The sequence below is a fragment of the Trichomonas vaginalis genome, chromosome IV, assembly GCF_026262505.1.
Source record: "Trichomonas vaginalis G3 chromosome IV, whole genome shotgun sequence".
In the NCBI taxonomy this organism is placed as follows: Eukaryota; Parabasalia; order Trichomonadida; family Trichomonadidae; genus Trichomonas; species Trichomonas vaginalis.
In genome coordinates, this window is record NC_067206.1 from 8165658 (window position 1) to 8236009 (window position 70352).

Genomic DNA, 70352 nt, shown 5'->3' on the forward strand with positions numbered 1-70352 from the left:
CCCTTTATTTTGACGTCAGGGTTTTCACTACTGAACGCAACAGATAAAGGTATTTGTCTATACATTTAGTTCCGATAAAAATAAACCATTTACTCTTTCTTTGCTTCAGCTTCTTTAGCTTTTGCTTCAGCTTCTTCTCTAGCTTTTTCGCCAGTAGTCTTGGGTTCTTCTGTCTTCCAGCAGCTAATGCAGCAAGTTGTTTTTCACTAAGTTTTCTCTTTGGTCTCTCTGGCTTTTGTTCTTGTTTTTGTTCCTTCAGTTCGGATAAAATTTTGCTCACGAATTTCTTTCTTCAATGCTTCAACATCTATGACCCCTTGGGTCTTGTCCGTGGGGCTTGTCTGAGTCATTTGACTGCAGATAAAAAACAAAATTAAAACTTTAACCGATGTAAAATGAGCTTGTCAAAATCAGAGCGAGAGTCTATTATATTAAATGACGCAAGAGGAATACAACATCCTTTCTATTACGTAAGTCAGAGTAAAGATGGTAAAATATATGTTAGGAAAAGAAAGGTTCCATTAGCGAATACAGAGAGCGACAACATTAAGGTGCATGGCACCGAGGGCGAAGCCCACGAAGCCCATATAAAACATTCTGTTCAAACTGAAAAGTCAATAGAACAAGAAGAAAAGAAGCCAGATGTACTTTCAATAACGAACCAAGAGCTTATTGCAAAGTTCGTGAATTTCATTGAAAAACAAACCGAGTCAAAGAACCCTGACCCACCAGTGAAAGAAGTTGAGACAAAAGAAAATGTACAGTTCATTGAAAATGTCAAGAAACAACTTCCACCACGAATGCCAAGAAGAAGAGTGAGAATAATGAAGTAAAGAGATATTTTTATCCGAATCAAAGACATGCAGAACGAACAGTTAAACGAATTTACTCCAGCAGAGCATATTCATCAGATTCGCTCATATTTCGATATCATAGACAATGCAGTTCAAATTGGTGACACTAATAGAAAATATTCTGACGCAAAGATTCCATCACAACCTGGAACTGCTAAAGATAACACATGGGTAACATTCAATCTCTCACCTCCTGGTGAAAATATGTTGGACCTTTACAATACATTCATTACATATAAAATGGAAGGTCAATTTATTGTAGATAAAGAAATTGGTTCAGGTTCCGATAAAACAAACCCACCAGGATTTTGGATTGGTTTCGATGACGCTTTCTATGCAGTTGCTGGATATCAAATCCTTGCAAATGGTCGTATCGTATATTCTCAAGACAACGCAAGAGAAGAAGCATATATAACTTCAAACTCACAAACTGCCGAACAAATAAAGAAAGTAGATGTTTTCTCAAAGACTCGACATGAAGATGTATGGAGTCATTCGGGAACATACAGAACAGGACAAATTGTTAGTGGTCCAATTACAGCAGGAAAATCATTTGATTTTAAGCTTCGTTTAAGAATTCCTGTTAGAAGATTCCTTCCATTAGAAGCTATTCGATTTATTCCAGCTTTTGCAGGAAACATTCAGCTTAAAGTAAAGTTCAGTAGCGACGCCTTACAATGCACATCTATATCTGTAAATGATATCATTGCTTTCAATCCAACTCTTAAAGTTGCATTTGCTTCAGATTCAAATCCACCGACAAATAAATTTGTTCCATGGAATGAACCATTCACTATGATAACGAAGGCAGTAGAAGCTAGTGGAACAGTTACTATTACAACTGTAACCAAGCAACTATTTCGAACAAAGATGGATTTTAATGAATGTTTTATTCATCCAAAGTCATTCTCTTTAGACCCTAACATTTATACAGAACTTGTAGAACATTATACAAACGAGGCTTTATGTTTTCCTGTTAAAGTTATGGATTGGATTCCTATGGACGGTTCATTCTCAAAGAATACAGATAGTTCAAGTGCAACATTTACAGCAGCTTATACGCCTATTAATGTTAAAAGTATTTGGGCACTATTTAGAAAGAAAGACAACTATTATGTTAATTTTGAGAACCCTAAGTTTAAATATCTTCAGCTTTCCATGGGAGCTTATGGAAATATGCCTGCAGAACCTGAAAAATCATATGGACCTGTATTTTATGAAATGGTTGCGAACGCTTGCAATACAAACAATGATATGATAGGATTTAATGAAGATGTTATGAGGTCATTGGTGGATGATGGTAGTGTGGAACATAAATGGGATAGCTATGACAACACACATTTCTTATGTGGTTTTCCAACAGAAGTGGACTTTTGCTTCCAGCAAGGTCAAACTTCAACAGCTCCAATAACATACAAATTGTCTGTTAAAGGACCTATTGAACTAGCAACTGAAAATGTACCAAAGCCACTTATTGGATTTATGAGGGATTGTTGCTTTGCCATTCAGGTGCGTGCTAATGGCATCCCAATAATAAGATTAGATGACTATAACTTAGCCGCGGACGACAGTGAGGAATAAAGGATGAACGTTTATTTTTAAAGCTTATAAATGAGTTCTTCATCAAGCTCTCGTGAACCTTCACCATCTATGAAACAAACTTTACCAAACGATTATGGAGCACCTATTGAATATTTCTTACGAGCTGCACAATGGCAAAGAGCAGTCTCACCAAGGTTAGGTGTTCCACCAGCTCCTGTCAAAAATAGCATTTGGTCAAGTCCTTATATAAGATATGGTCTCCCACTAGGTTTGATAGCTACAGCAGGAGCAGTTATGATGTTGAAAAGAAATAAAGCAAATGTTGTAAATAATACTGAAGTAGCTGAAGTTAAACAAACTCCAACACCTTCACAAGCAAAACCTTCAATGACTCCTGAACCTATGGAAGTACAAACTCCTGTTCAAAAGTCAACTCCTAAACCGACTCCAACATTTAAACTAGAACCTACTCCTCAAATAAATCGTAAAACTCCTGCGTTTCCTTACTGAAAAAATAACGTTATTTTTATTTAATATTAAAATTTTTATTTGATTGAAATGACGACTAAAGTCACTGAAGCAATGAAACAAAAGTTTTTGGTAGAATACATTAAATCAGGAACTATTCCAGAAGGTTTTTACATTCATACTATGAAGGATGGTAGAGTTCAGTTTAGAAAGATAAAGCAACCATTAGATAAAGAAGGAATTTTGAGAAAGATTAAACTTCATGAGGACAACATTGCTAAACTTAGGAAGAAGTTAGAAGAGTTGGAGAAAGGAAGAGAGTTATAAAGCAATGAATTCAAGTGGGTGAAAAAAAGAGGTGAGATCTCACCACTTCACCTAAATTTATTTTTGTGCTATGTTTTCATACGTGTGAAGGTAGTGATATCATTTATTTTTAAGTTTATTTTTAAGTTTATTTTTATGTAAATGACGAAAACTATTGAGATAACAAACTACAACCGTCATGAGTTCAAGAATTTGTTCTTCGTTCCTCGTGAAAATACATTCTATCAGATACGAGGGAGAAAGGGTAAAGTTAGTTTGAGCGTTTATGACAACAAACATAATGGGAGATATATAAAAGCAATAGATACAAACGGTAAGCGTGTTTCATTAGCTTTGTCAAAACTTACTAACATTTATTTTGACAGTGACTTTGACTCTGACGATTGGAGCGACAGCAGCGATACTGAAGAATATGAACTATTGTGTGAAGCACAGCAATGGGAAGCGCTGCAATACTTTTGTAAATGAGAACATTAGTGGGAACGTTAGTGAGAACGTTTATTTTTTCATTAGTGAAGTCGTTAGTGAAAACATTAGTGAGGTGAAGTGGGTGGCGGTTTTGTAAATATTTAAGGTTAAGTTAGTGTTGTCGTTTGTGTTGTAAAATATACGTCAGCGGTTTTGTAAAGTGTCAAACCGTTATCTTGGGTAAGGTGGAACGCAGTGCCGCCGTACCCAAGATAACCATACTAACTTAAAATTAGTTCGCAAAGCTAACGACGTCCTTCGTTCCATTGACGACAAACCAAAAGAAGGTGAGAGATGGTTAAAGAAAGATGAAGAGAATAGGAAGAGAAATGTGAAGTCAGGCAATAGACTCATTGACTTTAACATCGAAGCTTTAGATGAACCAAACAGAGACTACTTACACAAACATTTCGGTAAGGTTTTCATGAGACTCTTAGAGAAAATTAAAATAAACTCACAACAGAGATGGATGGTATGTTATAAACTTGGTGGAAAGTATGAATGTTCTACGTTAAACCTCAATAATATTGGAACATTACTACATCAGCTCTTGAAGGAGAACTTTATATCAGAGATAGAAGCAAATGCTGCAGGTATTGTTGAAATGCACTATGACTTCTTCTTGACAAACATAAAGAATCTTACTGAAATAAAGATGTATGATTTAACAGAATATGAAGGCTTAACGATGTCAGATGTTAAGAAAGGAAAGCCACAGAAGCGACCATATAGAGATGAAAGCACACTGACAAATGACCAGAAAGCCATTTTGGAAGCTCTTAAGCAAACAGGAAACCCAGCACTTATAGAAAGCTTTTGGAAAGATAATGGTGAAAAGAAGTTTTATAAGAAGAGAAGCGGTCAGTTCTGGAAGTATCTTTGCACATTACCTATAAATCTTGAACGCTACCAAATCTTCAATGAACTGAACAAAAGAACTGCAACACTTATGACAGAGGACAATTGTTTCGTTTATGCTTGCATTCAGGCTGGAGTAAATGAAGAAACTATTGACCACATGAGAGAAGTCATTCGTGTTAGAGACTTTCCTCAAAGTAAAGTACAAGAAATTTCTGACGCAACAGGTATAGCATTTAATGTTACCATTGGTTATTTCAATGACTCAAGACATAATGAAATAAAGAGATACATACCAAAAGAATGTAAAACTGTTCGAACTATTGACTTACTTCTTGTTGAAGACCACTACATGCTAAATGAAAGACTTCCAATGACAACATATTTCATTCGCAACTATATAGAAATCTTGAAGGAGTGTGGTGGAATGAACATTGAAAAACAGATGAAAATATATACAATGAGAGATGGTAAATACATTGTTCGCATGGATAGAACTACACCACTATGGGATGTTATGAAAACATTGTGGGAGTGCATAATTTCGAAACCTATTTCTTATGGAGAACTTTTCACATATACTACTGACTTATATAAACAGAACCTTGCACCATTTAAAGACTTGTCATATGCTCCAAAGTATTGTGTACAACTGAAGGAGAAAGTAGAGTCAAAAGAAGTAAAATAAAGCTAAATGTAAGTTCATTCCTGAGCACGTTTTCTTTGCTGACTTTGAGTGCAGTACCGATGGCTTTCATAAAGCTTTTAACATATGTTATGACAGTGAAGATGGTTCAGTGAGTGAAAGCATATGGGGTCAAAACTGTGCAACAGAATTTTTGGAGCGACTTCCTGACAAGAGTTTAATATATTTCCATAACCTCAGTTATGACATAAACTTCATCTTAAGACACATGACAGAAGTGAAAGGAACTCCCATCATTAAAGGTTCACGAACAATGCAAATAACTGGCTTATATAAAGGACGGGCAATTATTATAAAAGACTCTTACAGTGTTATAAATAAGAAGCCTAAACTATTTCCTGCTATGTTTAACTTACAAACAGGACCGAAAGAAGTATTTCCATACAACTACTACAGCAGTACTTTGTTAGCAAATGACAACAGAACTGGTGTCATTTCTGAAGCATGTAAGTTTATCCGGGATGCAGATACATTCATGAAAAACATAGATTCCATCAAAGGTTGCAGAATAGATGAGAACCACTTCGACTTAGAAAAGTATAGTACATTTTATTGCAAACAAGATGTAAGAATTTTAAGAGAAGGTTTTGTTAAGTTCCGCAATGACATATTGAAAGAATTTGATTTAAACGTTTATGACTACGTTAGTATTTGTTCAATTGCTAACAAATTATTTGAGAACAGAGTGTACTTCCCGAATGGAAATCTTTATGACCTCTCAAATAAACCAAGAGAGTTTATTTCGAGATGCATTCAAGGTGGAAGATGTATGTTGTCAGATAACATTAAACAAAAGAGTAAAGAGAAACTCATTGCTGATTTCGACGCTGTTTCATTATATCCATCAGCTATAGCAAGACTTTATACTTTAGAAGGTATTCCAAAGGTTATGAAGAAAGAAATGTTAAGCAAAGAGTATCTCATGAAACATTTATTTGATGACGACCAAAAGGAACCCATTGGTGAAAAGTTTATGTCTGGCTTCTTTGTTCTCATTAAGATAAAAGAGATTGGCATACATAGACACTTTCCTTTAATAGTTTGTGACCCTGAACTAAATCTAGAACTTAACGTTCCCAGAAGTTCAAATACTTGCTGTTTAATGTATGTTGACCATATAACATTACAAGACCTCATAAAATATCAAGGTGTCAAATGTGAAGTGTTGCAAGGATACTATTACGATGGAAACAGAGATATAAGAATAAGAGATGAAGTAAAGAAGTTGTTTGAGTTAAGGTTAAAGTATAAGAAAGAAGGAAATCCTTTGCAAGAAAATATAAAGCTCATTCTGAACAGTATTTATGGCAAAACTATTCTATCTCCTATTGAGTCAAAAATAACCATAGTAGATGACAAAGATGCTATAAGATATGCTATAAGAAACTACAACCATATAGTGAAGTTCGAAGGTTTGGATGGTTCGGATAAAACTATTTTCAAGCTAACGAAAAGCATTTGCAGATACTTTAACTTCTGTCCACTTGGTGTTAATATTCTGTCAATGTCGAAGAGAATAATGAACGAAGTATTCTGTACTGCAGAAGATATGGGACTTCAAATATTTTACCAGGACTGTGATAGCATGCATATTTTCAATGAAGACATACCAAAGCTTGCAGCAGAGTTTAAGAAGAGATACGGTAGAGAACTTATTGGTAAAACATTAGGTCAGTTCCATTCTGACTTCGCAGAAATAACACCTGGAAAACAAAGTTTAGCATACAAGTCAATATTTTGTGGAAAGAAGACTTACATAGACTTACTCACTAACGATTTAAATGAAGTTGCATTCCATGCACGTTGCAAAGGTGTCAAACAAGACGTCCTTGCTTTAACAGCAAATGAAATGTTTCCTGAAGCTATACAATGCTATTACAATGAAGATAAGAACATTCACATACCTGTTGGAACATATGACAAAGACTCTGAGTTCAGTTTAATGAAACTTTACAAAGCACTTTATGACGGTCAAGAGATTGGATTTGACTTATGTAAGTCTGCTACACTTGCATTTGAGGAAAAGTTTAACTTTTCTATTCAGACTAAGACTTCATTCATAAGAAAGCTTAAGTTCTGAGAACATGAATGAGAAAAATAATGAGGTCATTTATTTTTGTCAGCAGTGAGGTCATATAAGATTATATTGACGTTTGAATGCACTGTATGAAATTTTTGTAAGTTTTCCTTTTACAGTCCATGCATTTACATACAGAGTTCCACATTTATTGTTTTCCATTACATGAAGCTCTCTATAGCGAATTCCATTAAAGAAATAGAAGAGGTCTTGTTCTGGGTCATAGTATAAATCATCGAACTCATGTTTTCCATATGTTTTAACTTCAATGGAGTTTTCACCAATTTCATCTACATAGTTATAATTTATACCATTTGCTTTACATCTGTTTTTATTGTTTTGTTGTGATGTTACATATCTTAAATTTTCTATTCTATTGTCTGTTCGTATATGATTTATATGGTCTACTTGAGGTAAGTTGTCTGGGTTAAGTATGAATTGTTCTGCTATAAGTTTGTGCTTGAAGTATTTTTGACCGTTTAAACATAACCTATAATATCCATCGCTCATCCATTCACTCACAATTTTTCCTGTAGATTTTTTCCTAATATTGTGTGGATATTCTGTGTTAATTTCATAGTCGTTGTCAGCAACAAGTGTTTCCCAAACGTCTTCACCTTCCATGCCTTTCACTCAAATAAAAATTTTCAGAAAAAATAAAACTAGCTCAGATTTTATAATATTGCTATGGTAGAGTTTAAGAGTTGAGCTTCAATGTATAAACAATCTTTTCTATCTGGAGGCAAGAACACTGGTGCTTTATGGTCATGAGTTGAGTACATGTCTATCCAAAACTCACGATTGAAACCAGTTAGTTTGTAATATTTAGGATTTGGTAATGGTGAATTTCTTGTATGACCAATGAACTCATTTTCAACTCCTTTACTTAGGTTTGAATATAATATTGCTTGTTTTCTATCCCAAATACCTGGAAATCTAATTTCGGAAAAATCATTTTTCCTCGGAAGCATTGCATCATAATTGAAAACATTTTTGAAATCATCACTTGGTTCAGAGATTTGAAATCTTATACGTAATGGATTTTCTTTCTTTTTAGCTACTTCATTGAATGGTGAATATATAACAAACTGACAGTCATGAGTTCCATCTTCATTTTCATTAAATTCATAATGAAAGTCTATAAGTTGTGGCTGACTACCTTCTTCTTTCAGTTGTGCAAGAAACTCACGTAAAGGCTGTAAAGTTTGTACTTCAATGTTAAACTTTTTCTCGGACATTTCATTAAATGAAATCATACATTGTTGCAATGTTGTATCGTCTTTAAAGTATTTGTATATGTGAATGTTTTGGGCGCTTAAAGACTGTTCGTCATTTTCTATCTCGACTTGAAGTATAAAGTCAACCTTTCTGAAAGCACGTGTTATATACATAGATGTTATGCCAATGTACTTCTCTTCATTTATGTTCACAATCCAGTCTGTTGGAAACTTAAACGTTACTCTGTTCCCCTTTATTTTGACGTCAGGGTTTTCACTACTGAACGCAACAGATAAAGGTATTTGTCTATACATTTAGTTCCGATAAAAATAAACCATTTACTCTTTCTTTGCTTCAGCTTCTTTAGCTTTTGCTTCAGCTTCTTCTCTAGCTTTTTTCGCCAGTAGTCTTGGGTTCTTCTGTCTTCCAGCAGCTAATGCAGCAAGTTGTTTTTCACTAAGTTTTCTCTTTGGTCTCTCTGGCTTTTGTTCTTGTTTTTGTTCCTTCAGTTCGGATAAAATTTGCTCACGAATTTCTTTCTTCAATGCTTCAACATCTATGACCCCTTGGGTCTTGTCCGTGGGGCTTGTCTGAGTCATTTGACTGCAGATAAAAAACAAAATTAAAACTTTAACCGATGTAAAATGAGCTTGTCAAAATCAGAGCGAGAGTCTATTATATTAAATGACGCAAGAGGAATACAACATCCTTTCTATTATGTAAGTCAGAGTAAAGATGGTAAAATATATGTTAGGAAAAGAAAGGTTCCATTAGCGAATACAGAGAGCGACAACATTAAGGTGCATGGCACCGAGGGCGAAGCCCACGAAGCCCATATAAAACATTCTGTTCAAACTGAGCCACCAAAAGAACAAGAAGAAAAGAAGCCAGATGTACTTTCAATAACGAACCAAGAGCTTATTGCAAAGTTCGTGAATTTCATTGAAAAACAAACCGAGTCAAAGAACCCTGACCCACCAGTGAAAGAAGTTGAGACAAAAGAAAATGTACAGTTCATTGAAAATGTCAAGAAACAACTTCCACCACGAATGCCAAGAAGAAGAGTGAGAATAATGAAGTAAAGAGATATTTTTATCCGAATCAAAGACATGCAGAACGAACAGTTAAACGAATTTACTCCAGCAGAGCATATTCATCAGATTCGCTCATATTTCGATATCATAGACAATGCAGTTCAAATTGGTGACACTAATAGAAAATATTCTGACGCAAAGATTCCATCACAACCTGGAACTGCTAAAGATAACACATGGGTAACATTCAATCTCTCACCTCCTGGTGAAAATATGTTGGACCTTTACAATACATTCATTACATATAAAATGGAAGGTCAATTTATTGTAGATAAAGAAATTGGTTCAGGTTCCGATAAAACAAACCCACCAGGATTTTGGATTGGTTTCGATGACGCTTTCTATGCAGTTGCTGGATATCAAATCCTTGCAAATGGTCGTATCGTATATTCTCAAGACAACGCAAGAGAAGAAGCATATATAACTTCAAACTCACAAACTGCCGAACAAATAAAGAAAGTAGATGTTTTCTCAAAGACTCGACATGAAGATGTATGGAGTCATTCGGGAACATACAGAACAGGACAAATTGTTAGTGGTCCAATTACAGCAGGAAAATCATTTGATTTTAAGCTTCGTTTAAGAATTCCTGTTAGAAGATTCCTTCCATTAGAAGCTATTCGATTTATTCCAGCTTTTGCAGGAAACATTCAGCTTAAAGTAAAGTTCAGTAGCGACGCCTTACAATGCACATCTATATCTGTAAATGATATCATTGCTTTCAATCCAACTCTTAAAGTTGCATTTGCTTCAGATTCAAATCCACCGACAAATAAATTTGTTCCATGGAATGAACCATTCACTATGATAACGAAGGCAGTAGAAGCTAGTGGAACAGTTACTATTACAACTGTAACCAAGCAACTATTTCGAACAAAGATGGATTTTAATGAATGTTTTATTCATCCAAAGTCATTCTCTTTAGACCCTAACATTTATACAGAACTTGTAGAACATTATACAAACGAGGCTTTATGTTTTCCTGTTAAAGTTATGGATTGGATTCCTATGGACGGTTCATTCTCAAAGAATACAGATAGTTCAAGTGCAACATTTACAGCAGCTTATACGCCTATTAATGTTAAAAGTATTTGGGCACTATTTAGAAAGAAAGACAACTATTATGTTAATTTTGAGAACCCTAAGTTTAAATATCTTCAGCTTTCCATGGGAGCTTATGGAAATATGCCTGCAGAACCTGAAAAATCATATGGACCTGTATTTTATGAAATGGTTGCGAACGCTTGCAATACAAACAATGATATGATAGGATTTAATGAAGATGTTATGAGGTCATTGGTGGATGATGGTAGTGTGGAACATAAATGGGATAGCTATGACAACACACATTTCTTATGTGGTTTTCCAACAGAAGTGGACTTTTGCTTCCAGCAAGGTCAAACTTCAACAGCTCCAATAACATACAAATTGTCTGTTAAAGGACCTATTGAACTAGCAACTGAAAATGTACCAAAGCCACTTATTGGATTTATGAGGGATTGTTGCTTTGCCATTCAGGTGCGTGCTAATGGCATCCCAATAATAAGATTAGATGACTATAACTTAGCCGCGGACGACAGTGAGGAATAAAGGATGAACGTTTATTTTTAAAGCTTATAAATGAGTTCTTCATCAAGCTCTCGTGAACCTTCACCATCTATGAAACAAACTTTACCAAACGATTATGGAGCACCTATTGAATATTTCTTACGAGCTGCACAATGGCAAAGAGCAGTCTCACCAAGGTTAGGTGTTCCACCAGCTCCTGTCAAAAATAGCATTTGGTCAAGTCCTTATATAAGATATGGTCTCCCACTAGGTTTGATAGCTACAGCAGGAGCAGTTATGATGTTGAAAAGAAATAAAGCAAATGTTGTAAATAATACTGAAGTAGCTGAAGTTAAACAAACTCCAACACCTTCACAAGCAAAACCTTCAATGACTCCTGAACCTATGGAAGTACAAACTCCTGTTCAAAAGTCAACTCCTAAACCGACTCCAACATTTAAACTAGAACCTACTCCTCAAATAAATCGTAAAACTCCTGCGTTTCCTTACTGAAAAAATAACGTTATTTTTATTTAATATTAAAATTTTTATTTGATTGAAATGACGACTAAAGTCACTGAAGCAATGAAACAAAAGTTTTTGGTAGAATACATTAAATCAGGAACTATTCCAGAAGGTTTTTACATTCATACTATGAAGGATGGTAGAGTTCAGTTTAGAAAGATAAAGCAACCATTAGATAAAGAAGGAATTTTGAGAAAGATTAAACTTCATGAGGACAACATTGCTAAACTTAGGAAGAAGTTAGAAGAGTTGGAGAAAGGAAGAGAGTTATAAAGCAATGAATTCAAGTGGGTGAAAAAAGAGGTGAAAAAAGAGGTGAGATCTCACCACTTCACCTAAATTTATTTTTGTGCTATGTTTTCATACGTGTGAAGGTAGTGATATCATTTATTTTTAAGTTTATTTTTAAGTTTATTTTTATGTAAATGACGAAAACTATTGAGATAACAAACTACAACCGTCATGAGTTCAAGAATTTGTTCTTCGTTCCTCGTGAAAATACATTCTATCAGATACGAGGGAGAAAGGGTAAAGTTAGTTTGAGCGTTTATGACAACAAACATAATGGGAGATATATAAAAGCAATAGATACAAACGGTAAGCGTGTTTCATTAGCTTTGTCAAAACTTACTAACATTTATTTTGACAGTGACTTTGACTCTGACGATTGGAGCGACAGCAGCGATACTGAAGAATATGAACTATTGTGTGAAGCACAGCAATGGGAAGCGCTGCAATACTTTTGTAAATGAGAACATTAGTGGGAACGTTAGTGAGAACGTTTATTTTTTCATTAGTGAAGTCGTTAGTGAAAACATTAGTGAGGTGAAGTGGGTGGCGGTTTTGTAAATATTTAAGGTTAAGTTAGTGTTGTCGTTTGTGTTGTAAAATATACGTCAGCGGTTTTGTAAAGTGTCAAACCGTTATCTTGGGTAAGGTGGAACGCAGTGCCGCCGTACCCAAGATAACCATACTAACTTAAAATTAGTTCGCAAAGCTAACGATGTCCTTCGTTCCATTGACGACAAACCAAAAGAAGGTGAGAGATGGTTAAAGAAAGATGAAGAGAATAGGAAGAGAAATGTGAAGTCAGGCAATAGACTCATTGACTTTAATATCGAAGCTTTAGATGAACCAAACAGAGACTACTTACACAAACATTTCGGTAAGGTTTTCATGAGACTCTTAGAGAAAATTAAAATAAACTCACAACAGAGATGGATGGTATGTTATAAACTTGGTGGAAAGTATGAATGTTCTACGTTAAACCTCAATAATATTGGAACATTACTACATCAGCTCTTGAAGGAGAACTTTATATCAGAGATAGAAGCAAATGCTGCAGGTATTGTTGAAATGCACTATGACTTCTTCTTGACAAACATAAAGAATCTTACTGAAATAAAGATGTATGATTTAACAGAATATGAAGGCTTAACGATGTCAGATGTTAAGAAAGGAAAGCCACAGAAGCGACCATATAGAGATGAAAGCACACTGACAAATGACCAGAAAGCCATTTTGGAAGCTCTTAAGCAAACAGGAAACCCAGCACTTATAGAAAGCTTTTGGAAAGATAATGGTGAAAAGAAGTTTTATAAGAAGAGAAGCGGTCAGTTCTGGAAGTATCTTTGCACATTACCTATAAATCTTGAACGCTACCAAATCTTCAATGAACTGAACAAAAGAACTGCAACACTTATGACAGAGGACAATTGTTTCGTTTATGCTTGCATTCAGGCTGGAGTAAATGAAGAAACTATTGACCACATGAGAGAAGTCATTCGTGTTAGAGACTTTCCTCAAAGTAAAGTACAAGAAATTTCTGACGCAACAGGTATAGCATTTAATGTTACCATTGGTTATTTCAATGACTCAAGACATAATGAAATAAAGAGATACATACCAAAAGAATGTAAAACTGTTCGAACTATTGACTTACTTCTTGTTGAAGACCACTACATGCTAAATGAAAGACTTCCAATGACAACATATTTCATTCGCAACTATATAGAAATCTTGAAGGAGTGTGGTGGAATGAACATTGAAAAACAGATGAAAATATATACAATGAGAGATGGTAAATACATTGTTCGCATGGATAGAACTACACCACTATGGGATGTTATGAAAACATTGTGGGAGTGCATATATTTCGAACCTATTTCTTATGGAGAACTTTTCACATATACTACTGACTTATATAAACAGAACCTTGCACCATTTAAAGACTTGTCATATGCTCCAAAGTATTGTGTACAACTGAAGGAGAAAGTAGAGTCAAAAGAAGTAAATAAAGCTAAATGTAAGTTCATTCCTGAGCACGTTTTCTTTGCTGACTTTGAGTGCAGTACCGATGGCTTTCATAAAGCTTTTAACATATGTTATGACAGTGAAGATGGTTCAGTGAGTGAAAGCATATGGGGTCAAAACTGTGCAACAGAATTTTTGGAGCGACTTCCTGACAAGAGTTTAATATATTTCCATAACCTCAGTTATGACATAAACTTCATCTTAAGACACATGACAGAAGTGAAAGGAACTCCCATCATTAAAGGTTCACGAACAATGCAAATAACTGGCTTATATAAAGGACGGGCAATTATTATAAAAGACTCTTACAGTGTTATAAATAAGAAGCCTAAACTATTTCCTGCTATGTTTAACTTACAAACAGGACCGAAAGAAGTATTTCCATACAACTACTACAGCAGTACTTTGTTAGCAAATGACAACAGAACTGGTGTCATTTCTGAAGCATGTAAGTTTATCCGGGATGCAGATACATTCATGAAAAACATAGATTCCATCAAAGGTTGCAGAATAGATGAGAACCACTTCGACTTAGAAAAGTATAGTACATTTTATTGCAAACAAGATGTAAGAATTTTAAGAGAAGGTTTTGTTAAGTTCCGCAATGACATATTTGATTTAGAATTATGTTTAAACGTTTATGACTACGTTAGTATTTGTTCAATTGCTAACAAATTATTTGAGAACAGAGTGTACTTCCCGAATGGAAATCTTTATGACCTCTCAAATAAACCAAGAGAGTTTATTTCGAGATGCATTCAAGGTGGAAGATGTATGTTGTCAGATAACATTAAACAAAAGAGTAAAGAGAAACTCATTGCTGATTTCGACGCTGTTTCATTATATCCATCAGCTATAGCAAGACTTTATACTTTAGAAGGTATTCCAAAGGTTATGAAGAAAGAAATGTTAAGCAAAGAGTATCTCATGAAACATTTATTTGATGACGACCAAAAGGAACCCATTGGTGAAAAGTTTATGTCTGGCTTCTTTGTTCTCATTAAGATAAAAGAGATTGGCATACATAGACACTTTCCTTTAATAGTTTGTGACCCTGAACTAAATCTAGAACTTAACGTTCCCAGAAGTTCAAATACTTGCTGTTTAATGTATGTTGACCATATAACATTACAAGACCTCATAAAATATCAAGGTGTCAAATGTGAAGTGTTGCAAGGATACTATTACGATGGAAACAGAGATATAAGAATAAGAGATGAAGTAAAGAAGTTGTTTGAGTTAAGGTTAAAGTATAAGAAAGAAGGAAATCCTTTGCAAGAAAATATAAAGCTCATTCTGAACAGTATTTATGGCAAAACTATTCTATCTCCTATTGAGTCAAAAATAACCATAGTAGATGACAAAGATGCTATAAGATATGCTATAAGAAACTACAACCATATAGTGAAGTTCGAAGGTTTGGATGGTTCGGATAAAACTATTTTCAAGCTAACGAAAAGCATTTGCAGATACTTTAACTTCTGTCCACTTGGTGTTAATATTCTGTCAATGTCGAAGAGAATAATGAACGAAGTATTCTGTACTGCAGAAGATATGGGACTTCAAATATTTTACCAGGACTGTGATAGCATGCATATTTTCAATGAAGACATACCAAAGCTTGCAGCAGAGTTTAAGAAGAGATACGGTAGAGAACTTATTGGTAAAACATTAGGTCAGTTCCATTCTGACTTCGCAGAAATAACACCTGGAAAACAAAGTTTAGCATACAAGTCAATATTTTGTGGAAAGAAGACTTACATAGACTTACTCACTAACGATTTAAATGAAGTTGCATTCCATGCACGTTGCAAAGGTGTCAAACAAGACGTCCTTGCTTTAACAGCAAATGAAATGTTTCCTGAAGCTATACAATGCTATTACAATGAAGATAAGAACATTCACATACCTGTTGGAACATATGACAAAGACTCTGAGTTCAGTTTAATGAAACTTTACAAAGCACTTTATGACGGTCAAGAGATTGGATTTGACTTATGTAAGTCTGCTACACTTGCATTTGAGGAAAAGTTTAACTTTTCTATTCAGACTAAGACTTCATTCATAAGAAAGCTTAAGTTCTGAGAACATGAATGAGAAAAATAATGAGGTCATTTATTTTTGTCAGCAGTGAGGTCATATAAGATTATATTGACGTTTGAATGCACTGTATGAAATTTTTGTAAGTTTTCCTTTTACAGTCCATGCATTTACATACAGAGTTCCACATTTATTGTTTTCCATTACATGAAGCTCTCTATAGCGAATTCCATTAAAGAAATAGAAGAGGTCTTGTTCTGGGTCATAGTATAAATCATCGAACTCATGTTTTCCATATGTTTTAACTTCAATGGAGTTTTCACCAATTTCATCTACATAGTTATAATTTATACCATTTGCTTTACATCTGTTTTTATTGTTTTGTTGTGATGTTACATATCTTAAATTTTCTATTCTATTGTCTGTTCGTATATGATTTATATGGTCTACTTGAGGTAAGTTGTCTGGGTTAAGTATGAATTGTTCTGCTATAAGTTTGTGCTTGAAGTATTTTTGACCGTTTAAACATAACCTATAATATCCATCGCTCATCCATTCACTCACAATTTTTCCTGTAGATTTTTTCCTAATATTGTGTGGATATTCTGTGTTAATTTCATAGTCGTTGTCAGCAACAAGTGTTTCCCAAACGTCTTCACCTTCCATGCCTTTCACTCAAATAAAAATTTTCAGAAAAAATAAAACTAGCTCAGATTTTATAATATTGCTATGGTAGAGTTTAAGAGTTGAGCTTCAATGTATAAACAATCTTTTCTATCTGGAGGCAAGAACACTGGTGCTTTATGGTCATGAGTTGAGTACATGTCTATCCAAAACTCACGATTGAAACCAGTTAGTTTGTAATATTTAGGATTTGGTAATGGTGAATTTCTTGTATGACCAATGAACTCATTTTCAACTCCTTTACTTAGGTTTGAATATAATATTGCTTGTTTTCTATCCCAAATACCTGGAAATCTAATTTCGGAAAAATCATTTTTCCTCGGAAGCATTGCATCATAATTGAAAACATTTTTGAAATCATCACTTGGTTCAGAGATTTGAAATCTTATACGTAATGGATTTTCTTTCTTTTTAGCTACTTCATTGAATGGTGAATATATAACAAACTGACAGTCATGAGTTCCATCTTCATTTTCATTAAATTCATAATGAAAGTCTATAAGTTGTGGCTGACTACCTTCTTCTTTCAGTTGTGCAAGAAACTCACGTAAAGGCTGTAAAGTTTGTACTTCAATGTTAAACTTTTTCTCGGACATTTCATTAAATGAAATCATACATTGTTGCAATGTTGTATCGTCTTTAAAGTATTTGTATATGTGAATGTTTTGGGCGCTTAAAGACTGTTCGTCATTTTCTATCTCGACTTGAAGTATAAAGTCAACCTTTCTGAAAGCACGTGTTATATACATAGATGTTATGCCAATGTACTTCTCTTCATTTATGTTCACAATCCAGTCTGTTGGAAACTTAAACGTTACTCTGTTCCCCTTTATTTTGACGTCAGGGTTTTCACTACTGAACGCAACAGATAAAGGTATTTGTCTATACATTTAGTTCCGATAAAAATAAACCATTTACTCTTTCTTTGCTTCAGCTTCTTTAGCTTTTGCTTCAGCTTCTTCTCTAGCTTTTTTCGCCAGTAGTCTTGGGTTCTTCTGTCTTCCAGCAGCTAATGCAGCAAGTTGTTTTTCACTAAGTTTTCTCTTTGGTCTCTCTGGCTTTTGTTCTTGTTTTTGTTCCTTCAGTTCGGATAAAATTTGCTCACGAATTTCTTTCTTCAATGCTTCAACATCTATGACCCCTTGGGTCTTGTCCGTGGGGCTTGTCTGAGTCATTTGACTGCAGATAAAAAACAAAATTAAAACTTTAACCGATGTAAAATGAGCTTGTCAAAATCAGAGCGAGAGTCTATTATATTAAATGACGCAAGAGGAATACAACATCCTTTCTATTATGTAAGTCAGAGTAAAGATGGTAAAATATATGTTAGGAAAAGAAAGGTTCCATTAGCGAATACAGAGAGCGACAACATTAAGGTGCATGGCACCGAGGGCGAAGCCCACGAAGCCCATATAAAACATTCTGTTCAAACTGAGCCACCAAAAGAACAAGAAGAAAAGAAGCCAGATGTACTTTCAATAACGAACCAAGAGCTTATTGCAAAGTTCGTGAATTTCATTGAAAAACAAACCGAGTCAAAGAACCCTGACCCACCAGTGAAAGAAGTTGAGACAAAAGAAAATGTACAGTTCATTGAAAATGTCAAGAAACAACTTCCACCACGAATGCCAAGAAGAAGAGTGAGAATAATGAAGTAAAGAGATATTTTTATCCGAATCAAAGACATGCAGAACGAACAGTTAAACGAATTTACTCCAGCAGAGCATATTCATCAGATTCGCTCATATTTCGATATCATAGACAATGCAGTTCAAATTGGTGACACTAATAGAAAATATTCTGACGCAAAGATTCCATCACAACCTGGAACTGCTAAAGATAACACATGGGTAACATTCAATCTCTCACCTCCTGGTGAAAATATGTTGGACCTTTACAATACATTCATTACATATAAAATGGAAGGTCAATTTATTGTAGATAAAGAAATTGGTTCAGGTTCCGATAAAACAAACCCACCAGGATTTTGGATTGGTTTCGATGACGCTTTCTATGCAGTTGCTGGATATCAAATCCTTGCAAATGGTCGTATCGTATATTCTCAAGACAACGCAAGAGAAGAAGCATATATAACTTCAAACTCACAAACTGCCGAACAAATAAAGAAAGTAGATGTTTTCTCAAAGACTCGACATGAAGATGTATGGAGTCATTCGGGAACATACAGAACAGGACAAATTGTTAGTGGTCCAATTACAGCAGGAAAATCATTTGATTTTAAGCTTCGTTTAAGAATTCCTGTTAGAAGATTCCTTCCATTAGAAGCTATTCGATTTATTCCAGCTTTTGCAGGAAACATTCAGCTTAAAGTAAAGTTCAGTAGCGACGCCTTACAATGCACATCTATATCTGTAAATGATATCATTGCTTTCAATCCAACTCTTAAAGTTGCATTTGCTTCAGATTCAAATCCACCGACAAATAAATTTGTTCCATGGAATGAACCATTCACTATGATAACGAAGGCAGTAGAAGCTAGTGGAACAGTTACTATTACAACTGTAACCAAGCAACTATTTCGAACAAAGATGGATTTTAATGAATGTTTTATTCATCCAAAGTCATTCTCTTTAGACCCTAACATTTATACAGAACTTGTAGAACATTATACAAACGAGGCTTTATGTTTTCCTGTTAAAGTTATGGATTGGATTCCTATGGACGGTTCATTCTCAAAGAATACAGATAGTTCAAGTGCAACATTTACAGCAGCTTATACGCCTATTAATGTTAAAAGTATTTGGGCACTATTTAGAAAGAAAGACAACTATTATGTTAATTTTGAGAACCCTAAGTTTAAATATCTTCAGCTTTCCATGGGAGCTTATGGAAATATGCCTGCAGAACCTGAAAAATCATATGGACCTGTATTTTATGAAATGGTTGCGAACGCTTGCAATACAAACAATGATATGATAGGATTTAATGAAGATGTTATGAGGTCATTGGTGGATGATGGTAGTGTGGAACATAAATGGGATAGCTATGACAACACACATTTCTTATGTGGTTTTCCAACAGAAGTGGACTTTTGCTTCCAGCAAGGTCAAACTTCAACAGCTCCAATAACATACAAATTGTCTGTTAAAGGACCTATTGAACTAGCAACTGAAAATGTACCAAAGCCACTTATTGGATTTATGAGGGATTGTTGCTTTGCCATTCAGGTGCGTGCTAATGGCATCCCAATAATAAGATTAGATGACTATAACTTAGCCGCGGACGACAGTGAGGAATAAAGGATGAACGTTTATTTTTAAAGCTTATAAATGAGTTCTTCATCAAGCTCTCGTGAACCTTCACCATCTATGAAACAAACTTTACCAAACGATTATGGAGCACCTATTGAATATTTCTTACGAGCTGCACAATGGCAAAGAGCAGTCTCACCAAGGTTAGGTGTTCCACCAGCTCCTGTCAAAAATAGCATTTGGTCAAGTCCTTATATAAGATATGGTCTCCCACTAGGTTTGATAGCTACAGCAGGAGCAGTTATGATGTTGAAAAGAAATAAAGCAAATGTTGTAAATAATACTGAAGTAGCTGAAGTTAAACAAACTCCAACACCTTCACAAGCAAAACCTTCAATGACTCCTGAACCTATGGAAGTACAAACTCCTGTTCAAAAGTCAACTCCTAAACCGACTCCAACATTTAAACTAGAACCTACTCCTCAAATAAATCGTAAAACTCCTGCGTTTCCTTACTGAAAAAATAACGTTATTTTTATTTAATATTAAAATTTTTATTTGATTGAAATGACGACTAAAGTCACTGAAGCAATGAAACAAAAGTTTTTGGTAGAATACATTAAATCAGGAACTATTCCAGAAGGTTTTTACATTCATACTATGAAGGATGGTAGAGTTCAGTTTAGAAAGATAAAGCAACCATTAGATAAAGAAGGAATTTTGAGAAAGATTAAACTTCATGAGGACAACATTGCTAAACTTAGGAAGAAGTTAGAAGAGTTGGAGAAAGGAAGAGAGTTATAAAGCAATGAATTCAAGTGGGTGAAAAAAGAGGTGAAAAAAGAGGTGAGATCTCACCACTTCACCTAAATTTATTTTTGTGCTATGTTTTCATACGTGTGAAGGTAGTGATATCATTTATTTTTAAGTTTATTTTTAAGTTTATTTTTATGTAAATGACGAAAACTATTGAGATAACAAACTACAACCGTCATGAGTTCAAGAATTTGTTCTTCGTTCCTCGTGAAAATACATTCTATCAGATACGAGGGAGAAAGGGTAAAGTTAGTTTGAGCGTTTATGACAACAAACATAATGGGAGATATATAAAAGCAATAGATACAAACGGTAAGCGTGTTTCATTAGCTTTGTCAAAACTTACTAACATTTATTTTGACAGTGACTTTGACTCTGACGATTGGAGCGACAGCAGCGATACTGAAGAATATGAACTATTGTGTGAAGCACAGCAATGGGAAGCGCTGCAATACTTTTGTAAATGAGAACATTAGTGGGAACGTTAGTGAGAACGTTTATTTTTTCATTAGTGAAGTCGTTAGTGAAAACATTAGTGAGGTGAAGTGGGTGGCGGTTTTGTAAATATTTAAGGTTAAGTTAGTGTTGTCGTTTGTGTTGTAAAATATACGTCAGCGGTTTTGTAAAGTGTCAAACCGTTATCTTGGGTAAGGTGGAACGCAGTGCCGCCGTACCCAAGATAACCATACTAACTTAAAATTAGTTCGCAAAGCTAACGATGTCCTTCGTTCCATTGACGACAAACCAAAAGAAGGTGAGAGATGGTTAAAGAAAGATGAAGAGAATAGGAAGAGAAATGTGAAGTCAGGCAATAGACTCATTGACTTTAATATCGAAGCTTTAGATGAACCAAACAGAGACTACTTACACAAACATTTCGGTAAGGTTTTCATGAGACTCTTAGAGAAAATTAAAATAAACTCACAACAGAGATGGATGGTATGTTATAAACTTGGTGGAAAGTATGAATGTTCTACGTTAAACCTCAATAATATTGGAACATTACTACATCAGCTCTTGAAGGAGAACTTTATATCAGAGATAGAAGCAAATGCTGCAGGTATTGTTGAAATGCACTATGACTTCTTCTTGACAAACATAAAGAATCTTACTGAAATAAAGATGTATGATTTAACAGAATATGAAGGCTTAACGATGTCAGATGTTAAGAAAGGAAAGCCACAGAAGCGACCATATAGAGATGAAAGCACACTGACAAATGACCAGAAAGCCATTTTGGAAGCTCTTAAGCAAACAGGAAACCCAGCACTTATAGAAAGCTTTTGGAAAGATAATGGTGAAAAGAAGTTTTATAAGAAGAGAAGCGGTCAGTTCTGGAAGTATCTTTGCACATTACCTATAAATCTTGAACGCTACCAAATCTTCAATGAACTGAACAAAAGAACTGCAACACTTATGACAGAGGACAATTGTTTCGTTTATGCTTGCATTCAGGCTGGAGTAAATGAAGAAACTATTGACCACATGAGAGAAGTCATTCGTGTTAGAGACTTTCCTCAAAGTAAAGTACAAGAAATTTCTGACGCAACAGGTATAGCATTTAATGTTACCATTGGTTATTTCAATGACTCAAGACATAATGAAATAAAGAGATACATACCAAAAGAATGTAAAACTGTTCGAACTATTGACTTACTTCTTGTTGAAGACCACTACATGCTAAATGAAAGACTTCCAATGACAACATATTTCATTCGCAACTATATAGAAATCTTGAAGGAGTGTGGTGGAATGAACATTGAAAAACAGATGAAAATATATACAATGAGAGATGGTAAATTTGTTCGCATGGATAGAACTACACCACTATGGGATGTTATGAAAACATTGTGGGAGTGCATATATTTCGAACCTATTTCTTATGGAGAACTTTTCACATATACTACTGACTTATATAAACAGAACCTTGCACCATTTAAAGACTTGTCATATGCTCCAAAGTATTGTGTACAACTGAAGGAGAAAGTAGAGTCAAAAGAAGTAAATAAAGCTAAATGTAAGTTCATTCCTGAGCACGTTTTCTTTGCTGACTTTGAGTGCAGTACCGATGGCTTTCATAAAGCTTTTAACATATGTTATGACAGTGAAGATGGTTCAGTGAGTGAAAGCATATGGGGTCAAAACTGTGCAACAGAATTTTTGGAGCGACTTCCTGACAAGAGTTTAATATATTTCCATAACCTCAGTTATGACATAAACTTCATCTTAAGACACATGACAGAAGTGAAAGGAACTCCCATCATTAAAGGTTCACGAACAATGCAAATAACTGGCTTATATAAAGGACGGGCAATTATTATAAAAGACTCTTACAGTGTTATAAATAAGAAGCCTAAACTATTTCCTGCTATGTTTAACTTACAAACAGGACCGAAAGAAGTATTTCCATACAACTACTACAGCAGTACTTTGTTAGCAAATGACAACAGAACTGGTGTCATTTCTGAAGCATGTAAGTTTATCCGGGATGCAGATACATTCATGAAAAACATAGATTCCATCAAAGGTTGCAGAATAGATGAGAACCACTTCGACTTAGAAAAGTATAGTACATTTTATTGCAAACAAGATGTAAGAATTTTAAGAGAAGGTTTTGTTAAGTTCCGCAATGACATATTGAAAGAATTTGATTTAAACGTTTATGACTACGTTAGTATTTGTTCAATTGCTAACAAATTATTTGAGAACAGAGTGTACTTCCCGAATGGAAATCTTTATGACCTCTCAAATAAACCAAGAGAGTTTATTTCGAGATGCATTCAAGGTGGAAGATGTATGTTGTCAGATAACATTAAACAAAAGAGTAAAGAGAAACTCATTGCTGATTTCGACGCTGTTTCATTATATCCATCAGCTATAGCAAGACTTTATACTTTAGAAGGTATTCCAAAGGTTATGAAGAAAGAAATGTTAAGCAAAGAGTATCTCATGAAACATTTATTTGATGACGACCAAAAGGAACCCATTGGTGAAAAGTTTATGTCTGGCTTCTTTGTTCTCATTAAGATAAAAGAGATTGGCATACATAGACACTTTCCTTTAATAGTTTGTGACCCTGAACTAAATCTAGAACTTAACGTTCCCAGAAGTTCAAATACTTGCTGTTTAATGTATGTTGACCATATAACATTACAAGACCTCATAAAATATCAAGGTGTCAAATGTGAAGTGTTGCAAGGATACTATTACGATGGAAACAGAGATATAAGAATAAGAGATGAAGTAAAGAAGTTGTTTGAGTTAAGGTTAAAGTATAAGAAAGAAGGAAATCCTTTGCAAGAAAATATAAAGCTCATTCTGAACAGTATTTATGGCAAAACTATTCTATCTCCTATTGAGTCAAAAATAACCATAGTAGATGACAAAGATGCTATAAGATATGCTATAAGAAACTACAACCATATAGTGAAGTTCGAAGGTTTGGATGGTTCGGATAAAACTATTTTCAAGCTAACGAAAAGCATTTGCAGATACTTTAACTTCTGTCCACTTGGTGTTAATATTCTGTCAATGTCGAAGAGAATAATGAACGAAGTATTCTGTACTGCAGAAGATATGGGACTTCAAATATTTTACCAGGACTGTGATAGCATGCATATTTTCAATGAAGACATACCAAAGCTTGCAGCAGAGTTTAAGAAGAGATACGGTAGAGAACTTATTGGTAAAACATTAGGTCAGTTCCATTCTGACTTCGCAGAAATAACACCTGGAAAACAAAGTTTAGCATACAAGTCAATATTTTGTGGAAAGAAGACTTACATAGACTTACTCACTAACGATTTAAATGAAGTTGCATTCCATGCACGTTGCAAAGGTGTCAAACAAGACGTCCTTGCTTTAACAGCAAATGAAATGTTTCCTGAAGCTATACAATGCTATTACAATGAAGATAAGAACATTCACATACCTGTTGGAACATATGACAAAGACTCTGAGTTCAGTTTAATGAAACTTTACAAAGCACTTTATGACGGTCAAGAGATTGGATTTGACTTATGTAAGTCTGCTACACTTGCATTTGAGGAAAAGTTTAACTTTTCTATTCAGACTAAGACTTCATTCATAAGAAAGCTTAAGTTCTGAGAACATGAATGAGAAAAATAATGAGGTCATTTATTTTTGTCAGCAGTGAGGTCATATAAGATTATATTGACGTTTGAATGCACTGTATGAAATTTTTGTAAGTTTTCCTTTTACAGTCCATGCATTTACATACAGAGTTCCACATTTATTGTTTTCCATTACATGAAGCTCTCTATAGCGAATTCCATTAAAGAAATAGAAGAGGTCTTGTTCTGGGTCATAGTATAAATCATCGAACTCATGTTTTCCATATGTTTTAACTTCAATGGAGTTTTCACCAATTTCATCTACATAGTTATAATTTATACCATTTGCTTTACATCTGTTTTTATTGTTTTGTTGTGATGTTACATATCTTAAATTTTCTATTCTATTGTCTGTTCGTATATGATTTATATGGTCTACTTGAGGTAAGTTGTCTGGGTTAAGTATGAATTGTTCTGCTATAAGTTTGTGCTTGAAGTATTTTTGACCGTTTAAACATAACCTATAATATCCATCGCTCATCCATTCACTCACAATTTTTCCTGTAGATTTTTTCCTAATATTGTGTGGATATTCTGTGTTAATTTCATAGTCGTTGTCAGCAACAAGTGTTTCCCAAACGTCTTCACCTTCCATGCCTTTCACTCAAATAAAAATTTTCAGAAAAAATAAAACTAGCTCAGATTTTATAATATTGCTATGGTAGAGTTTAAGAGTTGAGCTTCAATGTATAAACAATCTTTTCTATCTGGAGGCAAGAACACTGGTGCTTTATGGTCATGAGTTGAGTACATGTCTATCCAAAACTCACGATTGAAACCAGTTAGTTTGTAATATTTAGGATTTGGTAATGGTGAATTTCTTGTATGACCAATGAACTCATTTTCAACTCCTTTACTTAGGTTTGAATATAATATTGCTTGTTTTCTATCCCAAATACCTGGAAATCTAATTTCGGAAAAATCATTTTTCCTCGGAAGCATTGCATCATAATTGAAAACATTTTTGAAATCATCACTTGGTTCAGAGATTTGAAATCTTATACGTAATGGATTTTCTTTCTTTTTAGCTACTTCATTGAATGGTGAATATATAACAAACTGACAGTCATGAGTTCCATCTTCATTTTCATTAAATTCATAATGAAAGTCTATAAGTTGTGGCTGACTACCTTCTTCTTTCAGTTGTGCAAGAAACTCACGTAAAGGCTGTAAAGTTTGTACTTCAATGTTAAACTTTTTCTCGGACATTTCATTAAATGAAATCATACATTGTTGCAATGTTGTATCGTCTTTAAAGTATTTGTATATGTGAATGTTTTGGGCGCTTAAAGACTGTTCGTCATTTTCTATCTCGACTTGAAGTATAAAGTCAACCTTTCTGAAAGCACGTGTTATATACATAGATGTTATGCCAATGTACTTCTCTTCATTTATGTTCACAATCCAGTCTGTTGGAAACTTAAACGTTACTCTGTTCCCCTTTATTTTGACGTCAGGGTTTTCACTACTGAACGCAACAGATAAAGGTATTTGTCTATACATTTAGTTCCGATAAAAATAAACCATTTACTCTTTCTTTGCTTCAGCTTCTTTAGCTTTTGCTTCAGCTTCTTCTCTAGCTTTTTTCGCCAGTAGTCTTGGGTTCTTCTGTCTTCCAGCAGCTAATGCAGCAAGTTGTTTTTCACTAAGTTTTCTCTTTGGTCTCTCTGGCTTTTGTTCTTGTTTTTGTTCCTTCAGTTCGGATAAAATTTGCTCACGAATTTCTTTCTTCAATGCTTCAACATCTATGACCCCTTGGGTCTTGTCCGTGGGGCTTGTCTGAGTCATTTGACTGCAGATAAAAAACAAAATTAAAACTTTAACCGATGTAAAATGAGCTTGTCAAAATCAGAGCGAGAGTCTATTATATTAAATGACGCAAGAGGAATACAACATCCTTTCTATTATGTAAGTCAGAGTAAAGATGGTAAAATATATGTTAGGAAAAGAAAGGTTCCATTAGCGAATACAGAGAGCGACAACATTAAGGTGCATGGCACCGAGGGCGAAGCCCACGAAGCCCATATAAAACATTCTGTTCAAACTGAGCCACCAAAAGAACAAGAAGAAAAGAAGCCAGATGTACTTTCAATAACGAACCAAGAGCTTATTGCAAAGTTCGTGAATTTCATTGAAAAACAAACCGAGTCAAAGAACCCTGACCCACCAGTGAAAGAAGTTGAGACAAAAGAAAATGTACAGTTCATTGAAAATGTCAAGAAACAACTTCCACCACGAATGCCAAGAAGAAGAGTGAGAATAATGAAGTAAAGAGATATTTTTATCCGAATCAAAGACATGCAGAACGAACAGTTAAACGAATTTACTCCAGCAGAGCATATTCATCAGATTCGCTCATATTTCGATATCATAGACAATGCAGTTCAAATTGGTGACACTAATAGAAAATATTCTGACGCAAAGATTCCATCACAACCTGGAACTGCTAAAGATAACACATGGGTAACATTCAATCTCTCACCTCCTGGTGAAAATATGTTGGACCTTTACAATACATTCATTACATATAAAATGGAAGGTCAATTTATTGTAGATAAAGAAATTGGTTCAGGTTCCGATAAAACAAACCCACCAGGATTTTGGATTGGTTTCGATGACGCTTTCTATGCAGTTGCTGGATATCAAATCCTTGCAAATGGTCGTATCGTATATTCTCAAGACAACGCAAGAGAAGAAGCATATATAACTTCAAACTCACAAACTGCCGAACAAATAAAGAAAGTAGATGTTTTCTCAAAGACTCGACATGAAGATGTATGGAGTCATTCGGGAACATACAGAACAGGACAAATTGTTAGTGGTCCAATTACAGCAGGAAAATCATTTGATTTTAAGCTTCGTTTAAGAATTCCTGTTAGAAGATTCCTTCCATTAGAAGCTATTCGATTTATTCCAGCTTTTGCAGGAAACATTCAGCTTAAAGTAAAGTTCAGTAGCGACGCCTTACAATGCACATCTATATCTGTAAATGATATCATTGCTTTCAATCCAACTCTTAAAGTTGCATTTGCTTCAGATTCAAATCCACCGACAAATAAATTTGTTCCATGGAATGAACCATTCACTATGATAACGAAGGCAGTAGAAGCTAGTGGAACAGTTACTATTACAACTGTAACCAAGCAACTATTTCGAACAAAGATGGATTTTAATGAATGTTTTATTCATCCAAAGTCATTCTCTTTAGACCCTAACATTTATACAGAACTTGTAGAACATTATACAAACGAGGCTTTATGTTTTCCTGTTAAAGTTATGGATTGGATTCCTATGGACGGTTCATTCTCAAAGAATACAGATAGTTCAAGTGCAACATTTACAGCAGCTTATACGCCTATTAATGTTAAAAGTATTTGGGCACTATTTAGAAAGAAAGACAACTATTATGTTAATTTTGAGAACCCTAAGTTTAAATATCTTCAGCTTTCCATGGGAGCTTATGGAAATATGCCTGCAGAACCTGAAAAATCATATGGACCTGTATTTTATGAAATGGTTGCGAACGCTTGCAATACAAACAATGATATGATAGGATTTAATGAAGATGTTATGAGGTCATTGGTGGATGATGGTAGTGTGGAACATAAATGGGATAGCTATGACAACACACATTTCTTATGTGGTTTTCCAACAGAAGTGGACTTTTGCTTCCAGCAAGGTCAAACTTCAACAGCTCCAATAACATACAAATTGTCTGTTAAAGGACCTATTGAACTAGCAACTGAAAATGTACCAAAGCCACTTATTGGATTTATGAGGGATTGTTGCTTTGCCATTCAGGTGCGTGCTAATGGCATCCCAATAATAAGATTAGATGACTATAACTTAGCCGCGGACGACAGTGAGGAATAAAGGATGAACGTTTATTTTTAAAGCTTATAAATGAGTTCTTCATCAAGCTCTCGTGAACCTTCACCATCTATGAAACAAACTTTACCAAACGATTATGGAGCACCTATTGAATATTTCTTACGAGCTGCACAATGGCAAAGAGCAGTCTCACCAAGGTTAGGTGTTCCACCAGCTCCTGTCAAAAATAGCATTTGGTCAAGTCCTTATATAAGATATGGTCTCCCACTAGGTTTGATAGCTACAGCAGGAGCAGTTATGATGTTGAAAAGAAATAAAGCAAATGTTGTAAATAATACTGAAGTAGCTGAAGTTAAACAAACTCCAACACCTTCACAAGCAAAACCTTCAATGACTCCTGAACCTATGGAAGTACAAACTCCTGTTCAAAAGTCAACTCCTAAACCGACTCCAACATTTAAACTAGAACCTACTCCTCAAATAAATCGTAAAACTCCTGCGTTTCCTTACTGAAAAAATAACGTTATTTTTATTTAATATTAAAATTTTTATTTGATTGAAATGACGACTAAAGTCACTGAAGCAATGAAACAAAAGTTTTTGGTAGAATACATTAAATCAGGAACTATTCCAGAAGGTTTTTACATTCATACTATGAAGGATGGTAGAGTTCAGTTTAGAAAGATAAAGCAACCATTAGATAAAGAAGGAATTTTGAGAAAGATTAAACTTCATGAGGACAACATTGCTAAACTTAGGAAGAAGTTAGAAGAGTTGGAGAAAGGAAGAGAGTTATAAAGCAATGAATTCAAGTGGGTGAAAAAAGAGGTGAAAAAAGAGGTGAGATCTCACCACTTCACCTAAATTTATTTTTGTGCTATGTTTTCATACGTGTGAAGGTAGTGATATCATTTATTTTTAAGTTTATTTTTAAGTTTATTTTTATGTAAATGACGAAAACTATTGAGATAACAAACTACAACCGTCATGAGTTCAAGAATTTGTTCTTCGTTCCTCGTGAAAATACATTCTATCAGATACGAGGGAGAAAGGGTAAAGTTAGTTTGAGCGTTTATGACAACAAACATAATGGGAGATATATAAAAGCAATAGATACAAACGGTAAGCGTGTTTCATTAGCTTTGTCAAAACTTACTAACATTTATTTTGACAGTGACTTTGACTCTGACGATTGGAGCGACAGCAGCGATACTGAAGAATATGAACTATTGTGTGAAGCACAGCAATGGGAAGCGCTGCAATACTTTTGTAAATGAGAACATTAGTGGGAACGTTAGTGAGAACGTTTATTTTTTCATTAGTGAAGTCGTTAGTGAAAACATTAGTGAGGTGAAGTGGGTGGCGGTTTTGTAAATATTTAAGGTTAAGTTAGTGTTGTCGTTTGTGTTGTAAAATATACGTCAGCGGTTTTGTAAAGTGTCAAACCGTTATCTTGGGTAAGGTGGAACGCAGTGCCGCCGTACCCAAGATAACCATACTAACTTAAAATTAGTTCGCAAAGCTAACGATGTCCTTCGTTCCATTGACGACAAACCAAAAGAAGGTGAGAGATGGTTAAAGAAAGATGAAGAGAATAGGAAGAGAAATGTGAAGTCAGGCAATAGACTCATTGACTTTAATATCGAAGCTTTAGATGAACCAAACAGAGACTACTTACACAAACATTTCGGTAAGGTTTTCATGAGACTCTTAGAGAAAATTAAAATAAACTCACAACAGAGATGGATGGTATGTTATAAACTTGGTGGAAAGTATGAATGTTCTACGTTAAACCTCAATAATATTGGAACATTACTACATCAGCTCTTGAAGGAGAACTTTATATCAGAGATAGAAGCAAATGCTGCAGGTATTGTTGAAATGCACTATGACTTCTTCTTGACAAACATAAAGAATCTTACTGAAATAAAGATGTATGATTTAACAGAATATGAAGGCTTAACGATGTCAGATGTTAAGAAAGGAAAGCCACAGAAGCGACCATATAGAGATGAAAGCACACTGACAAATGACCAGAAAGCCATTTTGGAAGCTCTTAAGCAAACAGGAAACCCAGCACTTATAGAAAGCTTTTGGAAAGATAATGGTGAAAAGAAGTTTTATAAGAAGAGAAGCGGTCAGTTCTGGAAGTATCTTTGCACATTACCTATAAATCTTGAACGCTACCAAATCTTCAATGAACTGAACAAAAGAACTGCAACACTTATGACAGAGGACAATTGTTTCGTTTATGCTTGCATTCAGGCTGGAGTAAATGAAGAAACTATTGACCACATGAGAGAAGTCATTCGTGTTAGAGACTTTCCTCAAAGTAAAGTACAAGAAATTTCTGACGCAACAGGTATAGCATTTAATGTTACCATTGGTTATTTCAATGACTCAAGACATAATGAAATAAAGAGATACATACCAAAAGAATGTAAAACTGTTCGAACTATTGACTTACTTCTTGTTGAAGACCACTACATGCTAAATGAAAGACTTCCAATGACAACATATTTCATTCGCAACTATATAGAAATCTTGAAGGAGTGTGGTGGAATGAACATTGAAAAACAGATGAAAATATATACAATGAGAGATGGTAAATACATTGTTCGCATGGATAGAACTACACCACTATGGGATGTTATGAAAACATTGTGGGAGTGCATATATTTCGAACCTATTTCTTATGGATAACTTTTCACATATACTACTGACTTATATAAACAGAACCTTGCACCATTTAAAGACTTGTCATATGCTCCAAAGTATTGTGTACAACTGAAGGAGAAAGTAGAGTCAAAAGAAGTAAATAAAGCTAAATGTAAGTTCATTCCTGAGCACGTTTTCTTTGCTGACTTTGAGTGCAGTACCGATGGCTTTCATAAAGCTTTTAACATATGTTATGACAGTGAAGATGGTTCAGTGAGTGAAAGCATATGGGGTCAAAACTGTGCAACAGAATTTTTGGAGCGACTTCCTGACAAGAGTTTAATATATTTCCATAACCTCAGTTATGACATAAACTTCATCTTAAGACACATGACAGAAGTGAAAGGAACTCCCATCATTAAAGGTTCACGAACAATGCAAATAACTGGCTTATATAAAGGACGGGCAATTATTATAAAAGACTCTTACAGTGTTATAAATAAGAAGCCTAAACTATTTCCTGCTATGTTTAACTTACAAACAGGACCGAAAGAAGTATTTCCATACAACTACTACAGCAGTACTTTGTTAGCAAATGACAACAGAACTGGTGTCATTTCTGAAGCATGTAAGTTTATCCGGGATGCAGATACATTCATGAAAAACATAGATTCCATCAAAGGTTGCAGAATAGATGAGAACCACTTCGACTTAGAAAAGTATAGTACATTTTATTGCAAACAAGATGTAAGAATTTTAAGAGAAGGTTTTGTTAAGTTCCGCAATGACATATTGAAAGAATTTGATTTAAACGTTTATGACTACGTTAGTATTTGTTCAATTGCTAACAAATTATTTGAGAACAGAGTGTACTTCCCGAATGGAAATCTTTATGACCTCTCAAATAAACCAAGAGAGTTTATTTCGAGATGCATTCAAGGTGGAAGATGTATGTTGTCAGATAACATTAAACAAAAGAGTAAAGAGAAACTCATTGCTGATTTCGACGCTGTTTCATTATATCCATCAGCTATAGCAAGACTTTATACTTTAGAAGGTATTCCAAAGGTTATGAAGAAAGAAATGTTAAGCAAAGAGTATCTCATGAAACATTTATTTGATGACGACCAAAAGGAACCCATTGGTGAAAAGTTTATGTCTGGCTTCTTTGTTCTCATTAAGATAAAAGAGATTGGCATACATAGACACTTTCCTTTAATAGTTTGTGACCCTGAACTAAATCTAGAACTTAACGTTCCCAGAAGTTCAAATACTTGCTGTTTAATGTATGTTGACCATATAACATTACAAGACCTCATAAAATATCAAGGTGTCAAATGTGAAGTGTTGCAAGGATACTATTACGATGGAAACAGAGATATAAGAATAAGAGATGAAGTAAAGAAGTTGTTTGAGTTAAGGTTAAAGTATAAGAAAGAAGGAAATCCTTTGCAAGAAAATATAAAGCTCATTCTGAACAGTATTTATGGCAAAACTATTCTATCTCCTATTGAGTCAAAAATAACCATAGTAGATGACAAAGATGCTATAAGATATGCTATAAGAAACTACAACCATATAGTGAAGTTCGAAGGTTTGGATGGTTCGGATAAAACTATTTTCAAGCTAACGAAAAGCATTTGCAGATACTTTAACTTCTGTCCACTTGGTGTTAATATTCTGTCAATGTCGAAGAGAATAATGAACGAAGTATTCTGTACTGCAGAAGATATGGGACTTCAAATATTTTACCAGGACTGTGATAGCATGCATTTTTCAATGAAGACATACCAAAGCTTGCAGCAGAGTTTAAGAAGAGATACGGTAGAGAACTTATTGGTAAAACATTAGGTCAGTTCCATTCTGACTTCGCAGAAATAACACCTGGAAAACAAAGTTTAGCATACAAGTCAATATTTTGTGGAAAGAAGACTTACATAGACTTACTCACTAACGATTTAAATGAAGTTGCATTCCATGCACGTTGCAAAGGTGTCAAACAAGACGTCCTTGCTTTAACAGCAAATGAAATGTTTCCTGAAGCTATACAATGCTATTACAATGAAGATAAGAACATTCACATACCTGTTGGAACATATGACAAAGACTCTGAGTTCAGTTTAATGAAACTTTACAAAGCACTTTATGACGGTCAAGAGATTGGATTTGACTTATGTAAGTCTGCTACACTTGCATTTGAGGAAAAGTTTAACTTTTCTATTCAGACTAAGACTTCATTCATAAGAAAGCTTAAGTTCTGAGAACATGAATGAGAAAAATAATGAGGTCATTTATTTTTGTCAGCAGTGAGGTCATATAAGATTATATTGACGTTTGAATGCACTGTATGAAATTTTTGTAAGTTTTCCTTTTACAGTCCATGCATTTACATACAGAGTTCCACATTTATTGTTTTCCATTACATGAAGCTCTCTATAGCGAATTCCATTAAAGAAATAGAAGAGGTCTTGTTCTGGGTCATAGTATAAATCATCGAACTCATGTTTTCCATATGTTTTAACTTCAATGGAGTTTTCACCAATTTCATCTACATAGTTATAATTTATACCATTTGCTTTACATCTGTTTTTATTGTTTTGTTGTGATGTTACATATCTTAAATTTTCTATTCTATTGTCTGTTCGTATATGATTTATATGGTCTACTTGAGGTAAGTTGTCTGGGTTAAGTATGAATTGTTCTGCTATAAGTTTGTGCTTGAAGTATTTTTGACCGTTTAAACATAACCTATAATATCCATCGCTCATCCATTCACTCACAATTTTTCCTGTAGATTTTTTCCTAATATTGTGTGGATATTCTGTGTTAATTTCATAGTCGTTGTCAGCAACAAGTGTTTCCCAAACGTCTTCACCTTCCATGCCTTTCACTCAAATAAAAATTTTCAGAAAAAATAAAACTAGCTCAGATTTTATAATATTGCTATGGTAGAGTTTAAGAGTTGAGCTTCAATGTATAAACAATCTTTTCTATCTGGAGGCAAGAACACTGGTGCTTTATGGTCATGAGTTGAGTACATGTCTATCCAAAACTCACGATTGAAACCAGTTAGTTTGTAATATTTAGGATTTGGTAATGGTGAATTTCTTGTATGACCAATGAACTCATTTTCAACTCCTTTACTTAGGTTTGAATATAATATTGCTTGTTTTCTATCCCAAATACCTGGAAATCTAATTTCGGAAAAATCATTTTTCCTCGGAAGCATTGCATCATAATTGAAAACATTTTTGAAATCATCACTTGGTTCAGAGATTTGAAATCTTATACGTAATGGATTTTCTTTCTTTTTAGCTACTTCATTGAATGGTGAATATATAACAAACTGACAGTCATGAGTTCCATCTTCATTTTCATTAAATTCATAATGAAAGTCTATAAGTTGTGGCTGACTACCTTCTTCTTTCAGTTGTGCAAGAAACTCACGTAAAGGCTGTAAAGTTTGTACTTCAATGTTAAACTTTTTCTCGGACATTTCATTAAATGAAATCATACATTGTTGCAATGTTGTATCGTCTTTAAAGTATTTGTATATGTGAATGTTTTGGGCGCTTAAAGACTGTTCGTCATTTTCTATCTCGACTTGAAGTATAAAGTCAACCTTTCTGAAAGCACGTGTTATATACATAGATGTTATGCCAATGTACTTCTCTTCATTTATGTTCACAATCCAGTCTGTTGGAAACTTAAACGTTACTCTGTTCCCCTTTATTTTGACGTCAGGGTTTTCACTACTGAACGCAACAGATAAAGGTATTTGTCTATACATTTAGTTCCGATAAAAATAAACCATTTACTCTTTCTTTGCTTCAGCTTCTTTAGCTTTTGCTTCAGCTTCTTCTCTAGCTTTTTTCGCCAGTAGTCTTGGGTTCTTCTGTCTTCCAGCAGCTAATGCAGCAAGTTGTTTTTCACTAAGTTTTCTCTTTGGTCTCTCTGGCTTTTGTTCTTGTTTTTGTTCCTTCAGTTCGGATAAAATTTGCTCACGAATTTCTTTCTTCAATGCTTCAACATCTATGACCCCTTGGGTCTTGTCCGCTGGGCTTGTCTGAGTCATTTGACTGCAGATAAAAAACAAAATTAAAACTTTAACCGATGTAAAATGAGCTTGTCAAAATCAGAGCGAGAGTCTATTATATTAAATGACGCAAGAGGAATACAACATCCTTTCTATTATGTAAGTCAGAGTAAAGATGGTAAAATATATGTTAGGAAAAGAAAGGTTCCATTAGCGAATACAGAGAGCGACAACATTAAGGTGCATGGCACCGAGGGCGAAGCCCACGAAGCCCATATAAAACATTCTGTTCAAACTGAGCCACCAAAAGAACAAGAAGAAAAGAAGCCAGATGTACTTTCAATAACGAACCAAGAGCTTATTGCAAAGTTCGTGAATTTCATTGAAAAACAAACCGAGTCAAAGAACCCTGACCCACCAGTGAAAGAAGTTGAGACAAAAGAAAATGTACAGTTCATTGAAAATGTCAAGAAACAACTTCCACCACGAATGCCAAGAAGAAGAGTGAGAATAATGAAGTAAAGAGATATTTTTATCCGAATCAAAGACATGCAGAACGAACAGTTAAACGAATTTACTCCAGCAGAGCATATTCATCAGATTCGCTCATATTTCGATATCATAGACAATGCAGTTCAAATTGGTGACACTAATAGAAAATATTCTGACGCAAAGATTCCATCACAACCTGGAACTGCTAAAGATAACACATGGGTAACATTCAATCTCTCACCTCCTGGTGAAAATATGTTGGACCTTTACAATACATTCATTACATATAAAATGGAAGGTCAATTTATTGTAGATAAAGAAATTGGTTCAGGTTCCGATAAAACAAACCCACCAGGATTTTGGATTGGTTTCGATGACGCTTTCTATGCAGTTGCTGGATATCAAATCCTTGCAAATGGTCGTATCGTATATTCTCAAGACAACGCAAGAGAAGAAGCATATATAACTTCAAACTCACAAACTGCCGAACAAATAAAGAAAGTAGATGTTTTCTCAAAGACTCGACATGAAGATGTATGGAGTCATTCGGGAACATACAGAACAGGACAAATTGTTAGTGGTCCAATTACAGCAGGAAAATCATTTGATTTTAAGCTTCGTTTAAGAATTCCTGTTAGAAGATTCCTTCCATTAGAAGCTATTCGATTTATTCCAGCTTTTGCAGGAAACATTCAGCTTAAAGTAAAGTTCAGTAGCGACGCCTTACAATGCACATCTATATCTGTAAATGATATCATTGCTTTCAATCCAACTCTTAAAGTTGCATTTGCTTCAGATTCAAATCCACCGACAAATAAATTTGTTCCATGGAATGAACCATTCACTATGATAACGAAGGCAGTAGAAGCTAGTGGAACAGTTACTATTACAACTGTAACCAAGCAACTATTTCGAACAAAGATGGATTTTAATGAATGTTTTATTCATCCAAAGTCATTCTCTTTAGACCCTAACATTTATACAGAACTTGTAGAACATTATACAAACGAGGCTTTATGTTTTCCTGTTAAAGTTATGGATTGGATTCCTATGGACGGTTCATTCTCAAAGAATACAGATAGTTCAAGTGCAACATTTACAGCAGCTTATACGCCTATTAATGTTAAAAGTATTTGGGCACTATTTAGAAAGAAAGACAACTATTATGTTAATTTTGAGAACCCTAAGTTTAAATATCTTCAGCTTTCCATGGGAGCTTATGGAAATATGCCTGCAGAACCTGAAAAATCATATGGACCTGTATTTTATGAAATGGTTGCGAACGCTTGCAATACAAACAATGATATGATAGGATTTAATGAAGATGTTATGAGGTCATTGGTGGATGATGGTAGTGTGGAACATAAATGGGATAGCTATGACAACACACATTTCTTATGTGGTTTTCCAACAGAAGTGGACTTTTGCTTCCAGCAAGGTCAAACTTCAACAGCTCCAATAACATACAAATTGTCTGTTAAAGGACCTATTGAACTAGCAACTGAAAATGTACCAAAGCCACTTATTGGATTTATGAGGGATTGTTGCTTTGCCATTCAGGTGCGTGCTAATGGCATCCCAATAATAAGATTAGATGACTATAACTTAGCCGCGGACGACAGTGAGGAATAAAGGATGAACGTTTATTTTAAAGCTTATAAATGAGTTCTTCATCAAGCTCTCGTGAACCTTCACCATCTATGAAACAAACTTTACCAAACGATTATGGAGCACCTATTGAATATTTCTTACGAGCTGCACAATGGCAAAGAGCAGTCTCACCAAGGTTAGGTGTTCCACCAGCTCCTGTCAAAAATAGCATTTGGTCAAGTCCTTATATAAGATATGGTCTCCCACTAGGTTTGATAGCTACAGCAGGAGCAGTTATGATGTTGAAAAGAAATAAAGCAAATGTTGTAAATAATACTGAAGTAGCTGAAGTTAAACAAACTCCAACACCTTCACAAGCAAAACCTTCAATGACTCCTGAACCTATGGAAGTACAAACTCCTGTTCAAAAGTCAACTCCTAAACCGACTCCAACATTTAAACTAGAACCTACTCCTCAAATAAATCGTAAAACTCCTGCGTTTCCTTACTGAAAAAATAACGTTATTTTTATTTAATATTAAAATTTTTATTTGATTGAAATGACGACTAAAGTCACTGAAGCAATGAAACAAAAGTTTTTGGTAGAATACATTAAATCAGGAACTATTCCAGAAGGTTTTTACATTCATACTATGAAGGATGGTAGAGTTCAGTTTAGAAAGATAAAGCAACCATTAGATAAAGAAGGAATTTTGAGAAAGATTAAACTTCATGAGGACAACATTGCTAAACTTAGGAAGAAGTTAGAAGAGTTGGAGAAAGGAAGAGAGTTATAAAGCAATGAATTCAAGTGGGTGAAAAAAGAGGTGAAAAAAGAGGTGAGATCTCACCACTTCACCTAAATTTATTTTGTGCTATGTTTTCATACGTGTGAAGGTAGTGATATCATTTATTTTTAAGTTTATTTTTAAGTTTATTTTTATGTAAATGACGAAAACTATTGAGATAACAAACTACAACCGTCATGAGTTCAAGAATTTGTTCTTCGTTCCTCGTGAAAATACATTCTATCAGATACGAGGGAGAAAGGGTAAAGTTAGTTTGAGCGTTTATGACAACAAACATAATGGGAGATATATAAAAGCAATAGATACAAACGGTAAGCGTGTTTCATTAGCTTTGTCAAAACTTACTAACATTTATTTTGACAGTGACTTTGACTCTGACGATTGGAGCGACAGCAGCGATACTGAAGAATATGAACTATTGTGTGAAGCACAGCAATGGGAAGCGCTGCAATACTTTTGTAAATGAGAACATTAGTGGGAACGTTAGTGAGAACGTTTATTTTTTCATTAGTGAAGTCGTTAGTGAAAACATTAGTGAGGTGAAGTGGGTGGCGGTTTTGTAAATATTTAAGGTTAAGTTAGTGTTGTCGTTTGTGTTGTAAAATATACGTCAGCGGTTTTGTAAAGTGTCAAACCGTTATCTTGGGTAAGGTGGAACGCAGTGCCGCCGTACCCAAGATAACCATACTAACTTAAAATTAGTTCGCAAAGCTAACGATGTCCTTCGTTCCATTGACGACAAACCAAAAGAAGGTGAGAGATGGTTAAAGAAAGATGAAGAGAATAGGAAGAGAAATGTGAAGTCAGGCAATAGACTCATTGACTTTAATATCGAAGCTTTAGATGAACCAAACAGAGACTACTTACACAAACATTTCGGTAAGGTTTTCATGAGACTCTTAGAGAAAATTAAAATAAACTCACAACAGAGATGGATGGTATGTTATAAACTTGGTGGAAAGTATGAATGTTCTACGTTAAACCTCAATAATATTGGAACATTACTACATCAGCTCTTGAAGGAGAACTTTATATCAGAGATAGAAGCAAATGCTGCAGGTATTGTTGAAATGCACTATGACTTCTTCTTGACAAACATAAAGAATCTTACTGAAATAAAGATGTATGATTTAACAGAATATGAAGGCTTAACGATGTCAGATGTTAAGAAAGGAAAGCCACAGAAGCGACCATATAGAGATGAAAGCACACTGACAAATGACCAGAAAGCCATTTTGGAAGCTCTTAAGCAAACAGGAAACCCAGCACTTATAGAAAGCTTTTGGAAAGATAATGGTGAAAAGAAGTTTTATAAGAAGAGAAGCGGTCAGTTCTGGAAGTATCTTTGCACATTACCTATAAATCTTGAACGCTACCAAATCTTCAATGAACTGAACAAAAGAACTGCAACACTTATGACAGAGGACAATTGTTTCGTTTATGCTTGCATTCAGGCTGGAGTAAATGAAGAAACTATTGACCACATGAGAGAAGTCATTCGTGTTAGAGACTTTCCTCAAAGTAAAGTACAAGAAATTTCTGACGCAACAGGTATAGCATTTAATGTTACCATTGGTTATTTCAATGACTCAAGACATAATGAAATAAAGAGATACATACCAAAAGAATGTAAACTGTTCGAACTATTGACTTACTTCTTGTTGAAGACCACTACATGCTAAGAAAGATTCCAATGACAACATATTTCATTCGCAACTATATAGAAATCTCAAAGTTGTGGTGGAATGAACATTGAAAACAATGAAATTTATACAAAGAGAGAAGATAAATATTGTTCGCATGATAGAACAACACTATGGGATGTTATGAAAACATTGTGGGAGTGCATATATTTCGAACCTATTTCTTATGGAGAACTTTTCACATATACTACTGACTTATATAAACAGAACCTTGCACCATTTAAAGACTTGTCATATGCTCCAAAGTATTGTGTACAACTGAAGGAGAAAGTAGAGTCAAAAGAAGTAAATAAAGCTAAAATGTAAGTTCATTCCTGAGCACGTTTTCTTTGCTGACTTTGAGTGCAGTACCGATGGCTTTCATAAAGCTTTTAACATATGTTATGACAGTGAAGATGGTTCAGTGAGTGAAAGCATATGGGGTCAAAACTGTGCAACAGAATTTTGGAGCGACTTCCTGACAAGAGTTTAATATATTTCCATAACCTCAGTTATGACATAAACTTCATCTTAAGACACATGACAGAAGTGAAAGGAACTCCCATCATTAAAGGTTCACGAACAATGCAAATAACTGGCTTATATAAAGGACGGGCAATTATTATAAAAGACTCTTACAGTTTGTAAATAAGAAGCCTAAACTATTTCCTGCTATGTTTAACTTACAAACAGGACCGAAAGAAGTATTTCCATACAACTACTACAGCAGTACTTTGTTAGCAAATGACAACAGAACTGGTGTCATTTCTGAAGCATGTAAGTTTATCCGGGATGCAGATACATTCATGAAAAACATAGATTCCATCAAAGGTTGCAGAATAGATGAGAACCACTTCGACTTAGAAAAGTATAGTACATTTTATTGCAAACAAGATGTAAGAATTTTAAGAGAAGGTTTTGTTAAGTTCCGCAATGACATATTGAAAGAATTTGATTTAAACGTTTATGACTACGTTAGTATTTGTTCAATTGCTAACAAATTATTTGAGAACAGAGTGTACTTCCCGAATGGAAATCTTTATGACCTCTCAAATAAACCAAGAGAGTTTATTTCGAGATGCATTCAAGGTGGAAGATGTATGTTGTCAGATAACATTAAACAAAAGAGTAAAGAGAAACTCATTGCTGATTTCGACGCTGTTTCATTATATCCATCAGCTATAGCAAGACTTTATACTTTAGAAGGTATTCCAAAGGTTATGAAGAAAGAAATGTTAAGCAAAGAGTATCTCATGAAACATTTATTTGATGACGACCAAAAGGAACCCATTGGTGAAAAGTTTATGTCTGGCTTCTTTGTTCTCATTAAGATAAAAGAGATTGGCATACATAGACACTTTCCTTTAATAGTTTGTGACCCTGAACTAAATCTAGAACTTAACGTTCCCAGAAGTTCAAATACTTGCTGTTTAATGTATGTTGACCATATAACATTACAAGACCTCATAAAATATCAAGGTGTCAAATGTGAAGTGTTGCAAGGATACTATTACGATGGAAACAGAGATATAAGAATAAGAGATGAAGTAAAGAAGTTGTTTGAGTTAAGGTTAAAGTATAAGAAAGAAGGAAATCCTTTGCAAGAAAATATAAAGCTCATTCTGAACAGTATTTATGGCAAAACTATTCTATCTCCTATTGAGTCAAAAATAACCATAGTAGATGACAAAGATGCTATAAGATATGCTATAAGAAACTACAACCATATAGTGAAGTTCGAAGGTTTGGATGGTTCGGATAAAACTATTTTCAAGCTAACGAAAAGCATTTGCAGATACTTTAACTTCTGTCCACTTGGTGTTAATATTCTGTCAATGTCGAAGAGAATAATGAACGAAGTATTCTGTACTGCAGAAGATATGGGACTTCAAATATTTTACCAGGACTGTGATAGCATGCATATTTTCAATGAAGACATACCAAAGCTTGCAGCAGAGTTTAAGAAGAGATACGGTAGAGAACTTATTGGTAAAACATTAGGTCAGTTCCATTCTGACTTCGCAGAAATAACACCTGGAAAACAAAGTTTAGCATACAAGTCAATATTTTGTGGAAAGAAGACTTACATAGACTTACTCACTAACGATTTAAATGAAGTTGCATTCCATGCACGTTGCAAAGGTGTCAAACAAGACGTCCTTGCTTTAACAGCAAATGAAATGTTTCCTGAAGCTATACAATGCTATTACAATGAAGATAAGAACATTCACATACCTGTTGGAACATATGACAAAGACTCTGAGTTCAGTTTAATGAAACTTTACAAAGCACTTTATGACGGTCAAGAGATTGGATTTGACTTATGTAAGTCTGCTACACTTGCATTTGAGGAAAAGTTTAACTTTTCTATTCAGACTAAGACTTCATTCATAAGAAAGCTTAAGTTCTGAGAACATGAATGAGAAAAATAATGAGGTCATTTATTTTTGTCAGCAGTGAGGTCATATAAGATTATATTGACGTTTGAATGCACTGTATGAAATTTTTGTAAGTTTTCCTTTTACAGTCCATGCATTTACATACAGAGTTCCACATTTATTGTTTTCCATTACATGAAGCTCTCTATAGCGAATTCCATTAAAGAAATAGAAGAGGTCTTGTTCTGGGTCATAGTATAAATCATCGAACTCATGTTTTCCATATGTTTTAACTTCAATGGAGTTTTCACCAATTTCATCTACATAGTTATAATTTATACCATTTGCTTTACATCTGTTTTTATTGTTTTGTTGTGATGTTACATATCTTAAATTTTCTATTCTATTGTCTGTTCGTATATGATTTATATGGTCTACTTGAGGTAAGTTGTCTGGGTTAAGTATGAATTGTTCTGCTATAAGTTTGTGCTTGAAGTATTTTTGACCGTTTAAACATAACCTATAATATCCATCGCTCATCCATTCACTCACAATTTTTCCTGTAGATTTTTTCCTAATATTGTGTGGATATTCTGTGTTAATTTCATAGTCGTTGTCAGCAACAAGTGTTTCCCAAACGTCTTCACCTTCCATGCCTTTCACTCAAATAAAAATTTTCAGAAAAAATAAAACTAGCTCAGATTTTATAATATTGCTATGGTAGAGTTTAAGAGTTGAGCTTCAATGTATAAACAATCTTTTCTATCTGGAGGCAAGAACACTGGTGCTTTATGGTCATGAGTTGAGTACATGTCTATCCAAAACTCACGATTGAAACCAGTTAGTTTGTAATATTTAGGATTTGGTAATGGTGAATTTCTTGTATGACCAATGAACTCATTTTCAACTCCTTTACTTAGGTTTGAATATAATATTGCTTGTTTTCTATCCCAAATACCTGGAAATCTAATTTCGGAAAAATCATTTTTCCTCGGAAGCATTGCATCATAATTGAAAACATTTTTGAAATCATCACTTGGTTCAGAGATTTGAAATCTTATACGTAATGGATTTTCTTTCTTTTTAGCTACTTCATTGAATGGTGAATATATAAACAAACTGACAGTCATGAGTTCCATCTTCATTTTCATTAAATTCATAATGAAAGTCTATAAGTTGTGGCTGACTACCTTCTTCTTTCAGTTGTGCAAGAAACTCACGTAAAGGCTGTAAAGTTTGTACTTCAATGTTAAACTTTTTCTCGGACATTTCATTAAATGAAATCATACATTGTTGCAATGTTGTATCGTCTTTAAAGTATTTGTATATGTGAATGTTTTGGGCGCTTAAAGACTGTTCGTCATTTTCTATCTCGACTTGAAGTATAAAGTCAACCTTTCTGAAAGCACGTGTTATATACATAGATGTTATGCCAATGTACTTCTCTTCATTTATGTTCACAATCCAGTCTGTTGGAAACTTAAACGTTACTCTGTTCCCCTTTATTTTGACGTCAGGGTTTTCACTACTGAACGCAACAGATAAAGGTATTTGTCTATACATTTAGTTCCGATAAAAATAAACCATTTACTCTTTCTTTGCTTCAGCTTCTTTAGCTTTTGCTTCAGCTTCTTCTCTAGCTTTTTTCGCCAGTAGTCTTGGGTTCTTCTGTCTTCCAGCAGCTAATGCAGCAAGTTGTTTTTCACTAAGTTTTCTCTTTGGTCTCTCTGGCTTTTGTTCTTGTTTTTGTTCCTTCAGTTCGGATAAAATTTGCTCACGAATTTCTTTCTTCAATGCTTCAACATCTATGACCCCTTGGGTCTTGTCCGTGGGGCTTGTCTGAGTCATTTGACTGCAGATAAAAAACAAAATTAAAACTTTAACCGATGTAAAATGAGCTTGTCAAAATCAGAGCGAGAGTCTATTATATTAAATGACGCAAGAGGAATACAACATCCTTTCTATTATGTAAGTCAGAGTAAAGATGGTAAAATATATGTTAGGAAAAGAAAGGTTCCATTAGCGAATACAGAGAGCGACAACATTAAGGTGCATGGCACCGAGGGCGAAGCCCACGAAGCCCATATAAAACATTCTGTTCAAACTGAGCCACCAAAAGAACAAGAAGAAAAGAAGCCAGATGTACTTTCAATAACGAACCAAGAGCTTATTGCAAAGTTCGTGAATTTCATTGAAAAACAAACCGAGTCAAAGAACCCTGACCCACCAGTGAAAGAAGTTGAGACAAAAGAAAATGTACAGTTCATTGAAAATGTCAAGAAACAACTTCCACCACGAATGCCAAGAAGAAGAGTGAGAATAATGAAGTAAAGAGATATTTTTATCCGAATCAAAGACATGCAGAACGAACAGTTAAACGAATTTACTCCAGCAGAGCATATTCATCAGATTCGCTCATATTTCGATATCATAGACAATGCAGTTCAAATTGGTGACACTAATAGAAAATATTCTGACGCAAAGATTCCATCACAACCTGGAACTGCTAAAGATAACACATGGGTAACATTCAATCTCTCACCTCCTGGTGAAAATATGTTGGACCTTTACAATACATTCATTACATATAAAATGGAAGGTCAATTTATTGTAGATAAAGAAATTGGTTCAGGTTCCGATAAAACAAACCCACCAGGATTTTGGATTGGTTTCGATGACGCTTTCTATGCAGTTGCTGGATATCAAATCCTTGCAAATGGTCGTATCGTATATTCTCAAGACAACGCAAGAGAAGAAGCATATATAACTTCAAACTCACAAACTGCCGAACAAATAAAGAAAGTAGATGTTTTCTCAAAGACTCGACATGAAGATGTATGGAGTCATTCGGGAACATACAGAACAGGACAAATTGTTAGTGGTCCAATTACAGCAGGAAAATCATTTGATTTTAAGCTTCGTTTAAGAATTCCTGTTAGAAGATTCCTTCCATTAGAAGCTATTCGATTTATTCCAGCTTTTGCAGGAAACATTCAGCTTAAAGTAAAGTTCAGTAGCGACGCCTTACAATGCACATCTATATCTGTAAATGATATCATTGCTTTCAATCCAACTCTTAAAGTTGCATTTGCTTCAGATTCAAATCCACCGACAAATAAATTTGTTCCATGGAATGAACCATTCACTATGATAACGAAGGCAGTAGAAGCTAGTGGAACAGTTACTATTACAACTGTAACCAAGCAACTATTTCGAACAAAGATGGATTTTAATGAATGTTTTATTCATCCAAAGTCATTCTCTTTAGACCCTAACATTTATACAGAACTTGTAGAACATTATACAAACGAGGCTTTATGTTTTCCTGTTAAAGTTATGGATTGGATTCCTATGGACGGTTCATTCTCAAAGAATACAGATAGTTCAAGTGCAACATTTACAGCAGCTTATACGCCTATTAATGTTAAAAGTATTTGGGCACTATTTAGAAAGAAAGACAACTATTATGTTTATAGATCCGTATTTTTCCCAAGTGAGGGGGGTATCTCCAATCCCAGCCCTATCGTCCTCCCAGTGTCAGTTTTCAATATAAAATCCAAATTTTTTTTGAAAATAAAAATTTCGAGAAATTTTTCTGATTTTTTTTCTTTGATTTCAATAATTCAAAATAAATTTGGGAGTAAAAAGACACTATTTAATGAAATTCATATGAGTGAATGTGGATAAATACTCTCAAAAACATACAATTTATTATTTTTTCTTTATATTATCAACTAATTAGTGATGATAATTTTTTTTGAATCAGATTTTTTTTTCATTAAAAACATAATATATATAACACAACAATGATGCACACATACGTATCTACACATCAAAATATAAAGCTTGTTTTGGTCTGGGCATCCCAACCCAAAATTCTTAAAAAATTGAATAAAATTGAATACTTGGGGCTGGGATAACCCATCCCAAACCGAATTGAATTTTTTGAATTAAAGAATATATTTATGTATTTATATATATACATGTGATGTCTATAAAAAATACTAAATTCTAAAAAAATTCAATTTATTCAAAAACGTATACTAAGTGATCACTTCATTAGTAGGATCAGCAATCCTACTAAATGGTGAGAACGCCACTAACTCAAAAGGGAGTCCTTGGAGCTCTTGATCTCTTGTCAGTAGAGTTCATAATGAGGCATGGCATCTACTGATTAGAGATCAGAGCAATCCTACCTTACCTTCAGGAGCTACAAAGCTCCTAATCGTTACGAGAGGGAGCCTTGGAGCTCCTGAAGCTCATCAGCAGAGGCTATTTACCATTTGGGCCTCTTCTGATGAAAGATGCGAAACACGTCTACGAACCAGGAGCTTCAAAACTTCTAATCCTTACTAAAGGGAGCTTTGGAGCTCCTGAGTCTCCATCAACAGAGTCCCAGATGGTAAATGTCCTTTGCTGATGAAAGATGCGAAACACGTCTACGAACCAGGAGCTTCAAAGCTTCTAACCCTTACTAAAGGGAGCTTTGGAGCTCCTGAGTCTCCATCAACAGAGTCCCAGATGGTAAATGTCCTTTGCTGATGAAAGATGCGAAACACATCTACGAACCAGGAGCTCCAAAGCTCCTAATCCTTACAAAAGGGAGCTTTGGAGCTCCTGAAACTCCTTTTACTATAAAATAGGACAGTTTTCTTCTGAGGTTCTCATCAAATCTAAGACTTCAGAAGAAAGCTGTCCTATCAATGTATACTTACACTCTCATGGACTACAAGTGTACAATTTTAAGGCAGAGATTATCCGAGGCCTCTCATCAAATGAGGGACCTCGGATAATCTCTACCTTAAGTAGTCAAATAACTTTTCTCACTATTTAGGAACAAAAGAACAAGAGTTGGAGTACTTTAAGGCAAGATTCTTCCGAAATCTCTCATCGAATGAGAGACTTCGGAAGGACCTTGCCAAATCCTTGAACGCCAATATCCTTGGAACTGAGCTAGAACCAGGGAGAAGTAGCATACTATAGAGCACGATGGTAATCTCGGAAATGCTTATATCGCCCCAAGCACAATATTTAAGAAGTCTAACTCATATATACAAGAAGTCAGGCTGAATAGATATTGTGCATATGGTTTGCAGAACTCTCATGATATTGAAAATTCATGTTATCCCAAAAAAGGTGACACTTTGGGTGTATCATCCATCCCAGGGATGCAAAAATCACATCACCTTGGATCTATAATTATGTTAATTTTGAGAACCCTAAGTTTAAATATCTTCAGCTTTCCATGGGAGCTTATGGAAATATGCCTGCAGAACCTGAAAAATCATATGGACCTGTATTTTATGAAATGGTTGCGAACGCTTGCAATACAAACAATGATATGATAGGATTTAATGAAGATGTTATGAGGTCATTGGTGGATGATGGTAGTGTGGAACATAAATGGGATAGCTATGACAACACACATTTCTTATGTGGTTTTCCAACAGAAGTGGACTTTTGCTTCCAGCAAGGTCAAACTTCAACAGCTCCAATAACATACAAATTGTCTGTTAAAGGACCTATTGAACTAGCAACTGAAAATGTACCAAAGCCACTTATTGGATTTATGAGGGATTGTTGCTTTGCCATTCAGGTGCGTGCTAATGGCATCCCAATAATAAGATTAGATGACTATAACTTAGCCGCGGACGACAGTGAGGAATAAAGGATGAACGTTTATTTTTAAAGCTATAAATGAGTTCTTCATCAAGCTCTCGCGAACCTTCACCATCTATGAAACAAACTTTACCAAACGATTATGGAGCACCTATTGAATATTTCTTACGAGCTGCACAATGGCAAAGAGCAGTCTCACCAAGGTTAGGTGTTCCACCAGCTCCTGTCAAAAATAGCATTTGGTCAAGTCCTTATATAAGATATGGTCTCCCACTAGGTTTGATAGCTACAGCAGGAGCAGTTATGATGTTGAAAAGAAATAAAGCAAATGTTGTAAATAATACTGAAGTAGCTGAAGTTAAACAAACTCCAACACCTTCACAAGCAAAACCTTCAATGACTCCTGAACCTATGGAAGTACAAACTCCTGTTCAAAAGTCAACTCCTAAACCGACTCCAACATTTAAACTAGAACCTACTCCTCAAATAAATCGTAAAACTCCTGCGTTTCCTTACTGAAAAAATAACGTTATTTTTATTTAATATTAAAATTTTTATTTGATTGAAATGACGACTAAAGTCACTGAAGCAATGAAACAAAAGTTTTTGGTAGAATACATTAAATCAGGAACTATTCCAGAAGGTTTTTACATTCATACTATGAAGGATGGTAGAGTTCAGTTTAGAAAGATAAAGCAACCATTAGATAAAGAAGGAATTTTGAGAAAGATTAAACTTCATGAAGACAACATTGCTGAACTTAAGAAGAAGCTAGAAGAGTTGGAGAAAGGAAGAGAGTTATAAAGCAATGAATTCAACAGGGTAGAAATGAGGTTAGAAATCGGGTTAGATATACCCATCTACCCTAAATTTATTTTTGTGCTATGTTTTCATACGTGTGAGGGTGGTGATATCATTTATTTTTAAGTTTATTTTTTATTTTATTTTTATTTTATTTTTATATAAATGACGAAAACTATTGAGATAACAAACTACAACGGTCATGAGTTCAAGAACTTGTTCTTCGTTCCTCGTGAAAATACATTCTATCAGATACGAGGGAGAAAGGGTAAAGTTAGTTTGAGCGTTTACGACAACAAACATAATGGGAGATATATAAAAGCAATAGATACAAACGGTAAGCGTGTTTCATTAGCTTTGTCAAAACTTACTAACATTTATTTTGACAGTGACTTTGACTCTGACGATTTGAGTGACAGCAGCGATAGTGAAAAATATGAACTGTTGTGTGAAGCAAAGCAATGGGAAGAGTTGCAATACTTTGTAAATGAGAACTTTTATTTTTTACAGTAGTAAAGTCGTTAGTGAAAACGTTAGTGAGGTGAAGTGGTTGGCGGCTTTGTAAATATTTAAGGTTAAATTAATATTGCGTTTGTGTTGTAAAATATACGTTAGCGGTTTTGTAAAGTATCAAATTCACATATAATGGGTAAGGAGGCGCGCAGTGCCTCCGTACCCAAGATATGTATACTAACTATGAATGTTCGATTCTATATTCCTCTCTCAGACATCAACGAACTTAAAAAGAAGATTGAAGAACTTGAAATTGAAATAAAAGGAGACCGAGAAACGTTTTGAGTTAAATTTAATCAAGATATTCGAAAACAAATTTACAAAAGATCATTTGAAACTGATGTTCAGGTATTCCCGTATACAGGAACCGGAAAAATGCATATGTATAAAGCCTACCTAGAAGACTTAGACGCAATAAAGGATGAAATGCGCAGAAGTCTGTTGAATAAGAATATTGGAAGAAAAACAAAGGAAATAGAAGAAGACAACGATGATCACCAAGACAGAACTTACTGGAATACAGAATTTCCGGAACATGTTCCTGAATTTACAAGAAATATTATACATACTATTATGGAAAACATTTGTAGAAAAGATAAAAGAGGTTATAGATATGGAGGTGAAAGTGAATTGGTAGATTTGGCATTCTTAATACATAGCAAATCACCAGCAGCATATGATGTTCTCTTGGAATTTTGTTTACCTTTCCTACGCCTGTAACATTGTACAATAGGTTTCATGAAGACATAATGAATATGAAACAGTTTGTTAAACATGCTGAGCTCATTCCGCGAATGTTAGAAAGCATGAACTATCACGTAGAAAATACACCTGAATATGAATGGGCAATAGCAATAGATGCAGTTGCACTCTCTACCCGGTCCTCTAAAGACCAAAAAGGTCCTGTTGATGAAAATGGAGAAGAAATCAAATACTTATTCATATTTCTTGGTATGCCCCTAAATTTTGATGCGCCAAATGTTATATTACATGTTATAGAACATGCCAATGGGTTTGCATGTGGAATTATCCATGAAATTGATGCAGCAATCGAAGAAATACGAAAGCACTTAAGAGTTAGAGTCATCATTACTGATGGAGATCCCGGATATGATAAGCATCAAGATGAATTTATTAATGAAATTTTGCAAGGTAATGATCCCGAAGAAATATTTAAAAGAGCTACTGCTATCTTAAAGAAAGGAGATCAAGTTGTATGGATTAATGATCTCATACATATGTCAAAACTTGAACGTACCAGATTACTCGATGCAACACTTAAGCTTTTAGTTCATCCATCTGATCTGAATACAATTGTTGATGTTAACAAGATCAGAGATGCAATTGAATTAGGTGATGCTCTTAATGATACTTCACCTCTGGGAAGGATAAAAGATAAATATCCGATCACAATATTTTCAATTAGAGCTGTAAAGGCGCTTCTAGAAAAAAACTATTATAATGAAGCATTATTCATAGCTCCACTTGCATTCTGGTATGAAAGCATACGAAATGAGGCATTTAATGCTGACACAAGATGTCAAATGATGTGGTTTGCATATCTGCTCTTGGTACATCATTGCATTCAAATGAGAGACCGTCACATTAAGACAAATCTTGGTGTTGTCAAAATAGACGGAAACATTTATCCGGTCTATTATATGGGAACTTGGGAAGTTGTAAAGCATCTTACAGCAACAATCATTTGTTTCCAATATTTTTTCAGTATTAATTCAACATTTTTCAATTTTTCTCATTTGACAACCATGACGGAAGGACATTTGAATGGTTTACTTCGCGTCATGGCTCATTTTAAGTATGATTTGTCAACAACCGAAACATCTATTGCAGAATGTAATTTAACACTCAAAATTCATAAAAAATACGATATTGACTGGAAAACCCATTCACGTGACTATCAAGCTGGTATTACATTTGAAGACATTTACACAATGCGTCAAGATTCACGTCAATATGAAATGTGCAAAGAATATGCACATGCTTTGTTATCCAAATGTGGATTTAGATATAATAGTAATTCCAGCGTTGATGTATTGCTTAGTTGGGTGAATGAAATTAATCAATTTCACTCAAAAATTTTAATGTCAACACATATATCAAATCCAATTTCAGGTTATAGTATTTTTTCACGTTTATCTGTCAAAAAAGATGTTTTTGACAACCCAACCAAAAAAAATCACGCAAGAAAGGATTAAACGATTTAGATCCTCATAATGACAAATCTGATCCTCTTGAAAATGATCCATTATATGAAGAAAGCCATATTGCTCAATTATTCCCAGAAAATGTCATTTTACCATCAAATTTTGCCAAGAAGGCAAACAAATTCAGCGATTGTAAATTCTAAATTGAATGAGAAAAATGAAATAATACTAAGCATAATACAATATTCTAGATTTAATTATAATTAGGAAAAAGTTAGTTTTGAGAGTACTTTTCATAGGCATATAGAATGAAATCTTCTGAAAAATAATATCACATAAACTCATATTATTTTCTAATATATAACTATTTTATATAAAAATCAAATTCAATGATCTTAAAAGCGAAGGATAAACCTCAAAATTTACGAATATAATGAGTGGGAATATAATGCTTATCTATCATAAAACCATATGAAATATCAATTTTTGCTTTACGCCTAATTTTTGACGACAATTAGCAAAAAATGTTAAATGTTAACACTCAGTCCATTTGAATATGAAAAAGAAAATTGACTTTGATTAAATGTTTTTATTTATCATGCAATTCTTCTTGCGACCAAAGATTTGAATAAAACTTCAAAAAATAAGATAGCTTAAAAAATAATATACGGTAGTGTTTACTAATAGATGAATAGTATATAAATTCTATTAAAATGGATTTGATCCAAAAAAATATAAAACCAAAAATAATTGTTATAATTTAAATGAAGAAGTAATTTTAAACGATTTTATTTATGATCAAATTTTATATATTTTTTTGGATTAAATCCATTTTAATAGAATTTATATACTATTCATATATTAGTAAACACTACCGTATATTATTTTTTAAGCTATCTTATTTTTTGAAGTTTTATTCAAATCTTTGGTCGCAAGAAGAATTGCATGATAAATAAAAACATTTAATCAAAGTCAATTTTCTTTTTCATATTCAAATGGACTGAGTGTTAACATTTAACATTTTTTGCTAATTGTCGTCAAAAATTAGGCGTAAAGCAAAAATTGATATTTCATATGGTTTTATGATAGATAAGCATTATATTCCCACTCATTATATTCGTAAATTTTGAGGTTTATCCTTCGCTTTTAAGATCATTGAATTTGATTTTTATATAAAATAGTTATATATTAGAAAATAATATGAGTTTATGTGATATTATTTTTCAGAAGATTTTGTGTTCTTCTTCAAAATTTTATTTTTTTATTAAAAAGAATCTTTACAAAATATACATTTACTTTAATTAATATTTAAAAACGTGCTCTATCAAAAGTTCCAAAAATTCAATATTTTAGCTTTTCTGAGGTGTCACTTTTGATGAATTTCTGTTTACAACAGAACAACCTGTAATTAAAATTGAATTCCTCTTAAAATTTAATCCATACGTTAATTTTTAATTTGCTCGGCGAATGCCGAGCTTCCCTACTTCTCTTGTCATTCCTTCAAAAACTCTAATCTCATCGCACTTACAAACATCATGATTTGATGTATTGTCGAGAAATCTTAGACTTGTTTGTCATTTGATTATAGCATTTGAAAGTCATCTCGAAAATCGATTAACAAGACAATTTCCCAAACATCTACATACAAGTAGATGATGGTAAACCCATTAGAGTTGTTTTGCTATGATTCCTCCAATCTTATGATGAGAAAAATCATATCAAAACAGCTCTAATCGAACATTCTACACAGCTTAGCATCCAGCTAGTTCCAAGTAATGCGATTACAACATCAACGGCCAAAGCCTTTCAGAGTCCTTTAATCATTTCTTTTCATCTCAATGTGAAGTGGCCCCAAACGAACTACAAGCTGACGTTACAACGCATTACAACCCGGTTAATACGAGCATATACATTAGAGCTGCTTTGTTATGATCTCCCTCATCAATTGATGAGAGATCTCATTATGAAGCAGCTCCAATCGAACTAAAAACCTACATACAAATGAGTGAAAACAAACTCATTAGAGTTGTGTTGCTTTGATTTCTCTCATCAGAAGATGAGAGATACCAGAACAAAACAACTCTAATCAAACTTTCTACACAACTCAGCACAGTATCAATGCAAAGTAATGCGTCTGTATCGTTAACAAGCAAAGTTGTTTCGGGTCCTTCCATTTTGGAAGAATTCGGAACAACTTTGCGAATTGATAGTTAGTATACCTAAGTCGTGTACTGTGGCACTGCGCGCCTCCGTACACAACTTAGCGGTTTTGACACTTTACGAAACCGTTAATGTATATTTTACAACACAAACACAAACACCAACTTAACCTTAAATATTTATAAAGCCGCCAACCACTTCACCTCACTAATGAAAAAATAAACGTTTTCACAAACGACTTCACTAATGTAAAAAATAAACGTTCTCACTTACAAAAGTATTGCAACTCCTCCCATTGCTGTGCTTCACATAACAGCTCATAATCTTCTGACTCACTTTCTTCTTCATATAGGTCAAAATCACTGTCAAAATGAATGTTAGTAAGTTTTGACAAAGCTAATGAAACACGTTTACCGTTTGTATCGTATGCTTGTATAAACTTTCCATTCTTCATTCCTTCATAAACGCTCAAACTAACTTTACCCTTTCTCCCTCGTATCTGATAGAATGTATTTTCACGAGGAACGAAGAACAAATTCTTGAACTCATGACCGTTGTAGTTTGTTATCTCAATAGTTTTCGTCATTTACATCCAAATAAAAATTTTCAGTAAAATAATAAAATAAACTTAAAAATTAATGATATCACCACCCTCACACGTATGAAAACATAGCACAAAAATAAATTTAGGTGAAGTGGTGAGATCTCACCTCTTTTTTCACCTGTTTTTTCACCCTAGCCGCAAAGCGGCTGACCCTTTGGGTCGTTGAATTCATTACTTTATAACTCTCTTCCTTGGTTTCTTTTTAGTTGCTTTCTTCACGTCTGTCTCCAGCTTAACTGTCTTTCTTCTTCGTCCGTAATGATACCAGTTACTTCCACCAGTCAATGGGTCAAATGGTCTTTCGTAAGGGTTTCCATACATTCCATAGGGACCATACGGAAGAACTACTGGTGGAGAAGAAACATTTTCTTTAGTTCCATCGACTCTATTTAAATGCATTGTTTCACCTTTCATCTGGTCATTAAAGTCTTTTGCATGTTTTGCAAACTCATCGTCCTTTCCTAAAGCATTTTCTGACTCAGTCGCAACCAAATTGGATGCTTTATTTATGAGCCCTATTTTATTTAATCTTAACTTCTTTGCAACCCAGCCTCCAATCTTTCCTTTATTTGCATCTAATGTCTTCGAAACTCTTCCTCCACTCATTTTATTTACTGCGTCATAAGCCCCAAGTGCTTTTGCTCCAAATGCTAATGCTTTTGTTCCCATTGCGCCTAAAGCTGCCCAAGCTACCATTTACACCATATTAAAATCATCTCTCTTCAATTTATCTCATAAAAGTTCTCTTTACTGGAGAAAGTCAATGAAACATAAACATTCTCACGGGCTTCGCCCTCACCGCTTTGCGGTCTATCTAACTTCTTTCTTATATCATCTATACGCTTCAAAATGTCTGAACAATTGCTAACATCTTCTACAACAGTTATTTCATCATGAATGACCTTCAAGAACAAGCTCATTTAATATGCAATTAAAATCATCTCAATAATGAGTCCATCCTTTCCATCTTTAGGTAGCACAACATCTTTCATTGAAGAAGGTTCGACAAGTCTTATGTTAAACTTACTGACAAAGTTTGTTATACTATAATGCTTCGGCGGCGAATACATGTAGTTTGAAAGACATAATATAGATTCTTCAGCAAATTCACTTATACTGGATTTTATAACAATGTTCTCACGAGACCAAATACCACCAATTGACAATCTTGTAAGCAATCCTGCTGAACCTTCTACTGTAAACGTCGATGGTAACATTCCACGAAGGTCATCTATTGACATCTTTGAGTCACTGAATTTAAATATTTTCTTAAAGCAATCGTCATTATCTAACCATGCAATAGCTTTGAAGTTTTCATTCGAATATACATCTGCTTCATTAAATGTAAAACCTGACTTCTTTGCAGAGATGACTTTAAAATCTATTGAGTTTGTTTCAAAATTATATGCTATGGTAACTTCTGAAGGTAATGGATGCCCTTCCGCAGTCAGTTGTTCTCTCACTACCGTTTGAAGCTTTGTGTTAAAAACTTTCATGTCATCTCCTGTGTCTAGGTTCACATACACAGCAATAGGAAAACTATCTTGCTTCTTTGTCTCATCATTATATCTCAAAACATTAAAGTTCTTCAATAATATTGTCCTTCCTGCTGGAATACTTCTAACTTGTCTTATTTCAATAGCTTTCTCACCTCCTACATACTCTACCCAGTGTCTTGGATATTCATAAGTATACTGACTTTCTTGAATTTTGGTTGGTTTCATCATAACGTGTTCATAGTATATCTTTATACTCTTGTCAGTTAGACTCGGTGCTATGTTCTGAATATTTCTGACTTGCATTTTTAATGGAGATAAAATGAAGCATTTAATACATGACGTAGATGAAGACATGAATGAAACTACAGACAAACTTAACTCTTCTCTCATTCTTCCTTTCAGTAAGGACTATGAGTTCTGTTCAAATGGTGTTTATTTCTATTGTGGAAAGATGGGTTCAGGTAAGACATTTAACCTCATTCGTCATATACTCATAACAGAACGTTTAGGAAATGACTCATATTATGACCAAATCATTATATCAGCAACTTCAGACTCTATGGACTCAACAGCGAAAACATTTATGTCAAAAGTTCAAGCCTCTGTCGTTAAAGTTCCAGACAGTGAACTCATTGAATTTCTTCAACGTTACATTCGACGTAAGAGGAAATATTATGCCATCGTTGAATTTATACAGTCAGGAATGCAAAAGACTTCAGAAGAGATGGAAAGAATTATTGACAAACACCACTTACGTCAGTACTCAGGAGTTTACGATATGAAACGACTGACAAACTACATTCTGTCAAAACTTTCAAAATACCCCTTCAAAAAGTATCCTTCAAACACTCTGCTCGTTTGTGACGACTTCGCCGGAAAAGGTTTAGTGTCAAAACCAGACTCACCATTAGCTAACATCATAACTAAAGTCAGACATTACCACTTAACTGTAGCAATACTTATGCAAACATGGCGTTTTCTTGCTTTAAACATAAAACGTCTCATAACTGACTTCGTTATCTTTCAAGGTTTCTCACGTTATGACATTGAACTCATTTGGAAACAGTCAGGTATAACATTACCTTTTGAAGAAATTTGGGAAGCATATAAGTCTCTCATCTCTCCTCGTTCATACCTTGAGATTCATATCATGACTAATACCATTAAAGTCAAAAATATTCCATGGGAACGACCAACATTGTTTTAAAGTTTAACCTTCAATTGACTGATGGTAAACAAATTCCATGCATCTCTGTCGCCATTTCTGTTAATATTTTTGCTGTCATTCATATCATCCACTTCCCCATCCGTTAACTTTTGAGGATATGCGTTAGAATAGCTGTTCTTAAATGAAGGCTTTTCACCTTTTAGCGCATAAACTCTATAACTTTCTGCATACTTTATGTTTGAACCTCCTGAGCCATCATTGACATAAATTTTTATAGGCTTCCACCCTTTGTTCATGTTCCTGCTTCTTCCCTTAGCTCTTTTGTTCAGTAGTTCTACATCTTTATACACAGCACCTGTCTCAGTGAATTCAACAATATTTTCATTCGTTAGCTTTACATTCAAACCCTTGTCGAGTATATTGTTCATTTCATACATATAAAAGGTTTTTATTCTATATGAAATGAGAAGCAAATCCATCTTAGCTGGTGCCGTTAATGTTCCAATTGAACCAACATCAAATGTTGACTCACGAACGACAAACAATATTGTCATAAAGAACTATAGTTCGGAGTGTTTGAAAGAAAAAGAACCAGAACTTAAGTCGGGAGGGCTCAAAGAGCCCATCTTGGCGCATGGCGCCGTGAATTTAAACTCAGCTTCAAACGCTAACGCTACATCAGATGTTAAGTTAGAGTATCCACCACTGGACCAAATTCTTTCAAGAGAAGCCAACGACAACCCTTACACAAATGTTCAAACAAATCCTTCAGATAACGTAGACCATTACCTTCTTCAGTTATATCAAACTATCTTACTCAAAGACGATAAGAAGCTTTTGACAAATCTTATAAGCAAGAACCAAATAATTCTAACAAAGGAGGACCTTGAAAATGTTATATCACGAATAACAGGGAAACAATGTGTCATTGACTATCTCGACCCTGAAATCGAATGCTGTGGTCAAACGCCACCATTCATGAAAATAGGTAACATCCGCATCATTGAAATACCAGGTACTCCAGGAGTTGAGTTTAAGTATAAATATTCGAACGAGTATACAAAACTTTCAACAGAATATAAATTATGTTTGAAATATGTTTTAGTAAATTAAAGCAGTCAGGAGGGCTCTTTGAGCCCATCTTGGCGCTTTGCGCCGTTAGTCAAAAAAATTTCAAGTTAGCAATTTGTAATATCTATCCAAAACTTCTTCAACAGTATCGAACTCATCTTCATAATGCAAACCTAATCTTATTGACTTGGTGCAGTTCTCACTAACACAATATAGCGCTTTGCGCTCGGCGCCTTTGACGCCTTTTTCTGTTCTCTTGACTGACATAACTAACTCATTTGTTTCATCAAACAGCAACAACCAAAGTTCATGACCTAATACATAACATTCATACTTTATATTTTTAGCTCTGAGTTCTCTTGTAAGCTGTTGCATTTAATATTTTCTAAAAAGTCTACTTCAACAGTCATTCGCACTGGTGCCTTCAGTTCTACAGGCTCTCCTTGAAAGTCAACTAGTCTGAATTGCATGTCTTTCAAATTATGAGGACTAATGCGAACCCATTTACCTAAATGAGTTGCTATGACAGGAACGTTTGGAATGAACATTGAATTTACTTCATAACAGAAAGACTTATATTCTACTGAACCTTTACTATTAACTCCTGAAATACCTGTGACATTAGCTATTTTTGACTCAATGTATAAACAATTGCCATAACATACGTATGGAACAGATTTCATCTCAATCGTTTTGTCAATACTTTTCAAAGGAAATGTCATATGGTATGCTCCCAGAAGCAATTGAACTCTATGACTCATTCGTGTTATCTTAAACTCCTTCGCATAACTGAACTTCAAAACTCCTGCAATAAGTTTAACATTCATTAAGTTTTCTTCGTTCTCCTTGTTTATTGTAGTATTTATGAGCGCATTTAACACTCCAGCTAATGTTTCCATCTTATATTCTACATTATTGTGAAATCTTATTTCATGCTTCTTTCCATCTATTTCAAACTCCATGAAATCTGTTTCATCTGTTATGACAAAAGTTGCGATAGTATTGAAGTCAACAACTCTGAAAGCAAGCGCTTCATTCTGAAGACCTAAGTTTGTTTGTAGCTTTACTGTTCCGTATTCGTTTGGGTCAGTACTTTGCAAATAGAACAACATTTTATTCTCATTAAAATATGACTATTGCTGCATATGCGTATGAAACAAATGAAGCAAGAAGAGCACATGAACTAGTAAACGAAAACTCAACTTTAACCATTGAAGGCAATGATTTAGTCATTGACGATGGAAAAACTAAAAAAGTCATTGATTTCGATACTTTTAACACTTATGACCCATTCATTACAATAAGTAAAGTTCCTATCATAAATGATGGAACGGTGCAATATATAAATTCTACAGTAGATGCCTCATTAGTGAAAGTACTGAATGTTCTCATTGAATTGTTAAAGAGCTTTCGATTTGACGACAACATTAAATGCCTAAAGAATTTAGTCATGAATGAGAAACAAATATTAGGAGTTGCTGGTAGCAGTAATGATGTACACCTTATGACATTAGAATATTATAACGAACATAAAGATGAACTGAAAGGAGAGAAGGGTGACACCGGACCTCAAGGAATACAAGGACCTCAAGGAATACAAGGACCTCAAGGCGAAAACGGTTTGGATGGAAAGGATGGAAAGGATGGAAAAACTGCTAAATCATGGATATGGGACCTTATAAATACTGGTTTAACAGCTGCTTCATATGGAGTTCTTCAATACCAAATCGGAAAGATATGGGCAGTACTTGGTGAAGAAGCTTTAGATGATGTTAAAAATGCTTTGAACTTCATTTCAAATGGTTCGGATACTATTAAAACTTTATCTGGTTGGATGCAAGAAACAAGGAGTCAAATAGATACTGTAAGACGTATAGCAAACAATGCACGTACGGGATTGGATACTTTACGAAAAGCACAAAATACACTAAAGGAAGCAAATGATATTCTTGGCTCAGTATCAGACATGCATGAAGATTGGCTTAAAGGTATTGACAAATCTTTAAAAAATCACAGTCAGTCTATTGCTGACTACAAGAAAAGTATAGATTTTTTACATAGTGCTATGGACGTACATGATGGAAGCATAAGGAACTTACTTAATGCTAACAATAACTTACCAGGAACTATTAAAGCATTTATAAAGTCCTTTGTAAAACCCGGTGCTCTAACATTTAGGTCTTTGAGAGCAAGAGCATTGAAGTCAAGAGATGCAGAAACTCCAACAGAAACTCCAGAAGGAACTGAAACAACAGAAACTCCAGAAGAACCACCAAAACCAACAGCTAATGAAATATTGTTCGAATATTTTCCAAGGTACTCTGTTCTCATTGCATACATTCAAGAAATACTTAAGAAAGCAGACTTGACTTTAGGAGATGATGAAAGTTCTGTATATCTTTCGTTCCAATTCCAAATAGCAGAACTTTTGAGACAGATATGCTTAATGTATGACAACATCTCTGATTTCACAAGATATGACGACGACCATGACCCCGAACACGGTGAAGAAGAAGTTTTACAAACATCCATTAAGACAGGAAAGGTTTTAACTCAAAGTCTCATTATTGACACCAAAGATGGCGAAGTGGACGTTCTTCAAGAGCTGAAGAAAAATACTTCTTCGGGAGGTGGTGGTAGGCATGAACTTGAAATAAATGAGATAGAAGAGAAATTAGCCGAAAAAGCAGATAAAGAACATAAACACAATATCTCCGATATAAATGAACTTCAAGCTACATTAAATAGTAAAGCGGACAAAAATGAACTTGACGCAACGAACAAAGTTTTGAAATCTCATAAACACAATATCTCCGATATAAATGAACTTCAAACTTCTTTAGACAATAAAGCAGACAAAAACCATGTTCATTATATAAGTTCTGATGAACAGATTATAACGGACTATCATGGATATTTAACACAGGGTGAAAAAGTGAATACGAAAAATGTTAATGAAAGAAGATATAAATTCATTCGTGCTAAAGGTTATGACATACACTGTACTGTACAGTATGACACAGGTATAGCACCACAATCATTTGGTTATAACGCTGAAATTTATGCTTCATACTTCTTTGTTAACGGTGTATTAGTTGAACCAAGATTTACTTTGAGAGTTAAGTCAAAAATAACTTTTGAAGATGCTATTAAAAGTAAAGCTGACAAAACAGAACTTGACGCAACGAACAAAGTTTTGAAATCTCATAAACACAATATCTCCGATATAAATGAACTTCAAACTTCTTTAGACAGTAAAGCCGACAAAAATCATACACATTAAATCCTTCACTACTGTTAGAGCAGACGACATATATATTGAACTATGATTTGGGTTCAAGTGCACCTTTAGAGAATCCGAGTACAAGCGTAAAAGATACTCTTAACAATTTAGATAAGAGTTGCAGGAATATCGAAGGTCATGCCAGAAACTTTGAAGCATATGAACTACCAGCAATGTTAGACAGTAAAGCCGACAAAACTTATGTGGATACAGAACTAACAAAGAAATTTTCGAAACCAGATACAATGACATTTACAACAGAAATTATAAATGGTGAACCAGCAACTCCATTTGAATTTGTTAGAGGTCTTCAACCAGATACTTTTGAATTTTTCTTGGATAATTCTATTGAACTAACATTACATTATAAAAGTGGAACAAATGCAACATTTCATCCGGGAGATACATTCCAAATGGTATTTAATGACATAAGTTCTTTAGAATATGTTTATAGAGTTATGAGCATATATGATTTAATATATCCTATAGGAGCTGTTTATACGTCTATGAATCCAATAAATCCAAACACTTTATTTGGTGGTAGATGGTATGAAATAGTTGACAGTTTTCCATTCTACACTAATACGCAGTCAATGAAGATGGGAGGTTCAAAGAAAATAGGTATTGAAAACCTTCCTTCACATATGCATAGGTTCAGTGGAAGAACATCTGTGGAAGGAAACCATTCACATTCAATAACAAAAAGAGGTTATATAAATCTTGCAGCGGGTTCGAATAGACAGGGAATGAATAGATATGATATCTCAGATGACCCCAAAGATGTTAGCACAGGTATTTTCTGTGGAACTGCAGGAAATCATACACATGTTGTAGCTGGTATTACAGACCCAGCAGGTAATGGAAAAGATTATATGCCTCCTTATATAACAATGCACGCTTGGATACGAGTTGGTTAAAATCTTTAACTTTACATAAATGAGCTTGAAAGAAGTATTCGAACAACATCCATGGAGGTCTTTTAAGAAATTCAATGAAGCTGCAAAGAGTTCGGGATTTACTAACAGAGCTGAAGTGAAAAGGTTCTTTGACAAAAATGTTGTACATCAAACAAAAATAAATCCTTACGACTACTTTTTACCAATTTACTCCAACACTCCTGACGCATACCAATTTGACACTCTCATTCAAAGCAGAAAAGGAGGACATAAACCATTCCTCATCTTCATTAATGTTAACACTCGCAAAGCTTTTGCGTATATAATGAGAAATAAAGGAACTCATGAAGTGTTAAGAGTTTTACAAAAGTTTGTAGCAGAACATAGCCCAAGTATTTTAACATCAGACCAAGACGGTGCATACCTCAGCAACGAAATCACAGAATTTCTCATTAAGCATAACATAACTCACTACACTACTGAAGACCATAACCATAACATACTCGGTATCATTAACCGCTTCATAAGGACTCTCAGAGATTTAAATCAAGAGCGAGACTTTACCGAAGAAACAATGAAACATTTCATCGAAGTTTACAATTCCTCAACACATTCTACAACAGGACATACACCAAATTCAATGACACAACAACAAGAAGAAAAGTATATACAAAAGAAACGAAGTCAAACACAAAATATCAGAAATTCAACACAATTTACTCTCATTCCTGGAACAAAAGTTCGTGTAGTTCTTGACGACAAACCGTTGACAAAGAAACGTTTAAGGTTAAGTCGAAATTATTATATCGTAGACTCTACGCAAGGTAATGGATATCTTATAAAAGCTGCTGACGACTCCATAGCATTTTACCCTCGTCATAAATTAGTCGAAAGTAGTAATGGCAAACTTGCTGAAACCATTGACGAAGCAAAGCGAGGAGTGGTTATTGAAATACTTGACTACAACATAAACGATGACACTTATAAAGTAAGATATGAAGGAGGCGTTGAAGATGTTATACCATCTAAGAACTTGAGAGAATCTAAACCAACTCATCTGGGACCATTAGAGCGGGAGTACTGGAAAGATAAAAACATGCCAGAAAGAATAAGAAAATTCTTCTAAACTTTTTCGTTGGATGTAAATCAGACATGAATGAGAACAGTCATGATATCATTAATGGTACCATTTATTTTAACATAAAGACGCAAACGGACTCTTTGAGTCCTGAGGTCTTTCAGACCGAAGCGGCGAGGACGAAGTCCATGACCAAAAATAATGTTTAGGGTAGATGGTTAGATCTAACCTCATTTCTACCCTCATTTCTACCCTCTTGAATTTTCATGAATTTTCCCGAAATAAAAAATAAAGTTAGTTTTATTTTATTTATTTTGTATTTTTTGTATGTAAAGACATGATTTCAGGGATTTTTTTGACGAAGTGTCAATCTTCACTTCGTCAAAAAATAACAGTTATCTAATGAAAAAGTGTCATTTTTTTGTATTTGACGAGAATGTCGGGTAGATGGTTAGATCTAACCTCATTTCTACCCTCATTTCTACCCTCTTGAATTTGTCATGACTTCTTCGTAAATGTTTTGTCAAGACTTCTTCGTAATGAGTGTAAAGGACCCAAAAATAATGTTTAGGTGAAGAGGTTAGATCTACCCTCATTTCTACCCTCATTTCTACCCTCTTGAATTTTCATGACTTCTTCGTAAATGTTTTGTCAAGACTTCTTCGTAATGAGTGTAAAGGACCCAAAAATATATTTTAGGGTAGATGGTTAGATCTAACCTCATTTCTACCCTCATTTCTACCCTCATTTCTACCCTCTTGAATTTTCATGAATTTTCCCGAAATAAAAAATAAAGTTAGTTTTATTTTTTTTATTTTTTTTATTTTGTATAAAAGATATGATTTCAACAATCGGCACAACAACAATTCAAACAACAGCACCAAACTCGTTAGTCATGAATCCAACATCTATGTTAGTAGAGATGAAAAGCTTCATTCCTTCTTCATATACTTTTGAAACAGAAATCCAGAAGATAAAGCAAGAACTTTTAACAAGTAATTTAGACTGTACCGCACAGGATGAAGAAAATGAACAGTATCTTTACGACATGCAGGACCTCATCGACCATTTACCCAAATTGCCTGAAATCCAACAACAAAAGCTCACTATTCCTGAATTCGATGAAATAGAAGTGAAACCAACTGACTCAGTAGAAATAAAGAAGTTCATACGAAAGGTAAACTATGAGTTTCTAGGATATCATTGCAACCATAAGGTTATGGACAAAGATTGCGACATGGTATATAAGAACATCTCTGACATATATAAATCTGAAGAATTTAAGACCTACGACAACTTTGTTTCGTTAGTTGCTGAATGTGTATGGCAGATAAGAGATAAAGATAGAAGAGGTAAAATATGGAACGAACAAATAAAACCAGCAACTTTTGAATTTAAGAAAACCATTGACGCTATAGTTGTACTTGCAGGACAAATTTCAATGTATAACGCAAAAATGAACCCGCAATGTTCTAAATGTAAAGCAGCAATGAGGAGATATAACTACTCCGTCAAAGAGATAGAACGTATGAGAAACGACTATGCAGACTTAAAGAAAGAAGCAGAAAAACCAGCAGAAGATAAAATGGACATGTTAGCATTTCTGAACAAAAACTATCCAACTGCTGACGATTTCCTATTATCTGATTATAGATCCGTATTTTTCCCAAGTGAGCGGGGTATCTCCAATCCCAGCCCTATCGTCCTCCCAGTGTCAGTTTTCAATATAAAATCCAAATTTTTTTTGAAAATAAAAATTTCGAGAAATTTTTCTAATTTTTTTTCTTTGATTTCAATAATTCAAAATAAATTTGGGAGTAAAAAGACACTATTTAATGAAATTCATATGAGTGAATGTGGATAAATACTCTCAAAACATACAATTTATCTATTTTTTCTTTATATTATCAACTAATTAGTGATAATTTTTTTTGAATCAGATTTTTTTTCATTAAAAACATAATATATAACACAACAATGATGCACACATACGTATCTACACATCAAAATATAAAGCTTGTTTTGGTCTGGGCATCCCAACCCAAAATTCTTAAAAAATTGAATAAAATTGAATACTTGGGGCTGGGATACCCATCCCAAAACCGAATTGAATTTTTTGAATTAAAGAATAATTTATGTATTTATAATATACATGTGATGTCTATAAAAAATACTAAATTCTAAAAAAATTCAATTTATTCAAAACGTATACTAAGTGATCACTTCATTAGTAGGATCAGCAATCCTACTAAATGGTGAGAACGCCACTAACTCAAAAGGGAGTCCTTGGAGCTCTTGATCTCTTGTCAGTAGAGTTCATAATGAGGCATGGCATCTACTGATTAGAGATCAGAGCAATCCTACCTTACCTTCAGGAGCTACAAAGCTCCTAATCGTTACGAGAGGGAGCCTTGGAGCTCCTGAAGCTCATCAGCAGAGGCTATTTACCATTTGGGCCTCTTCTGATGAAAGATGCGAAACACGTCTACGAACCAGGAGCTTCAAAACTTCTAATCCTTACTAAAGGGAGCTTTGGAGCTCCTGAGTCTCCATCAACAGAGTCCCAGATGGTAAATGTCCTTTGCTGATGAAAGATGCGAAACACATCTACGAACCAGGAGCTCCAAAGCTCCTAATCCTTACGAAAGGGAGCTTTGGAGCTCCTGAAACTCCTTTTACTATAAAATAGGACAGTTTTCTTCTGAGGTTCTCATCAAATCTAAGACTTCAGAAGAAAGCTGTCCTATCAATGTATACTTACACTCTCATGGACTACAAGTGTACAATTTTAAGGCAGAGATTATCCGAGGCCTCTCATCAAATGAGGACTCGGATAATCTCTACCTTAAGTAGTCAAATAACTTTTCTCACTATTTAGGAACAAAAGAACAAGAGTTGGAGTACTTTAAGCAAGATTCTTCCGAAATCTCTCATCGAATGAGAGACTTCGGAAGGACCTTGCCAAATCCTTGAACGCCAATATCCTTGGAACTGAGCTAGAACCAGGGAGAAGTAGCATACTACTGAGCACGATGGTAATCTCGGAAATGCTTATATCGCCCCAAGCACAATATTTAAGAAGTCTAACTCATATATACAAGAAGTCAGGCTGAATAGATATTGTGCATATGGTTTGCAGAACTCTCATGATATTTAAAATTCATGTTATCCCAAAAAGGTGACACTTTGGGTGTATCGTCCATCCCAGGGATGCAAAAATCACATCACCTTGGATCTATAATCTGATGTCAAGAAGAAATATAAAGAAACCTTCGGCATTGTTAAAACATTCGATGTACTAAAAGAAGAAATAGAGGCTACAAAACTGTTTAGAGTCTCACGAATTCATAACGTTTACCATGTAAAACGCTTATAAAATAACTGGGGTAGAAATGAGGTTAGAAATGAGGTTAGATCTAACCATCTACCCTAAAATATATTTTTATTGAATTCAGCACAAAATTCTGAGTAAAATAATTTTTAGGGCACGTGTCAAACCGTTGAGTTTTCACAAAATTCCAAAAATAACGTTTACCATGTAAAACGTTTATAAAATAACTGGGTAGAAAAGAGGTAGAAATGAGGTTAGATCTAACCATCTACCCTAAAATATATTTTTATTGAATTCAGCAACAAAAATCGTGAATTTCCTTAAGACAGAAAAAATAAAGTTAGTTTTATTTTTATTTATTTTTTTATTTTGTATGTAAAGACATATATGTCAAACATTGAGTTTGAAACAGTTAGAAAGATAGACAATGACACCAAATTGGTTAGAATAGGTGATTTAAACGTAAGATACTCAAAGAAATACAACAAATATTCTTTGTCAGACATTATATCTCCATCTGGAAAGAAAACACACGACTGGTTAGAAATGCTTCAACTCAGAAAATTTTGACAAAAATCCTGAGCTTATGATATCAGTAAGATTCTATGGAACTACAGCATATCTCATCGACAAAAGTCTTATACCAATAGTTTTGTTATGGATTGACCCAGTTGTTGGATATAACTTCATAACTTATGGTTCATTCGATACGGAACGTTGCAGTGAAGGCTTACTTTACATCGTTCAGAAACCGAAGGACTTCAACACAAAAAGATATAAGATAGGAAGAACATATATATAACTCTAAGATATGACAGTACAGTCAATAGAGTCAAGGTTGTGTTCGTTAATGATATGAGAGCCGCAGAAACAGAACTACTCGAAAAGTTTGAGAAAATGTATGGTGCTCCCATAAAAGGTAAAGAAACGTTTGAAGTAGATGAGATAGATAAAGCTATAAAATTATTTGACGAAGTTGCTGAAAAATACATGTAAAGCGTTTATTTTTGGTCTTTTGTGAAAGATAGAAAAAATAACGCTAATTTTATTTTTATTTATTTTTTTATTTTGTATGTAAAGACAGATATGTCAACAACAGAGAACACAACAACTGCTATCGTTCATGAAGCCATAAATGAAGAATACATACATACAGTATAACAAACAATTGAGACTCATTCGTTCAGTCAAAGATGACATGTACCAAATGCAAAGTATAATGAATGCTCTTAGTTCTACAAAGCAAGCATATCATTGGTTTGAAAACCAACAGGCAAAAGAACTTTTAGAAGAATTTCCTCATATGATTGCTTCCCTCGGAAAACCGAGGGAAGAGATTCCATTCGAAAACCGTGAAAAATTGCCAAACGGTTTGAGAGGATATTATGTTCATAGACTTTTAGTAAATGCAGTTGCAATGTGGGCTTCACCACGTTATGCTTGGAATATTTACAAACTTCTTGACGAACTTCACAGACAAGAACGTGGAGAGCTGGAAAAGAAACTTCAAGCAAAAGATGAAGTCATTGAATCCAAAGACAAAAGCATACAGAAAAGAATACCGCGTTCAGTACCAAAAGGAAAGGAAAAGAGTTATAAGTATATGATATATACTGAAGAGTTGGAGAAAGAAGAAGACAGAGATATGGTTATGTTGCATTTAGTCAGAAGAAACAACAAAAGCTTTTATGACCTTGCTAAGATTTACAAATCTGACAGAAACTGGTTCTATCGTGAAAACTTACCGATTTCAATGACACCGAATGAGCAAATAAAGGAAATTGTCAAAAGTACTCTTCCTCAAACACACTATGACATCAAAGGTTGCACAATACTTACATTCAAAGAAGACTTACCATTACTGAAGGAAAAAATAACAGAATATTTCGATAACTTCAAAGAGGAAGAATAAAAAAATCTAAGCTAATTTTATTTTTTTTATAAAATTTTATCTCATATGAAAGAACATGAATTTAGAATATTCGGAACTCATGACAGAAGAAGAGAACGAACAACATGTAAAAGATTATGCAAAATTTCTGAAGACATACAAAGCATTTAAACAATATCTAAATGCTTCTAAAGATTATGCAAAATTTCTGAAGGTATATAAAGCTTATGAAAAAGCGTATGAAAAGTTTATACATTGGGGAATTGTTGTAAAATATCGATATGAAGACTAACCAAAAATATATTTTTGCTTAAATAGCTTCAGGGTCAATTTCTTCAACCATTTCACTCCTTCGTCAATGTCAATTGAAGCTTCTTCAACCTTTGGTAAGAATTTCTGTATAACATCTTTGTTCGTTATTGTCTTCAGAGATGAAGGATAATATTTCACATTTGTTTCACCCTTCTTATATTCTTTCTGTTCGGAAAGATTCATAGCAATACTGAAGAAGTCAATGTTAGAGTTCTTTATAACAGTATAATGAGTATCTTTGACATTCACGAAGATACTCTTTTGTTTCAAAACTACTGCTAACTCTTGTGAAGTATAACGTTTGCGGTCAATGACAATAGCTAATGGTCTGACATACTGACCAAACTTAGATTCTTTCACAAACTTCTTGTTAAAGATAACATTAACGTTTGAAGCACCATTGAACTCATTCTTGATGGCAGTAGCGAGAGCATTGTATGAAAAGAACTTGCAATCTTGCATGTGTTTCATTAAAATAAAAATATTAAATTATTTTGAAAAATAACTTAAAAAATGTAATCTAATTTTTTCAAAAAAATATTTTTTTATTTCCTACTAAAGATGTATCGGAAGTTGTCTAAGTTAGAACACTCGGAAATAAAACAACTTCTTACAGAAGCTAATATAGAAGTAGCAAAGCATTACGCAACAAACAAAAAAGCACTCGCTGACTTCATTAAAGACTATAATGGTGCAATAAGTTATGATAGAATTCATGAGTTCATAAAGCCGCAACGCGGCGAGGACGAAGTCCATGCAATAGCATTTCCTTTAAATGACGTTGCTATTGACTTATATCATAGACGTTCAGTACCTCATGAAGTAAGAAGAGAAATGTTTGACATAACAAATGCAAACGTTGGTGAAACAAGAAGAAGAGACGACACACTGAAACAACAGAGAAGAGAGATGTTTAAAAGTGCTATAGAACAAGTTCGCAAAGCTAACGATGTCATTCGTTCCATTGACGACAAACCAAAAGAAGGTGAGAGATGGTTAAAGAAAGATGAAGAGAATAGGAAGAGAAATGTGAAGTCAGGCAATAGACTCATTGACTTTAACATCGAAGCTTTAGATGAACCAAACAGAGACTACTTACACAAACATTTCGGTAAGGTTTTCATGAGACTCTTAGAGAAAATTAAAATAAACTCACAACAAAGATGGATGGTATGTTATAAACTTGGTGGAAAGTATGAATGTTCTACGTTAAACCTCAATAATATTGGAACATTACTACATCAGCTCTTGAAGGAGAACTTTATATCAGAGATAGAAGCAAATGCTGCAGGTATTGTTGAAATGCACTATGACTTCTTCTTGACAAACATAAAGAATCTTACCGAAATAAAGATGTATGATTTAACAGAATATGAAGGCTTAACGATGTCAGATGTAAAGAAAGGCAAACCAAAAAAGAGACCATATAGAGATGAAAGCACACTGACAAATGACCAGAAAGCCATTTTGGAAGCTCTTAAGCAAACAGGAAACCCAGCACTTATAGAAAGCTTTTGGAAAGATAATGGTGAAAAGAAGTTTTATAAGAAGAGAAGCGGTCAGTTCTGGAAGTATCTTTGCACATTACCTATAAATCTTGAG

General features: G+C 34.3%; 25 protein-coding genes across 25 annotated transcripts, besides 20 other annotated features; 14 read left to right on the forward strand and 11 right to left on the reverse strand.

Moving 5' to 3' along the window:
• Positions 1-3879: part of a mobile genetic element that runs on past the window's edge.
• Positions 1-49475: part of a mobile genetic element that runs on past the window's edge.
• Positions 3174-3879: a terminal%2Cinverted (terminal inverted repeat of Maverick-1A transposon ID:TVAGG3_0050640).
• Positions 3880-12664: a mobile genetic element.
• On the forward strand, positions 5993-7303 carry TVAGG3_0050690 (organellar and viral DNA polymerase type B; the record flags this gene model as incomplete). Its single annotated transcript, XM_001297389.1, has 1 exon — positions 5993-7303. One exon carries the CDS (start codon positions 5993-5995, stop codon positions 7301-7303), a length of 1311 nt encoding a protein of 436 aa, XP_001297390.1.
• TVAGG3_0050700 (uncharacterized protein) lies at positions 7975-8538 on the reverse strand (the record flags this gene model as incomplete). The annotated part of the gene is made up of 1 exon (XM_001286284.1): positions 7975-8538. The coding sequence occupies one exon, from the start codon at positions 8536-8538 to the stop codon at positions 7975-7977; it is 564 nt and encodes a 187-aa protein (XP_001286285.1).
• TVAGG3_0050710 (uncharacterized protein) lies at positions 8857-9117 on the reverse strand (the record flags this gene model as incomplete). The annotated part of the gene is made up of 1 exon (XM_051221020.1): positions 8857-9117. The coding sequence occupies one exon, from the start codon at positions 9115-9117 to the stop codon at positions 8857-8859; it is 261 nt and encodes an 86-aa protein (XP_051106006.1).
• TVAGG3_0050720 (uncharacterized protein) lies at positions 9163-9600 on the forward strand (the record flags this gene model as incomplete). Its single annotated transcript, XM_051221021.1, has 1 exon — positions 9163-9600. One exon carries the CDS (start codon positions 9163-9165, stop codon positions 9598-9600), a length of 438 nt encoding a protein of 145 aa, XP_051106007.1.
• Positions 11941-12664: a terminal%2Cinverted (terminal inverted repeat of Maverick-1A transposon ID:TVAGG3_0050680).
• Positions 12665-21444: a mobile genetic element.
• On the forward strand, positions 15508-16083 carry TVAGG3_0050740 (organellar and viral DNA polymerase type B; the record flags this gene model as incomplete). Its single annotated transcript, XM_051221022.1, has 1 exon — positions 15508-16083. The coding sequence occupies one exon, from the start codon at positions 15508-15510 to the stop codon at positions 16081-16083; it is 576 nt and encodes a 191-aa protein (XP_051106008.1).
• Positions 16755-17318, reverse strand: TVAGG3_0050750 (uncharacterized protein; the record flags this gene model as incomplete). The annotated part of the gene is made up of 1 exon (XM_051221023.1): positions 16755-17318. One exon carries the CDS (start codon positions 17316-17318, stop codon positions 16755-16757), a length of 564 nt encoding a protein of 187 aa, XP_051106009.1.
• TVAGG3_0050760 (uncharacterized protein) lies at positions 17637-17897 on the reverse strand (the record flags this gene model as incomplete). Its single annotated transcript, XM_051221024.1, has 1 exon — positions 17637-17897. The coding sequence occupies one exon, from the start codon at positions 17895-17897 to the stop codon at positions 17637-17639; it is 261 nt and encodes an 86-aa protein (XP_051106010.1).
• On the forward strand, positions 17943-18380 carry TVAGG3_0050770 (uncharacterized protein; the record flags this gene model as incomplete). The annotated part of the gene is made up of 1 exon (XM_051221025.1): positions 17943-18380. The coding sequence occupies one exon, from the start codon at positions 17943-17945 to the stop codon at positions 18378-18380; it is 438 nt and encodes a 145-aa protein (XP_051106011.1).
• Positions 20721-21437: a terminal%2Cinverted (terminal inverted repeat of Maverick-1A transposon ID:TVAGG3_0050730).
• Positions 21438-30218: a mobile genetic element.
• Positions 22986-24010, forward strand: TVAGG3_0050790 (organellar and viral DNA polymerase type B; the record flags this gene model as incomplete). Its single annotated transcript, XM_051221026.1, has 1 exon — positions 22986-24010. A coding segment is annotated over one exon (1025 nt), but the record flags the coding sequence as incomplete, so codon positions are not given.
• Positions 24363-24857, forward strand: TVAGG3_0050800 (organellar and viral DNA polymerase type B; the record flags this gene model as incomplete). Its single annotated transcript, XM_051221027.1, has 1 exon — positions 24363-24857. One exon carries the CDS (start codon positions 24363-24365, stop codon positions 24855-24857), a length of 495 nt encoding a protein of 164 aa, XP_051106013.1.
• On the reverse strand, positions 24909-25478 carry TVAGG3_0050810 (HNH endonuclease family; the record flags this gene model as incomplete). Its single annotated transcript, XM_051221028.1, has 1 exon — positions 24909-25478. One exon carries the CDS (start codon positions 25476-25478, stop codon positions 24909-24911), a length of 570 nt encoding a protein of 189 aa, XP_051106014.1.
• Positions 29495-30211: a terminal%2Cinverted (terminal inverted repeat of Maverick-1A transposon ID:TVAGG3_0050780).
• Positions 30212-38992: a mobile genetic element.
• TVAGG3_0050830 (organellar and viral DNA polymerase type B) lies at positions 30416-31417 on the forward strand (the record flags this gene model as incomplete). Its single annotated transcript, XM_051221029.1, has 1 exon — positions 30416-31417. The coding sequence occupies one exon, from the start codon at positions 30416-30418 to the stop codon at positions 31415-31417; it is 1002 nt and encodes a 333-aa protein (XP_051106015.1).
• On the reverse strand, positions 33685-34254 carry TVAGG3_0050840 (HNH endonuclease family; the record flags this gene model as incomplete). The annotated part of the gene is made up of 1 exon (XM_051221030.1): positions 33685-34254. The coding sequence occupies one exon, from the start codon at positions 34252-34254 to the stop codon at positions 33685-33687; it is 570 nt and encodes a 189-aa protein (XP_051106016.1).
• Positions 38270-38992: a terminal%2Cinverted (terminal inverted repeat of Maverick-1A transposon ID:TVAGG3_0050820).
• Positions 38993-42447: a mobile genetic element.
• On the forward strand, positions 41415-42392 carry TVAGG3_0050860 (organellar and viral DNA polymerase type B; the record flags this gene model as incomplete). Its single annotated transcript, XM_051221031.1, has 1 exon — positions 41415-42392. One exon carries the CDS (start codon positions 41415-41417, stop codon positions 42390-42392), a length of 978 nt encoding a protein of 325 aa, XP_051106017.1.
• TVAGG3_0050870 (uncharacterized protein) lies at positions 45016-45126 on the forward strand (the record flags this gene model as incomplete). The annotated part of the gene is made up of 1 exon (XM_051221032.1): positions 45016-45126. A coding segment is annotated over one exon (111 nt), but the record flags the coding sequence as incomplete, so codon positions are not given.
• Positions 48766-48944: a terminal%2Cinverted (terminal inverted repeat of Maverick-1A/1C transposon ID:TVAGG3_0050850).
• TVAGG3_0050880 (uncharacterized protein) lies at positions 48945-49270 on the forward strand (the record flags this gene model as incomplete). The annotated part of the gene is made up of 1 exon (XM_001288436.2): positions 48945-49270. A coding segment is annotated over one exon (326 nt), but the record flags the coding sequence as incomplete, so codon positions are not given.
• A 3339-nt stretch (positions 49476-52814) lies between the features above and the next one.
• Positions 52815-52852: a mobile genetic element.
• Positions 52815-52852: a terminal%2Cinverted (terminal inverted repeat of Banshee-A3 transposon ID:TVAGG3_0050890).
• A 33-nt stretch (positions 52853-52885) lies between these two features.
• Positions 52886-52959: a mobile genetic element.
• A 330-nt stretch (positions 52960-53289) lies between these two features.
• Positions 53290-53549: a mobile genetic element.
• Positions 53550-53683: 134 nt separating this feature from the next.
• Positions 53684-53882: a terminal%2Cinverted (terminal inverted repeat of Maverick-1B transposon ID:TVAGG3_0050920).
• Positions 53684-70352: part of a mobile genetic element that runs on past the window's edge.
• On the reverse strand, positions 53883-54203 carry TVAGG3_0050930 (uncharacterized protein; the record flags this gene model as incomplete). Its single annotated transcript, XM_001288693.1, has 1 exon — positions 53883-54203. One exon carries the CDS (start codon positions 54201-54203, stop codon positions 53883-53885), a length of 321 nt encoding a protein of 106 aa, XP_001288694.1.
• Positions 54393-54890, reverse strand: TVAGG3_0050940 (protein of unknown function, DUF4107 family; the record flags this gene model as incomplete). Its single annotated transcript, XM_051221033.1, has 1 exon — positions 54393-54890. One exon carries the CDS (start codon positions 54888-54890, stop codon positions 54393-54395), a length of 498 nt encoding a protein of 165 aa, XP_051106019.1.
• TVAGG3_0050950 (uncharacterized protein) lies at positions 55142-55462 on the reverse strand (the record flags this gene model as incomplete). The annotated part of the gene is made up of 1 exon (XM_051221034.1): positions 55142-55462. The coding sequence occupies one exon, from the start codon at positions 55460-55462 to the stop codon at positions 55142-55144; it is 321 nt and encodes a 106-aa protein (XP_051106020.1).
• On the reverse strand, positions 55527-56023 carry TVAGG3_0050960 (uncharacterized protein; the record flags this gene model as incomplete). The annotated part of the gene is made up of 1 exon (XM_051221035.1): positions 55527-56023. A coding segment is annotated over one exon (497 nt), but the record flags the coding sequence as incomplete, so codon positions are not given.
• Positions 56073-56502, forward strand: TVAGG3_0050970 (uncharacterized protein; the record flags this gene model as incomplete). Its single annotated transcript, XM_051221036.1, has 1 exon — positions 56073-56502. A coding segment is annotated over one exon (430 nt), but the record flags the coding sequence as incomplete, so codon positions are not given.
• Positions 58295-59071, reverse strand: TVAGG3_0050980 (uncharacterized protein; the record flags this gene model as incomplete). The annotated part of the gene is made up of 1 exon (XM_051221037.1): positions 58295-59071. One exon carries the CDS (start codon positions 59069-59071, stop codon positions 58295-58297), a length of 777 nt encoding a protein of 258 aa, XP_051106023.1.
• Positions 59089-59693, forward strand: TVAGG3_0050990 (organellar and viral DNA polymerase type B; the record flags this gene model as incomplete). The annotated part of the gene is made up of 1 exon (XM_051221038.1): positions 59089-59693. A coding segment is annotated over one exon (605 nt), but the record flags the coding sequence as incomplete, so codon positions are not given.
• Positions 62713-63264, forward strand: TVAGG3_0051000 (integrase core domain containing protein family; the record flags this gene model as incomplete). The annotated part of the gene is made up of 1 exon (XM_051221039.1): positions 62713-63264. One exon carries the CDS (start codon positions 62713-62715, stop codon positions 63262-63264), a length of 552 nt encoding a protein of 183 aa, XP_051106025.1.
• Positions 64865-66456: a mobile genetic element.
• TVAGG3_0051020 (organellar and viral DNA polymerase type B) lies at positions 69312-69866 on the forward strand (the record flags this gene model as incomplete). The annotated part of the gene is made up of 1 exon (XM_051221040.1): positions 69312-69866. A coding segment is annotated over one exon (555 nt), but the record flags the coding sequence as incomplete, so codon positions are not given.